This window comes from Henckelia pumila, chromosome 2, assembly GCF_033568475.1.
Source record: "Henckelia pumila isolate YLH828 chromosome 2, ASM3356847v2, whole genome shotgun sequence".
NCBI classification, from domain to species: domain Eukaryota; kingdom Viridiplantae; phylum Streptophyta; class Magnoliopsida; order Lamiales; family Gesneriaceae; genus Henckelia; species Henckelia pumila.
Window position 1 is genome coordinate 115,085,410 of NC_133121.1, and position 72,089 is coordinate 115,157,498.

At 37.3% G+C, this 72,089-nt stretch overlaps 2 protein-coding genes across 3 annotated transcripts; both read right to left on the reverse strand.

Moving 5' to 3' along the window:
* Positions 1–7,213: 7,213 nt before the first annotated feature.
* On the reverse strand, positions 7,214–8,493 carry LOC140884708 (tRNA-uridine aminocarboxypropyltransferase A). The gene is made up of 2 exons (XM_073291552.1): positions 8,160–8,493; positions 7,214–8,009 (listed from the first exon to the last, which is right to left on the reverse strand). Exons 1-2 carry the CDS (start codon positions 8,443–8,445, stop codon positions 7,630–7,632), a joined length of 666 nt encoding a protein of 221 aa, XP_073147653.1. The 5' UTR covers positions 8,446–8,493; the 3' UTR covers positions 7,214–7,629.
* Positions 8,494–9,980: 1,487 nt separating this feature from the next.
* On the reverse strand, positions 9,981–52,159 carry LOC140885051 (insulin-degrading enzyme-like 1, peroxisomal). 2 transcript variants are annotated; one of them, XM_073291965.1, is made up of 26 exons: positions 51,975–52,159; positions 51,415–51,490; positions 50,750–50,817; positions 50,458–50,549; positions 50,300–50,373; positions 50,156–50,199; positions 48,042–48,093; positions 39,111–39,233; positions 38,921–39,033; positions 38,597–38,759; positions 37,829–37,921; positions 37,590–37,675; positions 36,104–36,190; positions 35,603–35,706; positions 35,135–35,237; positions 34,949–35,044; positions 34,672–34,861; positions 34,441–34,502; positions 33,884–33,988; positions 24,883–25,084; positions 24,573–24,781; positions 16,710–16,834; positions 16,560–16,611; positions 16,344–16,430; positions 10,460–10,582; positions 9,981–10,382 (listed from the first exon to the last, which is right to left on the reverse strand). In XM_073291965.1, exons 1-26 carry the CDS (start codon positions 52,098–52,100, stop codon positions 10,131–10,133), a joined length of 2,907 nt encoding a protein of 968 aa, XP_073148066.1. In that variant the 5' UTR covers positions 52,101–52,159; the 3' UTR covers positions 9,981–10,130. The 2 variants fall into 2 exon arrangements, with proteins under 2 accessions (XP_073148066.1, XP_073148067.1); XM_073291966.1 differs by lacking the exons at positions 48,042–48,093; positions 50,156–50,199.
* Between the last annotated feature and the right edge of the window lie 19,930 nt (positions 52,160–72,089).

Sequence of the window (72,089 nt, forward strand, 5' to 3'; positions counted from 1 at the left end):
TAGGTCAAACACCGCACACAATACCAATACTACTCTGACTGTTAAAAGTTGAACCACGTGAGAAAATATCTCATTAAAGTCAATTCCTTCTTTCTGAGCGTACCCTTTGACAACCAATCTCTTACGATACCGCTCCACATGGTTATTTTCATCACGCTTGATCTTATAGACCCATCTGTTACAGATAGCTTTCCTTCCTCGTGGTAGTGTAATAAGATCCCAAGTTTTGTTCCTGTCCAATGCTTCCAATTCTTCCTGCATCGCTGTCATCCACAGGGATACATCCGAGCTTTGAGTAGCCTCATGGAAATTCGACGGCTCACCATCCTCTGTTAATAGACAATATGCAATGTTGTTTTCAGTGACATAATCTGAAAGCCAACCTGGTGGTCTTCTCTCTCGAGTTGACTGCCTTACTTTGGAAACCTCTGTATCAACTGGTTCTTGTTCCTCATGCTTTGGTACTGCTTCACAAGAAACTTGATCTTCGTCTATCTTATTTTCCACCTGAATGATAGTAGTTTCTGAATTCAGTGTGCATTTGTCTCCCTTCACTTTATCTTCCTCGAAGATAACATCTCTGCTGATGATAAGCCTGTGGACAGTAGGATCCCACAAGCGAAACCCCTTTACTCCATCAGCATACCCCAAGAAGATACACTTTCTAGATTTAGAATCCAACTTTGATCTTTCTTGCTCATTGTACAAAACGTACATCGGACTTCCAAATGTATGTAACCGAGAATAATCAGCTGGCTTGCCAGTCCACACCTCCATCGGAGTCTTCAAATCAATCGCCACTGAAGGAGAACGATTGATGATATAAGAAGCGGTTTTGACTGCTTCTGCCCAAAATGACTTTGGTAGACCCGCAGTACTCAACATGGCTCTTGTTCTGTCCAACAAAGTTCTGTTCATCCGCTCCGCCACTCCATTCTGCTGAGGCGTGTAAGCCGTCGTGAACTGTCTTTTGATGCCCTCATGCTGACAGAATGCATAAAATTCATCACTGGTATATTCTCCTCCATTGTCAGTCCTCAAACACTTGATTTTTTTATCAGAATCAAGTTCAACCCGCGCTTTGAAAACTTTGAAGACTTCAAAAACATCTGATTTCTTCTTGATTGGATACACCCAACATCTTCTAGAGAAATCATCAATAAACGAGACAAAGTATCTCGCTCCTCCTAGGGATACCACCGGTGCTTGCCAAACATCAGAATGAATCAGCTCCAATCTGCCTTTGCTCTTGGCAGTAGATGTGTCAAACTTTAATCTGTGTTGTTTACTGGTAACACAATGCTCACAAAAGGGTAAAGTCACTTTTGTAAGCCCCGACAACAGCTTCCGTTCTGAGAGAATCTTCATTCTTCGTTCTGACATATGCCCAAGCTTTCTATGCCACAACACTGTAGATTCTTCCCCCGAACCAATTGATGCAATAGCTAGTTCCGCCTCTTTGTGTGTTTCTTCCAATAATACATACAGATTTGCAGCAACCTTTTCCGCCTTCATAACCACAAGCGCGCCTTTCACAATCTTCATGATCCTTTTCTCAACACGGGTCTTGCACCCAATATCATCCAGTTGCCCCAAAGACAAAAGATTTTTTGTCAGCCCCTCACATGTCGTACCTCCTGTATGGTGCGAATAGTACCATCAAACATTTTGATTTTAATGGTACCGACCCCAGCGATTTCCAAGGCATGATCATTTCCCATGAATACAGATCCTCCTGAGACTGGTTCATACTGGTCGAACCATTCTCTCCTTGACGTCATATGTTACGTCGCTCCTGAATCCATAATCCATGCATCACAAAATTTGTGTCTGCCTTCCGCAACCGTTGCTGCTTCGCTGAATAATATTTCACCATCGCCTGAAGTACTGGCCACATTTCTTTGAGATCCCTTATCGATGCTCTTTTTACACTATCTCTTGAAGTGCCATTTACCGCCACATTTAAAGCAGTAAATATTCTTCTTCTTACTTCTTGACTTGGATCTACCATATCTATGGCTCCCACTGGAGTCACGATCCGTCAATCTTCCTCTCGTCATCGGTAAAGCCTCTGCTTGCTTCGATGTTGCCAACCTATCTTCTTTGTTCCTTCGACGACTCTCTTCTCCAAGAACCGCAGTTAAGACGTCGTCAAAATTTAAATTATCCGAAAGAACATTGTTGGTAACATTGATGATGAGCTGATCATATGAATTCGGTAGACTCTGAAGTAGAAGCTCCGCACGTTCTTTTTCCTCTATTTTATGCCCCATAGACGTGAGTCGGGAAAATAGAGTATTCAATGAAAGAGTTGATGCCCCGCTAGCCAACTTGTGGCTAAGGGCTTTGAGAGTCTCTTTTTGTAAACAATCTTTGTTTAATATAATATACGTTCTTTAAATGGCGTTCACTTTATCTTATTATTATATAATGATATACTGTTGTTATTTTGATAAAGACCTTGAATATACTAAAGTAAGATGAGATAGTGAATATAGAGAGATCACTGTCATGAAACATATCTTATATTCACTGTATATTCTAAATAGTTCATAGTCAATTGAGCCGTCCACAAATAAGGATAAGGATCGCTCGAGATTGAGACTAGCATTTGTGATGCCGAGTACCACGTTTCATTGGTATGGAACATAGAGATGTTCGAAGCATGCAAATGGATATTAATATGATGAATGATCGAACTACCCTATTCGGACTTTCCAAGTGGTTATCACTTATCGAGTGGATATAGTCCGCGGTTTTGATTGTACACCATTAGTCCTTATTACTTGAAACATCATTGAGACTCTATATGCTAGTACTGTGCTTTGACTCGTTTATCGACTCTATTAGGGTCATCAGGTGTCGGGATTGGGTACAGTTACGACACATATAGGAGTCGATGCTTTGTTGTCAAGGATTCACCGCACACTTGCGAGTGTGGATATCCTATGCAATCTGAGGAGATATTAGTGTGACCAATTTCTGGCCAGAGTACATAATGTGTTTTAGGTTACTTGGTTTCCTAGTAGCACATGCGATGTCACTATTTGATCTTCAAGATGAATTGCATATTTATCGAATCTCGAACGACTCTCGATTTACCAATGGTTGTTGATTCGATCGGGATATATGGATGAAGGGACCCTACTGTACGCTAACCAAAATCTATTGGTTCTTGCAGGCACTATCAGTGATACCTAGGGAATCATGGGGCGATGTTGCTAGGCGCTCTTACCATGATTCGTTGGGTAATTCGGAAATTGTTGTTTCGAGTCACAAGGAGTTGTGAGCCCACGGCTAGCTGTATCCCTGAACCATTGAGGGTCACACAAGTAATGGATTTCTAATCCCAGTTGAGATAATTAAATTTAAAGAGTTAAATTTAGTGGATAAAGAAGTAGGACTTCTTATTTAAGAATAGAGGGAGTAAGATTTCCTAAAATGACATAGTGATGGACATTTTTGGAAATCACTTTGGATTCAAAAAATTTATCTTGACTTTAAAAGATGCAGAAATGGTTTCTGTGCACATTGGTGAAATTGGTTTATCAATCTGAGTCACGATGAATTTTATATTAATTTCTGAACATGCGGGCTTTGCTTGTCAGGCTTGAACTTATGACTAATGGGCCCTAAGCTGTTAGCAGCTCATATTATAAATAAGTTATTGCAATGCAGAAATTAGACAACACAAGGCATAATTTTCGAAATCCTAAAGCCTCCTCTCTTAGGGTTTTCGGCCGCCCCTCTCCCCTACTGTGTTCGAAAATTCAGTCTGCAAATTTCTGAATTTGCAGTCTGATTTAACAGATCAAATCTGTTATTTCTCTTCGTAGAAACTTCTGATAGACTTTCTAGTGCAGTCTATCAGAGGGATTAAACTTCTGTTCGTGGACCTGATTGAAGAAACGTTCGTTCATCAGTTCCTGGGATATACAACAAGAGCAGTTTAATCTGTTGGTGTCCATAATCTCGTTTCGAGATTTTAAGGTAAAATTTACATTGTTTAAATTTTATGTTATCAATTTTAATCGTAGGAATTTGATACCCATATGGAATCGTTTCATATAAAAATTTTAAAACTTCCGCTGCAACGGGTATCACTTTTTTTTCGATCCGGAGAACGACCGTGTTCCAACATTCAATGTGTTGATATGGTCGGTCATCGATGAGGATTCCGCCATCCGAAGAGTATAAAGCTTTCTCTTTAGGAAAATCTTGTTGTGTAGTGACTTGACCTCGTACAATTTTGTCAGAGTATCCCAAATAACTTTTGCGCTTTTTATTTCAGAGATACTTGACAAAACTTCATCCGCTATAGCCAAGTGCAAATTGGCAACAACATTGTGATTCATCTCATTCCACTTTTGATCGTCCGTGACGTCCGTCGGTCTATCTCCAATAGCTGCCAAGCAACGCTCCTTTGTTAGAATTGCTTGCACCTTCAATTTTCACAGCAAAAAATTGCTCCCATTGAACTTTTCTATCTCGTATTTTGCCGTCATCTTGACTACAAGAATCCTGCCTTATAAAATTTTCAAAAAATCTTTTCTGATGTGGAAGATCAGTCACAGCTGCAACCACAGAGCATACTCAGAATTTTAAGAAATTTTATGCCAAGGCTCTGATACAACTTGTTGGTCCCAGGTGCGGCATTACGAGATAGAAACTATGGAAATTGAAGAATAATAGACACCAAGATTTACGTGGAAAACCCCTAAAAATTATTAGGGTAAAAATCACGGGCAAGACCAAAAGATTTCACTATAATATTTGGAGAATTACAACCTCTCTCTGTGTTTTCAAAGAGACACTCACTCTCTTAATACAGGAGAAAACTTATCTCACAAATATATATAGAAACACACTCAAAAATATTGAATGCTATTTAAAACTAGAGAAAAGAACTGAAGATGGGATGATACTTCATTCCAAGAGAATGCACCTATTTATAGGTGCAATCTCTCGGTTATAAATGAGAATGACTCTTTTGTATGCACAAGTGTGCCTGAATCATCATTCCATTGACACTTGTACCGCTTGACTTTTTCTTCTACCACATGCCTTCAATTTTAAGCATACATTTAATGTCATTTACCAACAGTGTATACATAATTAATCTTCCCAATAATTTTTTAGCGTCTTCAATTCCTCAGATATTCGAGCTGACGATTATAGACTTGTTCGATTTTGCACAGACGAACAAAAATTTAGGGGGTGCCGGATATTTTTCTTGCATGACAATTCCGACGCCCAAGTAAAATATTTACTCGAGAGGAAAGGAAAACGACAAAGTGCGATATAAAAATAGTGGTGAGTGGAGTAAGATGTGTGAATGGATCGTGAAATAAACCATACCCAAATAGTGAAGATGATTAGTTATTTTACCATTTCCACTGCTTTGGTATGATTGATTATATCGCGAGATTCTCGAGATTTTGCTGAATTTAGAAATATCACACATTTATTTCACATCCGATGAGATTCTTAGAGCCGAACACTTAGGTCGGGATGATTCCAATCCGTCTGATGAGCTCGGATATCAACCCATATGGTAAGATTTGTCCCATATTTTATAGCAAATAGCAATATTCCCCTGAATCTAAAGCCTATGGTAACGAGGTTTTGTATACGAAGGCTTAGTTGGAAATGGATCAAATGTGTGACTGACTTTGATTGAACAGAGCCTCAGCCGAGCACATGTGGGCCGAGCATATAAGGCCTCGACCGAGTATGTATGAGCTCGTATGATAATGAGATCGTGACGGATTATAATTAGGAAATATCAATTTCTTACTTATAATATTGTATTGCAAAACCAAAGAGACAGATCTTTGTTCGACTCGTTTCAAAAAAAAAAAAAAATATATTTTTATATAAAAAATAATATATTTGATTGTAAATATTAATTGAATTGATCTCTTTCATGGATATAGATACGTGATCATCACATTTTTTTCCACTAAAAAATCCAAATCCAATTTTTTTTTACATAATTCTTAACCAGATCAAGAATACGCTAAGATTTTGTAAGATTGTAATGAAAATAAATATACTTGTTAAGAAATTTAATGAGAAATTTAGAAATATTTTATTTAAAGATCACGTACTTATGCACAAGTTGAATGAAAGTTTTTCTTTGAGGATGGTAAAACGATTATGAGTGAAATACTATAAATTAAAAACCATATATTTTGGGACACCATGTATATATAACGCTTTAGAAGATTGGACTTACTTTGACCAAAAAAAAAACATAAATAGATAAATTATGGTTTGAATTTGAGATGATTAAAATTAAATTAAACCCATAATCCAGTTTGCAAATTGAGGATTACATTTTCCTCTCCTCATAATTACCATTCGCATGTTAAAGCATTCACAAGTGGATGAATGTGTTTTAAATAATAAAAAAGTATGACTCTTACATGGACCAATTTGTTATCCTGATTTTGCAAAATTAAAACATTTAATTTCAATAAATACTTGTAATAATATTGTAAATTTGCACAATGTTATGATTCTCACAAAAGTTAAATTTATATTAAATTAAATTAGAAGGGAACGGTTTGGCCGGGGGACTTTTCACAGGCTCAAGAGTCGACAGATCATAAGAAAGTGACACTTCCTCGAAAGCCACAGAAGGCTACAAAATACAGTTTCAACCAAAAAAAAAAAAAAAAATACAAACAAACAAACCTACAAAATATTAGGGAGCCTCGTACTTAAATATCAATAATATTCGATCCACTTTTTTTATATATACAAAAAAGGTATTATTCCAATATAATTTTTGTCCATGGCTATTTTTCGAATAAACAACTCAAATAGTTATATCTATTAAGAGTCAAATATGAGAGTTAAAGTTGCAACGAAATTGGAGTAATTGGAACTAGTCCCATGGGTAATACACATGGAATAGGTTGAAATTTTCCGTAGTGCAATTGTACTTGCTATATATCGCTTGCCAAAGCTCAAAATTCACAATATATATCCAAGGCTCGTTAATGGTAAACCTCTACTATACATTCTAGTTGATGTAAAACCGGACCACCACCACCACCACCACCACCACCCACACAAGTACAACACTTCAATCAAGAATCGTGTCTAAATATGAATTGCATTAATCAATACCAACCATGCGCGAAACTCAGGATATATAGAAGATATGCTTTATTATTCATAAAATGGTATGACAGAAAGATGGCTACCAAGCCTTCACTTGAGGAAATTAGCTATTGAGACATAAGCTTCTCAACTCTGGCATGAAAAGAAAAGAAATGAAATCATGTCATCCCAAATCCTAGCCTAGGGTTCTCATTAGGATAATAGGTAAGAAAACAACCAGGCTAATAGCAAGTGTCGGAGTAAACAAACATCAGCTTTACACAGTTTTGATCAAATATATAAAAAAAGAAATTGTACCTTGACATATATATATAATGCATGGTTGTTACGACACCACCATTTGACTGGTAACCTAATGAACTTCAGTTACCAAAGGGTATGAGCAAACACAAGATAAAACAATAATGGTATGAGCAAACACAAGATAAAACAATAATATATATCTTCGACCTCTAGCTTCTTTAACAGTACAATTAGTCAGTGCTCTTGGATCTCTAGCTATTCAATATTCATTTCATCCTGTTGGAGTTGAAGAAAGTGGGCCTGAAAACCAACCATAGCTTTTAAAACCGTTAATATTCTGGATTCGATGTCAACTCCATTTGGTTCAAGGATTCTTAGACACCTGGCAACCGCCTCCATTGTACTCATACACCCAGAAAACGGTTCTTTTCTAAGAACCAAACGGGAGTGGGAGTTGAAAATATTATCACCATCAACCCGTACATCAAAATCTAAACAAGCTTGAACGGAGAACTTGGATAAAAAAGGGAGACTTGCATGCATCATCTCCTTGGCATGCTTCCAAGTTCCATCAAAAGCAATCAAAACATCACAAGAGGATGATTGTACCTGACTCACGTCCAAGGCATCTGAACCTGTAAAAAAAAAAAAAAAAAAAAGATTCACCCACGAATTCATTTCTCAATCGGAGGATCACAAATTAAAATAGGTAGAGCACTCTAATCATATTCCCTAAACTTGGAATTCATTTATTAAAAAAAAATAAATAAAATATAAATACCAACCAGGGAATAGAAAAAGGGCTGGGCGAAAGAGCTGCGGATGATCGTGGAGAGAATCCAGCAGAGTGGAGTCTCCATACCTCAATTTTCGTCCAACGATGACGTGGCAGTTGGCTAGGCATTTGGAGAGGAGAGGGACGGTGGCAAGTTTGTGGCGTTGCTCGTGTGGGTGATGGAGGATGACGATTTGCGTGGCGGTGGCAATGGGAGCCGATGGGAGACTTTGGCAGAGGCACACGTTTGCTGGCCTGCCGCACCCGCTCGCGCACATTCGCCGCCGCGATGTCATGTCATGTGACAAGAATTTGGGCCTTTCTGGAGTGGTTGGGTTTTCTCAGAGGAGAAGCCCAAAATAACCATTATTTTACAAAAATATCTTTACCACAAAACTAATATATACTAGTAAAACATGAAAATGACGAAAATTAGATATTTAAAAATATTTATATTTTTAATTCAAAAATAATACAAAACAAAAATACAAATAAATTCAAAAAAATATATTATAAATAATGGATAAGAAATTCGAAGGTTGTTGGAAGGAGTGAAAAATGGGAAAGAAGTTGAGAGAGAGATAAATCAGTTAGTATAAGATGTTTAGACTTAATAATATAGTAAGAGATAGTAAGAGATTAATAAAGATAAAACCACCTTTCCAACTCTTTCGCCAACATCCTCGTCTTGCGGTACATTATTTTCATTTTTTACAAAAATAAAAATAAGATTGTAAACGAATCGAGTTGTTTCGCGATTTTTTCGAATTTTCTAACTTTTTTTTCGAGTCGAACTCAAGCCAAATTTATTTTGTTCAATAGTTTACGAGCCATAAACAAACTTTAGTATTTTATTAATATAATATAATTGTCATAGATTAAATATGTATACATTTCGAGTTTTTCAGGCATTTCGAGCTTTCGAACCTTCATCATCGAATCTTAATGTTCAAGCAATAGTTTGAATAGCTCGCAAATAGGTTCGAATATTTCGATCCGAACTCAAACAAAAAAAAATTAAAATTTTCGAGTTTGGAATTGAACTAGAACTTGAATATCAAAATATACTTGATTCGAACCTCCGCGACAATCAAGTTTTCCGAAGGAGAACTTAATGGCGTTTTCGCGATTTAGTAGGCGGCTCCCATTTTGCTCGCCCAATACATCGAAACTCATTACTCATGGATGAAGAAACGCCATTTCAACTTTTAAAAAAAAAAACAAAACCAAAGCAAACAAATAATAATGGATTCGAAATTGTAACTAAGAGCCGCCTTTTTCTGACCCCTTTCCTAATTGGGGCTAAAACCCCGGAAATGAAAAATGACAAAATGGGATTGTTCCACTTAATCCCTCTTTCATAACCACGTAACTTTCCGACTAAGAAATGAGAAACAAGATATTTTCTTACAAAGTTTTGTTATAGCATGTATCAGTACTTCCGGTTTAGGTGGACAACCGGGAAAATAGAGATCTACACACCCTTAGCTGCTTGTTCTGAGAAAAGGATAACGGCCGATCGGGTGAAATAGGCACTGTGCAATGTATGATTTCAAGAACTCCCCACGAATTCTGTGCAAAGCTACATTGTCTCTGAAAGTTGGTAACCCACTCGGTGGGATGCCCAATGGTTGAATAAATTAATTATCAAAATCTCAGCACAAATATAAGCAAACATTTTTATCCAAATAAAAACCAAATCTGAGATGGAAATATAGGATAACAGTTCAATCGTCTTCTTCTGCCGGCATATTTAATCCACACAAAATAAGCTAAAAATACACGTCAAATTCAAGTCGCACCACAAAAGAAAATCTGTCTAAAATATAAATGAAACAGCTCGCAAAACATAATTTAATTTTGAATCCGTAAAGTTGTTATAATATCAACAGATGACAAATCTCCCGAGCAATTGTTTTTCTGACATTGTAAATCAAATTTCACATTTTTTCCCTCACAAGCAGCTTTGATCAATCTTGCCTCACAACTTCACAAGGCCTAAACCTCCTTTAAAAGAACCATAAAGAGGTCGAGATCTTCTGAAACTAAAAATATCTTCTATCTGAACAACATTTGATTCAGTAGACTGAGAATTATCTGCCTTGTACTCAGAAGAATGCGGGCTCCCATACACACGAATGCTCAAACCCTTTTTTTGGAGCGCACCAACTTTGATATATTCGTTAAAGAAATCTATCAGGTCATTTTTAGTCAGTTGCTTCAGTGCTGCAGCCTATTTCGACAAGGTTGCAATATGAATTCTTGTGAAATCATGACTCGTAATATTAATCAATTGATTGATCTCCATACCTCACATTCTCTCCGGTCAAATTTGAGGGTTCCATCGAATATTTCCCTCCAGTAAAAACCGGATTCTTCCTGTAAGTTTTTGTGCTTCTCAAGCTTCATTTCAATAAGTGCATTCACATTGCTCTGTGCCATGGAAACCAAATTTGAATGACCACGAGTTTTCTTACAAAAATGCCATTTCGTATAGCCATATCATCAAATATCATCATTTGAAAAATTTAAAGACAAAAAATAAGGAGTCGGTCTTTAACTGAAGCAATGGCATAAATCATAATGTCGTTAAATGCATAAATTTAATTACTATGACAAAAGACCCAAGGGCTCTCTGACAGGTACTGTCAAAGTAAACTATCACTGAAAATAAAGCACAAATTAAGTACACATTAATGTGAATTGAAACAAGAGTTGAATGAAATATTCTTACTTAATTAATTATGAAACTTTGTACAGAATATATACACACTCGACCATATACAGAGGCATCTAACTAAGGAAAATCCTAATCAAGAGAATCTCTAATTGGTACATCAAAATCCTGCTAATTCTACTTTCCAATAATGATAAGTCAACTAAGGAATATTACAATTAGAATATAATTACAATATATTTGATATATCTACAAAAAATCTCCAACACTCCCCCTCAAGCTTAGGAATAAATATTTTTCATTCCAAGCTTGATAAGTAAGCTTTCATGATTTGGCTTAGTGAGACCTTTCGTGAGGATGTTTGCTTCTTGTTCAAGCGTAGATATGTAACATAAAGTGATTCCTCCTTCCTCAATTTCTTTCTTGATGAAACTTCGATCTATTCTTACATGTTTCATTCTATCATGTTGAACTGGATTCTTCACAATGCTAATGGCAGATTTGCTGTCACTATGCAACTTGATAGGTTTCAGAATAGGGATTTGCAAGTCTTGCATGAGTCTTTCAAGCCATATGACTTCACATACTCCTTTAGCAATAGCCCGAAACTCTGCTTCAGCACTACTCCTTGCCACAACTGTCTGTTTTTTACTCCTCCATGTGACCAAGTTGCCCCACAGTTTGGTGCAATATCCTGTGGTCGATTTGCAATCTTCACTTCCTGCCCAATCAGCATCAACATATCCTTCAATACTTCTGTTCTCATTCTTTTGGAACATTAGACCTCTTCCAGGAGTTCCCTTCAAGTATCTCAAAATATGATTTACAGCCTCTGGATGTCTTTGAGTAGGTGAATGCATGTATCACCACACTCATATGTAATGTCAGGTCGTGTAAGAGACAAATAAATTAGCCTACCAACCAGTCGTTGGTATCTTCCTTTGTCCACATGAGGTTCATCATCTTTGATCTTGCCCTTCCAATTTCTTTCAAGAGGGGTTCCTACTGGTTTGCATCCCAATTTTCCGGTTTCTTCCAGTAGCTCAATAATGTATTTCCTTTGAGAAATGAAGATGCCTTCTTTACTTCTAGCAACTTCCATGCCTAGAAGGTACTTCAAAGATCCTAAATCTTTAATCTGAAATTCTTCCTTTAATTTCTCCTTGAGCTTCTGAATTTCAACGATATCATCTCCTGTGATTATGATATCATCAACATACACAATTAAAATTGATGTCTTGTCACCTTCACCTTTCTTGATGAAGACAGTGTGGTCAGCCTTGCCTTGAATATACCCTAGTCACATGAGGGTTGAGCTGAACTTAGTAAACCATGCATGTGGAGATTGCTTCAAACCATATAGTGATTTCTTTAATCGACACACTTTGCCCAGTTCTTGTTCCAACTCAAATCCTGGTGGAATCTTCATAAACACTTCTTCATCAAGATTTCCATTCAAGAAAGCATTCTTCACATCTAGTTGGTGTAGTTCCCAATCTAGATTAGCTGCTAAAGACAATAGGACTCGAATAGAGTTGAGTTTTGCCACCGGAGCAAATGTTTCTTCGTAATCAATCCCATATGTTTGTGTAAAGCCTTGAGCCACTAAACGAGCCTTATACCTTTCTACTTCTCCATCTGTCTTGTATTTCACCGTAAAAACCTATTTACTTCCTACCACTTTCTTATCCTTTGGTAAGTCGACCACTTCCCAAGTTCCGCTGTCAAGTAATGCTCTCATTTCTTCTTGCACAGCATCCTTCCACTTTGGATCCTTCAAAGCCTCATAAATATCTCTTGGAATTTTAACACCATCAAGCTTTGCTGTAAAAGCTTTAAAAGTAGGCGACAACTTTGAGCAAGATATAAAGTTTGAGATAGGATGTTTAGTGCATGTTCTTACCCCTTTTCGATGTGCAATCGGTAGCTCCAAGTCATTGTTCATAACAGGATCCGATCCTCCTTGGTTCAATGATTGGTTTTGCTGAGGAGCTTTTGGCCTTCGACTATAGGTATGAAGTGGTTCCAGAAGTCTTAGACTTGGATTCGAATGGGCAAGTGGTGTAGAGACATGGTGTGGACTTGGATTCGAATGGGCAAGTGGTGTAGAGACATGGGCATTTGCAGGTTCGACATCATGTGTTATGGGAAGTGATAGATTTTCTGAGATAGGAAGTGACACAGTGGGATCCCAACGACCGTCTTCATCAAGATTCTCCCCTTGGAGACGAGTATAGGGATAGAACATTATATTTTCAAAAAAGGTCACGTCACACGTAACAAAATTTTTTTTCAGAAGAGGCGAGTAGCATTTGTATCCCTTTTGGGTAGGAGAATACCCCACAAAGACACACTTAAACGCCCGAGGGTCGAGTTTGTTGCGGTTGGGTTGTTTGTTGTGGGCATATACTGTGCATCCAAACACCTTTGGTGACAAGGAATTAAATATGTTGACATGTGGGAAGTGATCAACTAGAGTACTCAATGGTGTTCTGAATTGAAGCGTCTTGGAGGGTAAGCGATTAATTAAATAGGTTGAAGTAAGAATTGCCTCCCCCCAATAAGAATTTGGAACACAACTTGTGAACATTAGAGACCGGGCTACTTCTAACAAATGACGGTTCTTTCTCTCGGCAACCCCATTTTGTTGAGGTGTATCGACACAAGAACGTTGATGATGTATTCCGTGATCCCCCAAATATTTACAGAATTCATGTGAAAAATATTCCCGCCCATTATCAGTTCGGAGGGTGTGGATGGTGGACTGAAATATATTTAGGACAAGTTTATGAAATTGTGTGAACCAATGAAATGCCTCAGATTTATCTTTCATCAAGTACACCCAACAAACTCTGGTATGGTCATCAATGAATGTTATGAACCATTGAGTTCTAGTCAAATTAACGGTACGAGAAGGACCCCAAACATCACTGCGAATTAACTGGAAAGGTCTTGAGGGTTTGTATGTGTGAGGGGGATGACTTACTCGTGACTGTTTTGCAAGGACACAATTCTCACACTGAAACAAAGTTTTTTCTTTATTGATAAAAAGATTTGGATACAAAATCTGCATGTAAGAAAAACTAGGATGTCCTAAACGCTTGTGCCATAACAAAACATCAGAACTAGAAACAGCTGACAAAGACCTCTTACGAGGTGAAGGAACTGGCGCAATGGTAGAAAGGTAGTAAAGACCATTTTTCTTTTCAGCAATGTCAATCATCTTCCCCGAAGAACGGTCCTGAAATTCACAATGAGAGGAGAAGAAAGTCACAGAACAATTCATATCTAATGTTAACTTGCTGACTGAAAGCAGATTATATTGCAAGGTTAGCACAAATAGAACTGAATTCAGAATCATATGTGATAAGCAAACCGTGCCCTGACCCATGGCAGGGGATATTTTTCCATCCGCAACCCACACATTTATTATGTTATTGCACTTGGTAAAATCTTCAAGTACATCCAAATTTCCAGTCATATGATCAGAAGCCCCAGTGTCTACGATCCAACAATAAGGCTGCTGCGACTTTGAGAAAAAACCATGAGTAACAGTACCTGTTTGTGCCATTGCTGCAGCAGAAGGTTTAGAGTTTGAATCAGCAGCCTCGGTTGAAGTTTTGGTGTGGATGAGGAATTGTCTCAGCATTTCCTCGAGTCCAGCCTGTGTGCTTGAATCCGATTCAGCCATATGGGCGGATCTCAGTGGCCTGCGTAGTTTCTTTGGCTTCCAATCAGCCGGCTTTCCGTGCAAGTCCCAACAAATGTCACGAGTGTGATTTGGTTTTTGACAGTAATCACACCGTATCCGGTCTTGTTGATTATTTCGCCAACTGTCTTGTTTATTGGTTGCAAGGGCAGAGCCTTGTATCTCCAAGGAGTTCGTCTCTGGTTTGGAGGTATGCAACATAACACGTTTTCGGCTTTCTTCGCGTCAAACTTCAGCAAAAGATTCGCGGAGTGTGGGAAAGGGCTTTACACCAAGCAGTCTTCCACGCACTTCATCCAAATCCGGATTCAACCCATGCAAGAAATCAAATGTACGCTTTTTTTCAAGCAATTTGTTGTATTTTTCAGCATCTGTAGAGCACACCCATCCAACATCGTAAAATAAATCAATTTCCTGCCATAATTCCACAAGAGAATTGTAATATTCAGTGACCGTAAGGCCTCCTTGTTTGGTGTTGCGGAGCTTCGATCGAATTTCGAAACATTGAGATGTGTTTTCGAGATCGGAATAGATTTCTTGGACCGCGTCCCAAATCTCCTTGGCAGTCGTGTAGAATAGATACGTACGTCCAATACTTGGTTCCATAGAGTTTATAAGCCAAGCCATAACGATTGAATTATCAATCTCCCAAGTGCCATAGTTGGCTGCGGTTGTTGAAGGAGCTGGCATGACTCCTGTCAAATAGCCAATTTTTCCTCTTCCCTTGACGACAAGAATCACCGACTGAAACCATTCACGAAAGTTCAGCCCATTTAGTTTGTGCTGTGTGATTTGCAGAGAATGGCTATCAAACGATGGGGTGGTGGCTTTGGTTGGTGTTTTTGGGTTTTCAACAGATGAAGATGCGTTGGATGCCATCTTCAAGAAAAAAAATTTTCTGAAAAAAAAAATTTAACGATGCCCCAGAATTGCTGGCTTTGATACCATGAAACAAGAGTTGAATGAAATATTCTTGCTTAATTAATTATGAAACTTTGTACAGAATATATACACACTCGACCATATATAGAGGCATCTAACTAAGGAAAATCCTAATCAAGAGAATCTCTAATTGATACATCAAAATCCTGCTTATTCTACTTTCCAATAATGATAAGTCAACTAAGGAATATTACAATATATTTGATATATCTACAAAAAATCTCCAACATGAATTAATCAAAGACGGCATATATTTCTTATTTTCCACCTGTAGAATGAAGGTATGAAATCAGAGGCATCTACCTTTCAAACTGATAAATTCAGAGGTAGCTAGCTGTTAGTATAAATAAATTTTACAGAATACCATTGATAGATGTCTAATATGATCATGTTTGTTAACTCAAGGTAAGGTTTTCACTCATTACACTACCTGCTTCCATATGCTAGCAGAAATACTTAGAGCCGATCAACTTATCAGGTCTCAACATCAAATACTTGATCCAAACATTAGTAATTATGATTTTGATCGAATAAATTCCTGTAAGAACACGTTGGGTACCTAAATGTTTAAATTGTCCATTGTCTAACAGCAAGGTATCATAGCCTTTGCTCTAAAACTCCAACAAATCTAAAGGCAAGTGCAAGTATCTGACAGCAGGTATCAAAGCATTTCCTCTATAATTCCAACAAATCTAACGAGGCATGTGTTCATAACCATTGCTCCCAGAATGATAAGAGAGTTGATTGTTTGTGCCTCCAAATTAAGCCGTTTTTAGTAAACTTCTTTGTAGGCATTTATTGCATGCAAAAGAAGAACACAGAGTTATCAATAACAGCTGGACTACATGGTACAAGTCAGACATTACCTTAAATTCATCCCCAGACATTTCATGGAGCTTAGTTTCGAACATCTTCAGAAAAAATTCAACTCTTAAATCAATTTGTCCAGGGCCCTGCACAGCTCAATAAAAAGAGTGACATGTCAGTTTACAATGTCACTGAGGACGAACTTGTATGATTCACGGATAAAGAAATGGAAATAAATGATAAACACAAACTATTTGTGTCATTTGATTTTATACCTTGACAGTGGATTGGATGATAAACTGCACACCACGAACTCCAGAGTCATTCCTAAAAATAATCAACTATTACTTCTCCAAGTAATTCAGCTACTACTTCCCCATGGAGTAATATAGGTGACAAATAATGATTAAAAAATGTTTACTCACCTTTGCATGAGAACAGTAATGTATCCAAGTTGCTCAACAGATCTAAGCTGGTGAAAAGCAGGCTGCTTCGCAATCAGCGCAAAAAGTTGCAGTAGGACATTTAACTTAAAATCATCTTGGTGCACCTGCATGTTTTGCCAATTCATTGCACATAAAAGCTCAGGCAGAGGATTTAATAAAATCCATCTTGGCAGTTCCATAAAATTTCAATCACTTTATGAACTTAATACCGTTTAAGTAATAAAAAAAGAGTTAATGTATTGTAAGTTAGGATACGACTATCATTTAGATAGATTTTATTTTATTCCTAGAATACATTCTTTAATCTTTCTTAACATGGTATCAGAGTCCTGGCCCACCGTTAGGTATTGGACTGCCCATAGTTGGGTCACCCGTTAATATATCAACGCTCTAGTCGTTTCATTTCTAGGAGTGTGGGGTGTGTGCTTAGGGATGGCAATGGCGGGTAGTCAACGGGTCCTATAGCGGGTCCGGGTCAGGTCTCGAGTTTGGGTGGACCCGCCCCGTATATATATATATGTATATACATATATGCATATATTATATGATATATAAATATATGATAAATATATGCTATATATATACTGTACATATTATATATTCATATTGTATATTGTATATTTAAATAATATATATGTACATATATGATTTTTTTTTAAACGTACATATATGATATATTATTAAATGTATATGGTTTATATATACACACAAAATATATTATGTATATATATATTTCATATAATATACATGTATATTTATAAATAATTATAATTATTAATAATATATTAAAGTGTTTAATTAAATATAAAGCGGGTTCACGGGTCCAACCCGGGTTGGACCTATAGAATTGGAGATAAATTTATTTTCTATATCTTCATGAGAGTACAAGACACCTTTTAAATAGACTACAAGGCTTACAACAGACTCCAAAAAATCAGAAATCAAATATTACCCTATCTAATTTACAAAGGTTGAATTATCTTATCAAAACAAAACTGAACAGTATAAGATAATATCAAATATCAATAATATCTAATTATCTTATTCTACACTCCCCCTCAAGCTTGGCTGTAGATATTGATGAGCCCAAGCTTGCCAACAAGAAAATCATGAGTGGATTCTGATAGTCTCTTTGTTAGCAAATCAGCAAGCTGATGAGATGTAGGCACATATTCAATACTAAGAATCTTTCCATCGATTTTTTCCTTGATAAAGTGTCGATCTATTTCAACATGTTTTGTCCTGTCATGATGCACCGGATTGTGAGCTATGCTGATTGTCGATTTGTTGTCACAGTAAAGAAACATAGGACCAGTACAATCCATCTTCAATTCCTTCAACACCCGCCTAATCCATAGAAGCTCGCATACTCCTTGTGCCATTGCTCGGAACTCAGATTCGGCACTACTTCTCGCCACCACTGACTGTTTCTTGCTGCGCCAGGTAACAATATTTCCCCAAACTTTTGTACAGTACCCTGAGGTCGATTTCCGATCATCAACGGAACCCGCCCAATCAGCATCAGTGAATGCACTAGCTTGGCGATCATCATTCTTTGCGAAGAACAAGCCTCTCCCAGGAGTGTGTTTCAAATACTTCAAAATTCTATATACTGCATCCAAATGCCCTTGTCGAGGTGAGTGCATGTATTGACTGACCAGGCTAACCGCAAATGCAATATCAAGGCGAGTATGTGAAAGGTAGATAAGCTTCCCAACCAGACGTTGATATTGTCCAACATCTACCGTTTTTCCCTCAAGCATTTGTCGTTTATTGCCTGATTCAAGAGGAGTCTTACTTGGTTTGCAACCAAGCATACCTGTTTCTTCCAATAAGTCTAGCGTGTACTTCCTTTGGGAAACTGAAATGCCTTTCTTAGTTCTGGCAATCTCCATTCCTAAGAAATATTTCAGTGCTCCAAGGTTTTTGACTTCGAATTCCCTAGCCATCATTTGTTTCACATTCTCCATTTCTTGATTGTCATCTCCAGTGATAATAATATCATCCACATACACAATTAGAATTGTGATCTTCCCTTTCACAGAGTGTTTGATAAAAAGTGTATTATCAGCTTCCCCCTGATTGTATCCAAATTTCTTGATAGCTTTTGAAAATCTATCAAACCAGGCACGTGGGGACTGTTTTAATCCATAAAGAGACTTGTTAAGCTTACAAACGGTCTCACTGTCCAACTTTTCCTCAAACCCTGGAGGCTGACTCATATAAACTTCCTCTGCTAATTCACCATTTAGAAAAACATTTTTTATATCGAGTTGATGTAGAGCCCAATCAAGATTAGCAGCCAAAGACAGAAGAATGCGAACTGTATTTAGTTTGGCGACTGGGGCGAAAGTTTCAGAATAATCAGTGCCATAGGTTTGTGTGAACCCTTTGGCTACCAGACGTGCTTTATATCTTTCGATTGAGCCATCTGCCCGGTACTTGACTGTAAAAACCCATTTACAGCCCACAGTGTTTTTCCCTTGAGGTAGCTGGACCAAGTCCCATGTATTATTTTGCTTCAAGGCATGCATCTCTTCTAGCACAGCAGCTTTCCATTCTGGAACATTAAGGGCTTCGCTGATTGACCTGGGAAGAATCACACTAGACAAACTCGAGGTAAAAGCACGAAATGAGGGGGACAGGTTGGTATATGAGACAAATTTAGATATAGGGTGTTGAGTACACGATCTCTTTCCTTTCCTAAAGGCTATTGGTACTTCAAGATCAAGAGTGTTACCTGACTGAGGATCTGCTATCGGTTCAGTTGCTGGACTGTGCATAGGATCCACAATATCTGTGTTTACCTGAGGAATCCTCCGTCTTCGTCTCGAATAGACTAGTACCTCGTTTTGATGTGTTGCGTCTCCCCCTGTTTTTGACACGGGAACATGTTCTGGAGAGTTGGGTTCATGTGGAGAAGGATTAACGATGATAGGATCAGGACAGGGAGAAAATATTTCCATATTATTTCTGAGAAGAGGTGCATTATCCCAACCAGCTCTATCAGTTTCCCCCCCTTGAGAATCTGGAGTGAAAAAAGGCTTGTCTTCAAAGAATGTAACATCACATGAGACAAACATTTTTCGAGTATTGGGACAATAGCAACGGTAACCCTTTTGCGTAAGAGAATAACCGACAAAGATGGCCTTGATAGCACGAGGTTCTAGTTTATTTCGGTTGTGATCATGAACGTGGACGAAGGTGGTGCACCCAAAAGTTTTCATGGGAAGGTTATGAGATGCAGAAACATGAGAAAATGATTGAGAAAGAATGGACAGTGGTGTTTCAAATTTTAGAGGGCGACTTGGTAATCGATTAATGAGATAGGCAGCGGTTAGGACAGCATCCCCCCAAAGATACTTTGGAACATTCATGGTAAACATGAGGGCACGAGCAACTTCTAAAAGATGACGATTTTTTCTTTCGGATATCCCATTTTGTTGTGGAGTATCGACGCAAGAGCTTTGGTGGATAATACCATTTTCTTTCAGATAGCTGCCGAGAATGGTATAGAAATATTCTCTACCATTATCAGTGCGAAGGGTGCGAATCTGAGTATTAAACTGAGTTTTTATCATTTTGTGAAAGTGTTGAAAAATCGTGCTAGTTTCAGATTTGGAGTGTAGAAGATAAACCCATGTAATACGAGTATGATCATCAATGAAAGTTAAGAACCATCTTTTACCATGAATAGTAGGAATTTGTGAAGGGCCCCATATATCGCTGTGAATGAGAGAGAATGGAGCAGTGGGTGTATATGGTTTGGGTGAGAAAGAAACACGAGTATGTTTTGCTAACTGACAAAATTCACAACGTAGCAAATCAGAATTTTTATTAATAGATAAAGACGGTAACAAACGTTGCAAATATGAAAAACTTGGATGTCCTAACCTATGATGCCATAACATTATTTCCCTAACATCTGAAACAGAGGAAGACGCAACACTAGATACCAAAGACTGTCGATATGTTGGCGGAGTATCCTCAAGGTAATAAAGTCCATTGTGGAGTTTAGCACTGCCAATCGTCTTCCCCGATAGTAAGTCCTGAAATACACAGGAGACAGGTGAGAATTTGGCAATACAATTGTTATCACGAGTAAGTTTACTGATAGATAGTAAATTGTAGGTCAAGGAAGGAACATGGAGAACTGATTTGAGTGTGATATCTCGGGACAGAACAACATCACCAATGCCTGCAACACATGTTAAAGATCCATCTGCAATTTGACAGTAGTGTTTTTCGTACAGAAAGTATATGAACAAAAAATGCTAGAGTCTCGAGTCATGTGATCAGAGGCACCGGAATCAACTATCCAAGACTCGTTGAGACAAGAGCCAAGAGCGGTATGCTTTGTACCCGACTGTATAACGGAGCATGAGCCAACCGGTGAACTTGAGGAAGGATTGAGTGATGTCTGACGAAGGAGGCGACAATACTCCTCAATCTGATTGATTTGTTCTTTGGTGAACGGAACTGAAATGTTGGAAGTTGCTGGCTGTTCAGGGGCAGATTGGATATGCAACCCACGACCATCAAACTTTTTTCGCGGCTGCCAATTTGCGGGTTTCCCATGAATTTCCCAGCATTTGTCCTTTGTATGGCCAGGACGATGACAGTGGTCACACCACGGCCTCTTGGTTAGACGCTGACCTGGAGTATAATTTTTGTGCGACACCATGACAGAAGATTCAGGAGCTGAGACAGATTGTGGCACAACATCTGGGAGCATAACCTTGCGGCGAAGTTCTTCACGTCTGACCTCTGCAAAAGCGGCATCAGGTGATGGAAAAGGGTCACGTGCAACCAGCCTCCCTCGGACATCGTCCAGATCATGGTTGAGGCCCACGAGGAACTCAAAAACCCTTTCCTTTTCCAGATTAAGCCTGATTTTCGGGCTGCATTCAGTACACGTCTTCGTGTCCTCAAGAAAAAGATCTAATTCTTGCCATAAATCCTGCAAATCAGAGAAGTACTGTGTGACTGAGTTAGAGCCCTGTTTTATTTCCTTCAACTTGGACCGAATTTCAAATACTTGAGAGGTATTTCCGAGGTCGGAGTACATTTTCTGAGCAGCATCCCAAACCTCTTTAGCCGTGTTGAACCACAAGTAGCGACGGCTAATTTGAGGCTCCATGGAATTCACGAGCCAAGCAAGAACGATGGAGTTTTCGGACAACCAAGTTGTATAAGATGAATCAGAGGAGGCTGGGGCAGGGAGATCACCTGTTAAATGCCTTAATTTTCCACGGGCACAAACCACAATCTTGACCGATTGTGCCCATTGGAGATAGTTGCGGCCATTGAGACGATGGACTGTAATTTGGAATGAATTAAGGTCACCCCCGGAAAGAGGAGTAATAGACCCAGTTGGCCCAGAGGATGTTTTGATCTTGGATCCATCGGATGGGATCTGAGATTTGGACGATTCAGTTGACATGTTGAACGTAAGAGAGAAAAAAAAAATTCAGCAACCTCCGTTTGGCTTTGATACCATATAGAATTGGAGATAAATTTATTTTCTATATCTTCATGAGAGTACAAGACACCTTTTAAATAGACTACAAGGCTTACAACAGACTCCAAAAAATCAGAAATCAAATATTACCCTATCTAATTTACAAAGGTTGAATTATCTTATCAAAACAAAACTGAACAGTATAAGATAATATCAAATATCAATAATATCTAATTATCTTATTCTACAGGACCCGTCGGGTTTTGAAGCGGGGCGGGGCGGGTCCGAGTCCGGGTTTTTCTTGGCGGGACGGGTCTCGGGTTCAGCCAAACCTGCCCCGAACCCGCCCCGTTGCCATCCCTATGTGTGCTGAGAGATCCCACATCGGTTGGATAGAGTTCCTGAGAGTTTCATATATAAGCTTGGGCAATCCTCCCCTTGAGCTAGCTTTTGGGGTTGGAGATAGGTCCAAGTCCATCTTTCTTAACAGGTTCTTTAGAAGACTTGTACTTTTGCACTTTTTTTTTTTAATTTTTTTGATGGCTAGGTTTTCTCACTAGTTTTTAGTTTGCAATTCATATATTTTTCTCTGGTTGTACTTGTGGCCATCCGTGGCTAAATTTTAGTTCTTGACTGAGTACGACAAAACCTTAGAATTATTGACTTGTGCTTTTGAGGTTCGCACATCATTTTGAATTTATGTTTGAGTATCAATTCCTTTTCACAATTATTGATTATTGGTTTGATTGTTAGATTGACCAACTAGTTTCTATTCATATAATCTATTGTTGAATTAGATATTAAATCCGTAATTGTTTGATACATCTAATTTGTGAAGCAACTAAATTAATAATTCTTGTGTGGGATTGTTAATTCTTAAGAAAAACAATTGACTAGATTAAATCCAACTGCTTGTGTCAGTGTTGTTTAGCTTCATCATTCTAGCTAGTTTAAAATATCGCTAAATTAAATATATCGCTTGCATGAGATTGTTTAGTTGATAAAGATCGTAATTAAATTTTCAATGGTGAATATATGACTATAGAATGATATTATTGCATTGATTACCAAGTTAATAAATTCTAATGGTGATTAATGGAGTCGACTAAAACAAGGGTTATTTTCTCTTTGTTCATTTAATCAAATTAATTTCATTGCATGATAATTAATTTTGGGTCAATTACATGCATTACCCTTGTGAAATCACGAGATTGCTGAAAACCCCTGTAACCGTTAATCCTTGTGTTTTCAAATTTTGAGCACAAACACCCCGAAAATACATACGAACAAGAGGGTGAATTCTCAAAATTTGAAAACACGGAGAGTTAATAGATCATTATTTCATATGGGAGTTTTTAGCAATCTCGGGATTTCACAAGGGTGGTGTATGCAATTAACCCATTAATTCTTGATACAATTTAATTTTATTTTCTTGTCAGGATTTAATCTTGCAAGAACCCCTTATTTATTTTTATTGTTTTAAATTTTTAGCAAAACTAAATTCAAACCTTCTCGCGGGACGATCCTTACTCAAGCTACAACATTTTTCATTAATTTAATTGAGTGCGGTTAATTTAGGTATGACATGACTAATTGCGACCACAGGTGATATGAGTCTTATTTGCGATGCTTTGGCTCAAAACAACCAGGATTTGGGCTGAATAGATACAATGAGCTGAATTTTGGTATAATTCGTAATGCAACTAGAATGACCACTTTTGAAATTGTGTATAAAAGCGCGCCACCAACCCTTAATCAGTATCTACCAGGTGAAACTTTGGTGGAGACTGTTTCAAGAGAATCGGTGTTACAGGATGAGGTGTTGCGCTAGCTCAAATACAATCTAAGCCGAGTTCAACAACAAAGGTGCAATATGCTAACACACATTGCAAGGACATTTCTTTTAAGATTGGGATTTGGTGTATGAGAAACCATGACCACACCGCCAACAACTGGAAACCTTACGAATATGGTATTTGTACTTTCTGTGTGCCTAGAGTACCATCTTCTTCGGAAGGACTTTGGTCATAATTATATGTAAAAGACTCCTGTATTTATTGTAATAATTCCTTATCATTTCATTGTTTGAATCTTGCTTGTTGTCAATACTTAAAAGTTGAAGTTGTGGTTTTATCATGTACTATTCATATTCTAGTCAATACAACATATGGGTGCAGGGTGATTGATAAAATTGTGTTTCAGATTGTTGCCATGGAAGGACCCAAGCTAATTAAGAATAGAATAAAAATCCAGAACATGTGCAGCCGCTTAAAATTTCTAGTATCATGCTAAGCTAACATGGGGCAGTGATGCATATTAGATCACTTGCATTAGTTCTATTTGACAAAATCTCAACATTTTCTACAAACTTTACAGCATACCTGAATGTAATGGACGAGAGCGGAATTTTCATCGCTTGGATTCAGTCCTTCAGCACTGTAGAAGCAATTTAATCCTCTCTCAAGCTTAATAATTCTATTTGTCATGTATTGAGATTTAAATAAAGCCTCAGATATGGGATTAGGAGCCTTAAAGAACACATCTTCAATATGCTTTATCATTGACTCAGCTTCATGTGGCTCAAGATTTCCTACATGCAAGCAAACGGTTAAATAGGAAATGAATAAGAAACTGAACCTAAGATATAACAGACAATAAACAAAAGATCAAGCACACTGGAGGATATAGGACCTGCCACATAGAATTCTAAGAAGGTCCTTGACATCATTAGAGGGTAAAATTTAACAAGATTATCAGCTTTGACAAGAGGAAGAACTTCGAGATCATCAGTCCAGGGCCACGATTGGTCCTGCAGTATTAACGAGCAGTAGTACATAGCTTGCTGATATGGCTGTTGGAACTTCAAATTCTGATATTCTTTTGTGATAAGTTCCTGTTCAAAGGCACACCAGATGCATGAAGGAAAAAGGAGAAGAAACAAACAGCTTCTAGTCAAATATGACTCAGAAAATAACAATGACCGAATTCCTCATTCTCTCTAATCCATCTGCTGCTTTTTGTGAAAAAAATACCACTGACACCCGACAGCAAGTTAGTGAGTAGAGAAGTACTCTACTCTCTAATCACTTGAGATATTAGAAGAGATGGATGGTCTTTATTAAAGCTTTTAAAATCAGCCAGATATTGACCCGACCAAAGTAGCGGGTCGCTTGGTCAATAGTTCAACTAGTTAATCAGTTGTCGAACCGTGGGGTAAATTCTTGTCAAATTTGGAATTAAATATTTTATTATATGAGTAAAATACTATAATACTTGGCATGCGCTACGTCAAAACATATAAATCCATATTTTATACTCCAAAAATCATTTATTAGAATATTTATTTACAACAATAAATATTACCAATAAATCAAGCATTTCACAAAAAAAATATATAACATCTAATATGTTTGTATTGCAAATATTTGATAATTCAATTCAACAAGAATTTAAATGTATCCAGGTAAAGTAAAAATTACACAGCTTTCAATTCCTGAAAAACTATATGATAATGCTCTATATGTGTGAACCAACAAAATCATGTTTTATGATAAAAATATTTTTATACTATCTGAATATATACACGTATACCAGAAATCATACATATTCACATATATTAAAAGTTGAAATAAATTAATTTAATCATATAAAAAAATTTATTAACACTAAAATTTTTTAAAATTTTACAATCAAATTCATGCCAAAAGTTATTTTGATTCTAAGGTTTTCAATTAAAAATCAAACGTATAAAGGAATATGAACATGAAATAATCTATTACTCTATTACATTACAATTATAAATACATGACTTTCATATGTGATAGTACACATGTGCCCTTATTTATGTCCCCTTATTAATTGCAAATAAACGTTGATTAAGTAAAATTATTTTTTATTAATTGCAAATAAAATTATAGTTTCTTATAAAAAAAAATAAAAGTTGATTAAGTAAAATTATTTTTTATTTTTTTTATTTATAAATACATGACTTCCATTTGTGAAAGTACATGTGTGCCCTTATTTATGTCCCCTTATTAATTGCAAATAGAAGTTGGTTAAATAAAATTATTTAATTTAACGCGTTAAAATACTACTTAATATTAGACTATCTACGGTTTTTGGTCTACATATCTTCCTAATTTCCTCATGTTATTGTTATTATTTATTATTGCCATTATTCTCTATTAGATAAATCTTAAATTCTTAATTACAGAAAATCAAACTGCAAATAGAAGTTGATTAATAAAATTATTTAATTTACTGCCTTAACATACTATTTAATATTAGATTATATATGGTTTTTGGTCTACATGCCTTCCTAATTTCCTCATGTTTCTATTACATTTACAAATATATTACTATGACTTCTATTTGTGAAAGTACATATGTGCCCTAATTTATGTCCCCTTATTAATTACAAATAGAAGTTGATTAAATAAAATTATTTAATTTAATGCCTTAAAATACTACTTAATATTAGACTATCTACTGTTTTTGGTCTACATGTCTTCCTAATGTCCTCGTGTAATTGTTAGTATTTATTATTGTCATTGTTCTCTATTATATAAATTTTAATTACGGAAAAGCAAATTGCAATTGTTAATATTATTTAATCGCTATTAGATATATTTTAATTACGGTTAGCAAATTGAAATTGATTAAAATTATTTGATATATTATTACTTTTTTCACTTAATTAAGTTAGCAAATTAACTCAAATATATATTAGATTAATAGTTAATTCGATTTAGCAAATATATTTTTTATAATGCCCTTTTGTGAAAATACATATATGTCCTTATTTATGTTCAATTCAGTTTAGTCTAGTTTGGATGACTAATTTTTATAACCAAACGAACCCAAACCATGAATTTCAGTTTGTTTCAGTTTAGTCTGGTTTGGATGACTAATTTTAAGTTTCATAGTGGATTGATGCGTGAGATATTATGATTTGAAAAAAATTAGCAACCGACACGTGATAGAAGTTGAGTAAATATTTTATTTGATCGTTAACTGGATTAAATATAAATAAAAATTAAACCATATATTACAATACTTATGCAAATCACATAATTATGCAACTAATAAAAAATCCTAAACTTTTGAAAAGTACATATATGCCCTTATTTAAGTTTGGTTCAGTTTAGTCTGGTTTAAATGACTATTTTTATAACCAAACCAGCCCGAACCATGAATTTGGGTTGGTTCAGTTTAGTCTGGTTTGGATGACTAATATTAAGTTTCATAGTGGATTAGTGCGTGAGATATTATATTATAATTTGAAAAAAAATAGCAACCGATGCTTGATAGAAGTTGACTAAATATTTTATTTGATCGTTAACTGGAATGATTATAAGTAAAAATTAAACCAATATATTAAAATACTTATGCAAATAACAGAATTATCCAATTAATAAAAAATCCTAAACTTTTAGTTTTGTAATTATGTTTATTGGGCTAAAATCTGCAATAAATAAATCCAATATGATTAGATTGCTACAGCGCACACTAATAAAAAAAATACAAATCAAAATCAAAGTCCAAGTTGGTGTGAAGTTTGTCGGCGGAAGGTGGAGACACAGGACCACATATTCATTCATTGTCATTTCACCAGTGGCCTTTGGTATAGGGCTCCGGTGGAATTGGGTTTCCTATGGGTATCTACGAGGTCAATAAAGGATTTATTTGCGAGTGATCTAGGGCGCGAACTTGGTAGGAGGGGTAAACTACTTTGGACGGTGGTGTTTCGTTGTATTCCCGTTTGGCTTGATAGGAACAAGATAATTTTTTAAGATAAAGCGGAATCGGGATTTCTGTGTTGGGAAAAAATCAAATTGAGGGTCTCTACGTGGATTATGAATCATAGAGAGTTTGCTATATTCTCGATTCCAAATTTAGTCAGAGATTGAAGTGTTATATTTTGTAGATATTTAGTGGGTACTAAAGGTTCCGTCTGCGATATCTTATCCGTCTTTTGTAATTATCACATAATCTTTTTTTTTATATATATATATAATATGATCTCGTTTCTTATCCAAAAAAAAACATATATAACATAAATCCAGAATTTATCATGTTAAATCTTCAAGAATATAAAACGATAAATTATAGTGGAAGCGTAACTGAATCCATAACAATTGGTACTCATGTAGATTTGCATGGTTTGACCTTCCAAATCAACACGATTTGCCTTGAGAGTCCTTTAAATTCTCTCACGCTCTCTAACTATTGATGAGAATATAATATAATGACTTAAACGTGTGACCCGGGGACCACAACCCTTTATTTATATGTAGGGTTTCTATTTAAGCCCATCGATAAAATAGAAAAGCCTCTCATATCTACACATTAAAGGTCCACCCCTATTCCCAAATAACCTGAAACCTTATTTAGATCGCTTTTATGGGCTAACCTTATATAGGGAAAACTGCATTTTAAGTCAGGTATGTTAGCTTCTTTTCAATTTTCATCTGCTATGTTATTGCAAATTTCAGTCTTAGTCATGTATCTTCCATTTTTGACAATTTTAGACTTTTTTCATCATGAGTAATGATATGACACTACACCCGTCCGTGCTACACTATGTAACGTCAGCGACATGTCAAAAAAATGAATAGATTATCAAAAAGATAAAGATAATGAACTAAGATTGAAATTTGACAATATAGATTACCAAAATCCCAAAAATACAAACATACAGGACCAAAAATGCATTTTTTCCTAAAATATTCATACTAAATCCAAGATTAAAAAACATTAAATCAACAAAATCTATCCCATTATTTTTTATATTAATGCAAATGGTTTGGATTTGTTCGGTTTGATTAATTTCTATCCAAAATTTGAACCAAAACGTTTTTATTTTAGTTTATTGATTTTAAAATCAATCCAAACCGCGATTGCATGAAAACCTGTCCAAACAATGCAATTTGGTTTGATTTTATAGTTAGGTTTAGTTTTTGAACACCCCTAATTATATTTATGACTTTCATTTATGAAATAACATGTACAATGCTCTTATATTAATGAAATAAAGTTAGCAATATATCCTTATATATCTATGTTTAATACCCTTATATATATTTATATTTTATTTATTAATTAATAATTAATTAAATTTAGTCCGATGATGTAAACTCTAATGCATTAATTGGAGATTTACAAAATGTTCGGATGAACTACCGACTAAATGGGAAAAACTACTTGAAATGGTCACAATTTGTTAGGACCTAATTGAAGGAAAAGGGAAGACTAGGCCACCTTCTAGACACAGGACAAAAATCTGGCGAGAGAGGCTTTGATGCTTGGGATGAGGCTGATTCCATGGTGATGTCATGGTTGTGGGATTCAATGGATCCAAAAATAAGTGATACAGTCAAGTTTCAAACCTCTTAGCAGTCGACGGACGCAAATGATACTCTGAGTTCTTTAAATAGCTTGGAAGTATCTATTAACCTAGTTAAGACTTTAAGAATGATAGAAGAAGGCAATCTGGGATTCAATTCGGCGAACCTACTCAAAAGCTCGTGATACTGCTCATGTTTACGAAATAAAGATCAAGGTGGGAGCAACCAAACAGGGAAACAAGTCTGTTACTGAGTATGCAAATCAGCTGCAAATTTATGGCAAGAACTTGACCACTATCGCGGGATCTAGATGAAAAATCCAGAGGATGCAGTCACCTTGAAAATATTCATCGACAAAGATCGAGTGTACGATTTTCTGGCCGGATTGAACTCTGAATTTGACCAAGTAAGAGTTCAAATCCTCGGAAAAGATGAATACCATCTCTGGAGAAACTGTTTCCTTTATTCAGGCTGAAGAAAGCCGAAGAAGTGTGATCAGTGATGCTTGAGCCTCAGAATTTGGAGGGATCAGCAATGGTGGTGGCAGCCTCAGAACATCCACACCAGATGCAAGAGAATGAAAAGACTGACCAAAAAAGAGGTCAGGGACGTGAAAACAGAAATAATTAGTGGTGCACCTACTGCAAGAAGCCTAGACACACAAAAGATGAATGCTGGAAACTTCACGGCAGAAATCGCGAGTGGAACCCACGAGGAGGACAGCCTAAGAATTCAGGACAGGCCAATATTTGTCGGTCCAGTCATGAAAACAGTCCGAGTGAACTCAATAAGGAAGAAATCGAGAAGCTTCGAGGTCTTATTGAGTCGTTAGGAAAATCTGGTGGGGCTTGTTCTCTTGCTCTCTCAGGTAAGTATCCTATTTCTCTAGGGGTAAATGCCTTGGGTAAAGATATTAGAAATGTGTGGATTGTTGACTCAGGAGCTACAGATCATATGACACACTCTTCATTAAATTTTCCACCTATATACCCTGTTCAAGTAATCGAAAGATTGCAATTGCTGATGGTTCTCTTACTACAGTTGCTGGAATAGGAGATGTCTATATTGATGAATGCCTTACACTTAAAAATGTACTGCATGTGCCAATACTGTCCTCTAACTTGATATCTATCCAGAAACTTACCTCTGACATGTGCGGTAATATTCTTTTTTATCCATCATTTTGTGAATTTCAAGACCAGGATTCGGGGAGGAAGATTGGACTAGCTAAGGAAGTGAAAGGGCTTTATCTTCTTGAAGAAACCGGTAGCTTAAACAGCATTAAAACCCGAACCTTTTTACCTTTTTCATCATCAAATAAAGAGAGTATTTGGCTTCAGCATTTTAGATCAGGGCATCAATTTTTTGGAGTTTTAAAGCTTATGAGCAGCTTCATTGTGATGTGAGTTTGCTAAACACAAACGTGTACTTTTCCAAACAGTAATAAAAGAAGCTCAATTCCTTTTTATTTAATTCATAGCGATATTTGGGGACCATCTATTATTCCAAATGTGTCTTGGTCACCAATTCATAGAAGTTTCTTAACAAGTTTAAATATTATTCACATCCCTCGTAATTTATCTGAGGCATTATCTAATGAGAATTGAAGACTTGCTATGCAACAGGAATTGCAGACCCTTGAAAAGAATCAAACATGGGAAACCAATGATCTACCACCAGGAAAGAAAACAGTGGGATGCAAGTGGGTTTTTGCATTTAAATATAAATCTGACGGCTCTCTAGAAAGATACAAGGCTAGACTCGTTGCAAAGGGGTATACAGAACTTATGGAGTGGATTATCAGGAGACTTTCTCCCCAGTCGCTAAGATGAATTTAGTCAGGATCCTGTTATCTCTAGCTGCTAATTTTAATTGGAATTTGAAACGATTTGATGTCAAAAATGTTTTTCTTCATGGCACACTGGAGGAGGAAATATACAAGGAAATTCTACCAGGATTTAAGGGAGACATCAAAGATAAGAAAGTTTGTAAGCTCAAGAAAGCTCTTTATGGTCTCAAACAATCGCCAAGGGCGTGGTTTGGGAAATTCAGCTCATCCGGATACAAGCAAAGCCAAGGGGACCAAACATTATTCTTCAAGCACTCAAACTCGGGGGGAGTCACGATTCTTCTAGTGTATGTCGATGACAATTGTGACAGGAGATGACGAAAAAACACAGCTCTTGAGAAAATGTCTAGCAAAGGAGTTTGAAATTAAAGAACTTGGGAGATTAAAATACTTTCTTGGGATCGAAGTGGCACACTCCAGTACGGGGATCTTCATTTCACAACAAAAATATGTTATAGATTTGTTGGAGGAGACTGGAATGTTATCATGCAAACCAGCCTACATACCGATTGATTTTAATCATCAGTTGGGAGATGTGAATGAAGATCCCATGGTAGACAAATAGATGTACCAAAAATTGGTGAGAAAACCCATATATTTGTCTCACACAAGGCTTGATATTGCATATGTTGTCAGTGTTGTCCGTCAGTTTATGCATAGCCCAAGAGTAGGCCATCTATAAGCAGTATATCGAGTGTTACATTATTCGAAGGCCAACCCTGGAAAGGGCATTCTATTCAAAAGAAATGTTGGGTTGAGACTTGAAGGCTATACCGATGCTGATTATGCAGGATCAGTTGTAGATAGAAGATCCACTTTCGGATATTGCACTTTCCTTGGAGGAAATCTTGTTACATTGAGATGTAAGAAGCAAAATGTGGTTGCAAGATCAAGTGCAGAAGCTGAATTTAGAGCAATGGCTTTGGGGATATGTGAGCTACTATGGATTAAAATAATCTTAGAAGATCTCATGTCAAGTGGGAAGGACCAATTAATCAATAAATCGGCCATAAATATTACTCATAATCCAGTGCAACACGACAGAACTAAGCATGTTGATGTAGATAAACACTTCATAAAGGAGAAGATAGACAGTGGACTCATTTGTACTCTTATGTCTCTACCAAAAGTCAATTGGCGGATGTATTTACAAAAGGACTTGAACGTGCAACCTTGCAAGACTTGATTTCCAAGCTGGGAATGATGGATGCATACTCATCAGTTTGGGGGGAGTGGTGAAGTTCTCGATAAGATAATATCGAGATATTAATTGATTGTGATTGTAATTCTAAATAGAGAGTATATATTTGACCACCATAGATTAGAGAATTAGCTAGGAAACTTAATCTTTTTAGTTTTTTTTAGGAGTCTTTGTCTTGTAAAGTGCATAAATACCCATTCATATTGTAATGAAGATAGTGAGTTTTATTTCTCAAATTCTTCACAAGGAACAGCCTTCAAACGAATTTGGTGCCACAGGGAAGTGACTTTCGATTGCTTACCGCAAAAAAGGGAAAAAGAACTCAAACCGCCTGCTCCTAAATATACTAGCATAAATAGATGTTCTTAATCAATAGTTTAGGTCTCCTGAGTTCGCTTTGTCTAACCTGTTTATAACAAAAGGATTTTGAAATTACAGGCAGGGAATGGGGTTGGGTTATCATTCCTTTGTCACCTTCCCTTTTCGGCTCCCAGGAAAACAAATCATCCCAGCAAACACAACATTGTTCTATATCTGCTTTCTACACGCAAAAGTCTATCCTATATGTTAAGAAATGGAATTGGGTTTACTCAACCCCAAAAGCTAGCTCAAGGGAAAGGTTTGTCGTTGTCTATATGTTGGACTCCCAATATATTTACTCAATCGATGTGGGACTCAACTAACACACCAACACACCCCTCTCACGCCCAGAAATGAAACGACTGGAGCGTGATGACATTAACGGGTGACCCAACTATGGGACGGGTGGCCCAATTATGGGCGATCCAACACATAACGATGGGTCTGGGCTCTGATACCATGCTAAGAAATAAAATTGGACCTAACTCAACCCCAAAAGCTAGCTCAAGGGGAGAGGTTTGTCTTTGTCTATATATTGAACTCCCAAGATATTTACCCAACCGATGTGGGACACAACTAACACATCAACACTATAAAAATGGGAACTATGGTAAACGAAGAAATTTCTTTCAAGCAACAATGAGAAGGAATATGAGCAAGACGGTCCTGGAAAAAGAAAATCCTAAAATTACAGTATGATCTCTGTCCATAAATAATTTTGAGATTTATTTATTTGTTAGAGAAAATAATGCAATCATGTAAATTATTGCACGCAGATTTGACAGGCTCTCTGTTCACTGTGATCAGAACAAAAGAGAAGGTATGGGAAGAACTAGTGAGGCTAGTTGTCACACTAGAACATTGTCATGGTGATCCGGTCACATAACTCAGAGAGTTTAAATTTTAAGAACAGCTTGACCATATGATTCACCGTACCTTTATAACTGCAAATCTTTCAGGTTTCACTTCAAAGTTAGCAATCCGTTGAATGACCGTATCTAGCAAGATCTTCAGTTTATGATTGTATCCAACCGCAGTGACCTATAAAGGGAAGGAATTAGGATGGATAAAAACAATAAGTTCCAGCAGAAGTTGGCACAGATGATGGTTAACTTGGTATCTCCGCAATCCGCATTAAGCAATATATTTTACATATACCGCAGGCATATGGAATCAAAGCATTTGTAAAAAAGAGCCACAGAATAGATACCGTAATCGTACAACAAATCCAATAATTCAAAAAACTCGACCAGAACATCACTCGTTTAGGAAATGAAATCATGTTGTACTAAAACTTCGAATCGACGTGTTTAAACACTTGAAGGTTTGAACTCAATTCAGTAAGCATCTCCATGAATTGAATGGGTAAAATAAAGAACCACAGCTTATCCTACAGGTTTCTCTTTCCAAATTCCTCCAGCAATAAGAATAATACTCAATGAGTGGAATGTGCCACCAATAGCATAGCGAAAAATATAGAGAAAAATAAGCACCTGAAAGCCATAATCCGTGTTGTTAACTCCATAATAAAGACCGGCAACCTGTGCATCATATGCTGACACATGCCAGAAAAAAGAGGAAAAACATTTGTTTTATGATCTTGGATTTGACACAAGGGAGATGGCAAGGTGAGAACTAGCATGAAGAAATACAGCAAGTCTTTGAGCTTCTCTTATTAATGAATTAAGGTTAGTCCAATTAAATCTTAGCAATCAGAAACTTACCATATTCATTTAGGTAGTCCATCAACAAGAGTGTAAATATTTCCGTAAGAACTTCTGATTCAGGGGAACATCCAGAATAGGGACAATTGAAATCAATCTTGACGTATGCCTTAGGAGTGGAAAATGCTGTATCTGGCTTGTACCACAACCTTGAGTGTGTTGTTTCCCTCAATAGAACTGGTAACTTTATCTGTTCGGATCAACCGCGAATATCAACAATTCAGTTTAAATGCCAAACAACTCAAGAATCTCTTAATGCCGCTATACATTAACATACCTGCTCAGAAACAGTTTTGAGAGACAAGTCTGTTGGAATAAATACATTAGGGGAAGGCAGATGAAGATTTTCCTTGGGAGCTGTGTTAATCCATTGCTGTAAATCAAGAACAGATGGAACACCTCAAGTGAAACACACTACAAAGATGGAAGAAAAGGATGTTTCATAACATAAACAAAAATCAACCTCCACAGTCGAGCCAGTCAATCGCTCCACGGTGTATGCAGTTCCATACCAAGGCTCTATGGAATCAGTGAATCCTTCAAACTTTGTTGACTCCCAAAATATTCTATATAAATAAATCATGGTTAAAGTAAAAAAGAGATTAATGATCCATCATAAATTCAAAACAAGATAACATTGAAAATTAAGTATTTTTATCACGATGAGACATCTAAATATATTTGAATATGCAAAATTCCAAGCTTCTAACAATACACTCGGAACACTTTCCCAATCTTTCCTTTTCTTCCTACTCTCTTCCTTTTTTCTTACCTGTAGCCACTCCTCAGAACAGAATGTGAATAAGAGTATGAGATGATACTGTATTCGTTGCACTTTCTTGCAGAAGTTAAAAGTAACAAAGGTTCATGAAACAATATTGATGCAGCTTATAAACAACTGTGTAAACTGGAAAATAATTAGAATACTCACCTAACATTATAAGGGCTCAGCTCTTTCAATGCTGACTGAATAATATACGGATTGAACTTTGACGGTAAAGACGATCCGACCAGCCAATCTTTTGGAGGATAGAACTGATGCATGTTTTTAAAACGTAAACATGGAAAGTTACACATTTGGATGAGAGAGAGGAAGAGAGAGGGAGAGAATTCATTAAATAAATTTTACAAACAATAATTCCAAACTAATTCAGAAGCTGCATTTCTAATATCAAACCCCATAGTTTCATAAACTTTTCATGCATGTTAGAAAAAGGCTTAATAGCAAATATCATGATAAGGTTTCGTTTATCACGAAAAGTTCTTCAGAAACTGTTGTCTTCAGTCACATATATCTATATTTATAACAAATACTTTTCTAGTTATTAATCATCATCTATTGTCCTAAAAACTGTCCAAAAATAACTAAATGGTTCGTCACAAAACATTGATAATTAACTGTGCAGGCACATATAAAGATGGATTGAGCTACCTGCATGTTAAATGCAACATTAACCACATAATCTATAGGACGAATCTTGTCCTGATAGTGGAAGGCAGTCTCACAAATGGCTGCAAGCTTCATTAACAAGTTATAATGTTAGAATTTCAGAACAATCTCATGCACAGAATGCCCATGCTCTAGTAAATAAAAGAGAATAAGTCAGCATGCAGGTAGCAACATTTTAAAAAATGGAGCTGTCAAATGCCTTATGATAACTACTTTCATGCACAAAATGCCTATGCAGTATGCTCTAGTAAATAAAGAGAATAAGTGAATAACAAGACACAGCGTGATCAAATTTCATAAACCAAATATTGTATGCACTTCAAAATAACGAAATTTTTCACTAAGCGTAAGCTAATGGTTTAATTTGGAAATCAGCTCTAACGAAAGACCTTATCATTTCATGTAAATCCACACTAGTATCTGTCAAATACAAAGAAAAGGAAGCTTCACTTTCTATCGGAATGGCTAAAAATTTGCTAATAAAGGGTCAACGTACAGGTATGCCTAAAGGGCTGAGATGATTCACTGCATTCCCAGAATATAGTTCACTAAATCAGCTCCCATCTATGTAGCATGGACACTCCAAATTTTTTTTTTAAAGTGTCAGACACGGACACGACACGCAAATACGCGTGTCGGACACGGCAAAAACCGTGTCATTGACTTTTTTAAAGTTTGACCAGTCGGACACGGCTCGGACACGTTTCCGGACACGTTTGGGCTTAATTGCAAAAAAATTAAAAGTTTCAAGGGTTAAATTGAAAAACAATAAATTTCTAAGGACTGATTGATAAATAAATTAAATGACTTGGGCCTAAAAAAGCCCTGCATCAGTCATTCTTTCTTCAGTCTTTCTCGTTCCCGTTTCTTTCCTGGTCTCGTTCTTTCATCATCGATGAAATATGGTAAAAGCCCTGCATCAGTCATTCTTTCTTCAGTCTTTCTCGTTCCCGTTTCTTTCCTGGTCTCGTTCTTTCATCATCAATGAAATATGGTTTTCTATTCCAGGATTTTAAAATTTTAATATTAAATATATATATATATATATAATATTTTTATAGTTTTTAATAATCGTCATATCCTAGCCATATCGTGTCTTATATTTTAAAAATTTTCCATGTCGTAGTATCCGATACGATACTCGTACCCGTATCCATGCAACATAGGCTCCCATGGTCGTAAACATTCCTTCTAAAGGACCATAAAACCTATAAATATCAGACTTGGGATCTGTTCCACATCAATTAATTGGCGATGGAGAATTTTTTATAAACTATAACTTCACTCTTCAAGATTCAAGTTAAATGATAATTCTGATGTCGATTCAAGGACTACAGAAAACCATGTATTTCAGCAACATTTTGACGAAGTGCGTCATGAGCTTATAGAGAAAAACAGAACAATCTATGGAAGGTGACGCAGAAAGAAAAAGGTGTGATAAAGAAATAAAAGAAATCATCACTGTTACCTCATCAAATATCCACTTGCATGGTTCAGACTGCTGCAAGAGATGAATATACTTGAATAATAGAGCCACGATATCCTCAAAATGCTCTGTGACATAAAAAATTAAAACTTACACAATGGTAAGAAGAATAAAATTAAAAACAAATACCCAAACCTTCTAAAACAGAATTGTTCCATCCATCTTAGAGCAAAAGACCAAGGGATAAAAAAAAAAGGGAGAAGAAACGCAACAGCACTTACTGTGGCCAGCATCAGTCAAATCAATAACCACTTTGAAAAAAGAGAAGTCACAAGTCCAATCTGATTCACCAGCAGATAAACTCGTAGCCCAGCCTGCACAGATCATATATGGATGAAATAACTGTAGTTCTGAAGACAAAGAATTCATTATTTTTACACTATATGATGCCACACCAAGAACAGCGATTCTCTTGAACTATGTAAACCAACACATTGGGCTGTTAATTCATTTTCTATTTTCATCCTATCATCCAAAGACCATCATGGGAAAGAAACATCGAATTCATGTGCATTTTCTATCAAATTATGCAGAAAAATGAGGACAAGGTACTCAACTAGAAATGCATCCAAAGGCAGTAGAGATGAAAAACAAAATCAGAGTCAATTAGAATTTGAATTATCTGAAACTGAAGTAAGAATTCAACATAATACAGAACAATGGCACATTAAGGTAAGAAAAGTGCCATATAATTATCTCCAATACTTTCATGACGGAATACCTTTCAAAATTGGACTTAATTACTACCTATTCATGCTATTACTGTTGGTGATAAAAACGCCAATCCAACTCCAGAATAATGTTCAAACGCAAAGTCCTCTAACGGCTATAAATTAGATAATAGCATAGCATCTCCTTCATTTTACAACTACATATATATCTAAGCATGTCAAGACATGCAACAGTTTTCCAAAAATTAATTTTGAAATCAGAAAGTAGGGAAGCAGTGAATTGAGGACTCTGGCATAGTAGGAAAGTTCAACACCCACCCAACTTTTTCAACACGTAAAACAAAGATCCTTCTCCTTCATGGCCAATCAAATGACCCAGATACCTGCTTGGCCCTTCCTTGTATTGACGAATTCCAGGAGTCAATGGCCATACAAATCTCAACTTGTGACCTTGTTTAATTGGTACAGTTTTGACAATAATCTATTAAAATATTCAGAAAAAGGGAAGCAACATCAGCATCTTAATTCAACCTTTTAACAGCGTTCTTTCATACCAATAGGGAAATGAAACAGCTAACAGTGTTTTGCACCCTAATACCTCTCCTTAATCTAATTCAAAGAATATGGGAGCAGATGTAGTACCTGAAGATTTTCTGAATCACAAGGCTGACCAGTAAAATTGACACAACCTAAATCTGTATTTCGTATTTTCTCAAACTTGTTCTTCACCAGTCTTTCAGATTTATCAAGGTCATCTGATGCATTTGTATTAGCAAATTGTAATTATGTAACACCAAGGTCTATAGCATCTGTAATAGATCCTAATCATTACCTTTAGCATATATTACCAGATGCATGCGATTGGCTGAATAATTTTCATTATAAAATCGGAGAAGCTCTTGCCTAGTATCCAACCCCCTTTCTTTTGGTCGGGCCTCCAAAGTATCCCAGTTCCCTATAGGATTTGCAGAGTAGACAAGGGAACAAAAGTTTGAAACAAACCAATGCATCTCATTCAAAAGCAACAACCCAGCACATCACGGATCACCGACACAAATTGTATGAGACATTCTACATGAGATAATAACCCAGTACAATGAGGTTTTTAGTAATAAATGCAACCATTTTCATAATCTCTAACTCCCAATATAATGTGGTGGTGGTGTGTGTGGGTGGTGGGTTTTTTTTTTTTTTTTTGGTGTGCGTGTGGAGGGAATACCACATCACGCGTAATCATTGTCCACCATATCGACATCGGACTGGATCATGTTTACCTCGCACACACCAAGGTTGTTTGTTCCGTACCCAACCACTGGGTACCAAGCTTATGAGAGACGAGTACCAGCTACTTTGAATAGTTATGTCATTTTTGTAGTGTTTGTGTGTGTGTTTTAAGGGAAGAATATTATTAAGCTCAAGCCCATAAGAGATTAAGTTATGGGTTTTCGACATGGATAAGGAAGCATATTGAGTTTAAGAAATTATGGGTTTCAAATTTATTGAGGGATTGGAGTTTTGTATTCAGTTAATATGTCCCGAGTTATACTTGTCCAGTGCGGACTGCTGGTCCGCTTTTTGTAATGAATAATTGTTTATATTCTAATATAATATTGTTTCCTACCCAAAAAAAACGTGATTGGGCTATTGTCAACAGCCAATGGAAAAAACCACCGATTTATAATGTCTTGGGTTGGGCTCATATGGGTCATTCCTTAACCAACCATGTAGCTGGTATGTCTTATGAGCCCAAACAATTAGCATCGTTACAGTTTATCAAAATGACACAATCAAAAGTGAGAAGGAATGGTAATATTGCACAGATCCCATGGTCGACGAATTAGGAGTTATAGGAACAAGAATTTGCTGGTAAATTTTGCTAAAGCTATTTTTTCACTCAGTCGAAGCAAGGAACAACATACTTACCAGAGTTTAATTTGTTACTTTGTACGATGGAGGGATTATGGGGGTTTGGAGTTCGAATAGTTATTCCATTTTCTTCTAAGAGTATTTGCAGAGAGTTGTGCAGCTGAATGTTTGGTTAATAAGTTTACTAAAGATGGAAGTGAAGCTCGCAGTCTTGGGGTAAGAATAATAATGGGTCATTGGGGCAGTGGATATGGTGTTGCCGACCAAAAAATAATAGCAACGGTGATTCGGTGAAGGGTCATCAGGATTGTGGTCCCATCAAATATGCTTACAAATTATATTCTGTAGGCAGTTGGGTTTTTTTCTCCAGGTATAGTGACTGATTGGTCCTATACACATTCCTTCCTGGCTCGCATTTTGGCATTTTTTTCTCGATTAAGGTATCCTATGTTGAAACTGGAGGTCAGGTTGCTGATGAATCTCGAGCCGGGTTATGCTGATCAAGAATTAGTTTTACACTTAAAGCGTCCAACGATTATACACGTTTGGGGGAAAGGGAAAGGATTCCTTCTTGTTTGTCATTGTGGGAAAGGGCCTCACAGCTAACAAGAAACAGGGCTGCAAAAAGACAAAATGGGAAAAAAGGACTGGAAGAAGGGCAGATGGCAAAATTAAATTGATAAAGTTGCCGGTGTGTGGGTGCCAAAAGCAAAGGACCTGATTCTTATTGATGTTGAATATGGAACCATGCAAGAGCCTTGGCAGAGATGAGGCTGGTTTGGGTGGCTCCAAGATCAACGCAAGATTTATTCGCTATAGATCTTGGACATCTTTTGGGCGAGAAAGGAAGAATCTTTTGGAGGGTGATCGTTCATGGCACATGCTGGTCCATGTGGTTGGAGAGAAATAGAAGAATATTTGAAGACTTTGAACAGTCGATTGACGAGTATTGGGAAAGGATCAAAATACGAGTTTCTACTTGGATTGGGTCTCATGTAGATTTTCAGAATGTTTCAATCTCGGATTTATTACGAGATTGGGCTTTTGCCTATTGTTGAAAGGGGTAGGATCATGACAACTTCTTTGTCGACGGTGGATCACTTGTTCGCATATTGTACTCTATAATTTTATCGTAATTAATATAATGTTGTTTCTTATAAAAAAAAAATATGGAACCATGCAAGATGTAGCGACTGTGGAGTTGTGGGAACGCTCTAGCAGCTTTATTTTCTTGAAAACCCGTTTAGAGAAGAATAAGGCACTTGAATTTGAACCAAAATGCACATTTCTTTTTTTTTTTATAAGAAACATATTATATAAATTAATATAAAAGGATTATTTACAGAAAGCAGATAAGTGATCCGCCATTGCCTAGAAGGCTATCATGATCCTATCCTTCAAAAACCTATCCTTATGAACAAAATGCAAACGCCCAGTCTCGTAATAAATCCGAGATGGAAACATTTTGAAAAAGTACAAGAGATCCTATCCACGTTGAAACTTGAATTTTGATCCTTTCCCATCATTCGTCGACCGATTCTTCAGTTTCTTCAAAAATTCTTCTATTTCTCTCTAGCCACACTAACCAACAGACGCTCCAAAATATTAACCCTTTCTCGCCCAAAGGATGTCCGAGATCAATAGCAAATAAGTCTTGCGTTGATCTCGGAGCTGCCCAAACCAACCTCATCTCTGTCAAGGCCCGCGCCCAAAGCCCACTCGTGAAAGAACAATGAAATAACATGTGATCTTGCGTTTCCCTCTCTTTTCGACACAGCACACACCAATTGGGGCATAGAGCACAAGTGGGCCACCTTCTTTGCATCATATCCGAGGTCGGCACCTTGCCCAACACTGCGGTCCAAGAGAAACCTTGAACCTTAGTTGGAACCGGAGCCTTCCAAATAGCATTGAGAAATGAAAAGGCTGGGAAGACACTACTAGAAAAGAAAGACTCGAAGAAAGACTTGACTGAAAAGACACCTGATGAATCCCCGTCCCATACTTTTATGTCGTCCACCCCTTCAACCAATCTCACCCTATCTAAAACTCCTAACAATGCATTTAGCTCATCTAACTCATCATCCCTCAACACCCTTCTAAGATGCAAATCCCATGAAGGAGAAGCTGAATGAAATTCAAAGGATGCAAAAAAGGAAATAGGTTGATTATGAACCGACGAAATCTAATATAAAGATGGGAACAAATCCCGAAAGGAAGAATTCCCCCACCACCTATCTTCCCAAAACCTAACCTTAGTCCCCCCTTTAACCACTGTCCTCACTAATGGGTGAAAAGCCAAATAAGATCAAGAAATAAATTTCCATGGACATCTGAAAGTGACATTCTTTGCTAACCCCGCATCCCATCCGTTCTCTTGTAGCCCGTATTTACTCAGTATGACTTTTTTCCACACCGGTTCATCCTCAACCAAAAACCTCCACCATCTTTCCCAACAAAGCCCTATTCCTCAAACAAATATTCCCAATGCACAGCCCCCCTCTCTCTTTGGGCTTGCATACCTGCTCCCAAGCAACCAAGTGACAATGTCGGTCGCCATCAGCCCCATTCCACAGAAAATTCCTCATTATCTTCTCCATCTCCTCCGCTATGCCCTTGGGTACTCGGAATAAAGACATGAAATATATCGGCATCGCATTCAGAACTGCAGCGATCAAGGTTAACCGTCCCCCTTTTGACAAAAACGCCTTCTTCCAACTAGCCAATTTCTTGGATAGCTTAGTTAAAACTGGTTCCCAAAATGAAGCTTTTAATGGATTCCCTCCCAAGGGAGGATTGGCCCATTAAATATTTAGGGAGGCCCATTGGGAGGGAATCCATTAAAAGCTTCATTTTGGTATTTAATGGGCCAATCCTCCCTGCCGCACCCAATCTGTCGTGATAACTCTTCCACTACCTCTTCACAATTGATGCCTAACAGGGCACTCTTCTCCAAATTAATTCTTAAACCTGACATGTCGCAAAAAGCTCTGATCACTTCTACCAGAAACCGAAGATGACCCTCTTCTTTAACAAAAAACAGAGTGTCGTCCGCGAATTGAATATGAGATATTTCTAACTTTTCTCAGACCACCTCCAATCCCCGTATGAAATCCCTAGATTTAGCCTTATCAATCAGTCTTCCCAACACATCAACCACCAAATTTAACAGGAACGGTGATAACGGATCCCCTTGCCTGAGCCCTTTCTGACCTCGAAATTTGCCCCTAGGCCTCCCATTGATCATAACCGAAAAATAGACACTCGTGACACAACCTTTGATCCATTTTCTCCATCTATTTCCAAACCCTTTCTTCATTAGGACAAAATCCAGGAAGTTCCAATCCACATTGTCGTAAGCTTTTTCGAAATCAACCTTGAAGACCAAACCCTTCTGTTTCTTCCCCCTCCTCTCCTCTACAATCTCATTCGCTATAAGGCAACAATCAAGAATTTGTCGCCCGTCTATGAAAGCATTCTGAGACTCTGCTATTGTGTAAGACAAACATTTCTTTAGCCTAGCAGAAAGAACCTTGGCTATTATCTTGTACAGACTAGTAGTGAGACTGATAGGCCTAAAATCTTTCACCTTTATGGACTCTTGCTTCTTTGGTATTAGACAGATGTAAGTTTCATTCGTGATGCCGTTGATAACACCCCTTCAAAGAATTCATTAAACACCATCAACAAGTCTCCTTTAACAATATCCCAACACCCCTGATAAAAGGCCATTGTAAATCCATCCGGTCCCGGGGCCTTGCAACCGTCACAATCAAACACTGCTTTCTTGACCTCCTCCTCAGAGAACGGTTTCTCCATCTCTAAAGCTATCTCCTCATCAATAGGACACCATTCCACTCCCTCAACACCCCACCCCATCACCTCTGATTTGCTGTACAAGTCTTTGAAAAACTTCACTATGATTGTTTCTATTTGGTCTTCATCATTAGTAACTGACCCATCATCTCTTTCCACCTTGTTGATTGTGTAGCCTTACTCTTCCGCAGATTCAAAAGAGAATGAAAAAACTTAGTATTGTTGTCCCCTTCTCTCACCCACTTCACCTTTGCTTTTTGATTGTCAATCTGATTCCTTCGACACACCAATTCTTCCAGAGCACATTTGGCTTCCTTCCTGTCGAAGGCCACCTCCTCTGATCCTAATCCCTCACTTTCCATCTCGTCTAGTCTTTTGATTTTTTCCCTCAATTCAGCGCATTTGACTTCCACCAGCCCGAAACTCTCTATGTTCCACCTTTTAAAGTCGCATTTTATGGCTTTAAGTTTCTGCATAAATTTATACCCTTCCCAACCTTGAAATGCTGCATTGTTCCACCATGAGATGATAGAGGATTTGAAGCTTGTGTCTTTAAGCCACACATTCTCAAATCGAAAGGGAGATGGTCCCCACTTGATTTTCTCCGTGTCAAGAATAACTGGAAAATGGTCCGAGGTCATTCGAGGAAGAACAGTCTGTCTATAAAAGGGATAGACCTCCGTCCACCCTCCCAAAAATAAGAATCTGTCTAATCTGCAGCAAATAGGATCCGCCCTCAAATTAGACCAAGTGAATTTCGCATTCAACAAAGGCGGGTCAACCAGCTCCAATTCCTGTATTAGAGAGTCAAAACAGTTCATGCTCGTTGTTATAGGTGTGCTATTCAGCTTTTCACTTAAAGATCTCACTACATTGAAATCCCCTCCTAGACACCATTTCTCCCCACATAAAACTCTCAAACCAGCCAATTCATCCCAAAAATTCTGTCTCAATCTTGGATTACAGGGCCCATACACCGCAGTAAACCACTATTTGATGTCACTATCTTTCTCAATACAGACCGAAACCGAGAATTCCCCAATCAGATTGTCCTTGACCGAGACTACTCTTGGATCCCACATTACCATAATACCTCCTGATCGACCAATAGCCGGTAAAGTGACCCACTCCACAAACCTTGATTTTCACATGCTGGCAATAAATCTTCTATCCACCACCACTCTTTTGATTTCCTGGAGTACCACCAAATCTGGTCTTTCTTTCCTCAAAATAGCTCGAATAAGACCTCTTCGATTGCTCGATCCTCCACCTCTAATATTCCAGGAGCAAATTTTCATTAATTAACTAACTTTAAAACCCTCAACCAGGAGATCCACCTTCCGGACTCCCATTTCCAAAAGACAAGCCTCACCACTCTCCAACTCCACCATTCGCGGTACCATTTCCTGTCCAGCCCCCATCTTACATGCTCAGAACCATGGACAACATTCTTTGACAAACCTGGCTTTTCCCCAAACAGTGGCTGTCTCACCTCCCCTACCCCCCCTCTGACCCGCCCTCCGACAATATCGACACTGGAACGAAGGAAAAGGAAGAAGAAGATTGATCAAAAGGAGGAATTTTAGAAGAGAATTGTACCTCGCTCGGAGAAGATGCGAAAAGGCCCCCAATGTCCTCCAACCCCATAGAAGACGGTGCTGAAACATCCGAGCTTGCTGAAATCGTACTTTCCGGTTCCGTAGACTCGGAATCCTGCTCCGAGGCCATCCCTGTCAAGTCCTTTAATGCCTTATCCTCCCACATTCCATAGTCTTCCATCTCGAAAAGCTGTGCATTCACCCTTACCACTTGCTCACTAAAAAGATCAACTTGTTTTTTTGATTTCCTACGGCTGTACACGAACGCCAAATTCTTTGCTCCTAACCTGCTCTTCTCCCCTTGACTAGAGGTTTCTGCCATAGCCCCCTCCATCTCCGCCGAAGATTGGACAAATCCTCTTTTGAATTCCCCAGCCCCTTTAGGACAAATCCTTTTGAGGATCTTAACCTGTCGACCTCCGAACAAAGGTTCCGAACCGCAAGATCTATTACCATTGCAACACTCCTCGTCTTTATATTTGATGATGCCCTGTCCCGTATTGACAAAAACTTCCATACCATCAACGATACGAGTATGGCCATAAATCTTCCCCACATCCCTCGCCTTTTGATCAATTTTATCTTCTTGCCTCCCGCAATGAGCCACTTCGGATACAAGCCCATTCCCACTCCCAACAGCCGCGGGCTTCTTCATACCACCCCAACCTGCCATCACCTTCTTCCCTTCAATCACTACCTGGGCATAAGACCGTTTCTCGTATACATCGTATGCTGCTATATTGACCGAATCTACGGCAATACGGACAACCAAGGGGCCACGAATTGTCTGAATCTGCATGAATCTATTAATGAAGCCACCAACAAGACCTACAACTTTGATTTTGGCAGCAGACAGGTCTTTAAGCAGAAGAGTGTCCTCGCTAATATCCAACAAACCTCCACACTGCTCTCCCACTATTTTAAAGAGATCTGTCGTCCATAAGTCCCATGGAATTCCAGAAATTCTCACCCAGCTGCTACAACATTCAAACACCTCCTCTTCCCTATTGATCTCTTGCCTCCAAGCCTCAAAAGACACGGTAACCCTACTCTCGAAGAAGCACTTCTTCATTGTCAAGTAATAGGCTGCCTCCTCCTCGTTAATAGGCCACCACACTGCTTTATTTGCTTGAAACGGAAAAATCTCAATCTGCCTCTTAACAGCCTTTCCCAAAACAGTACGCACAGCTCCCACGAGAAATTAACCCTTGCCTTAGTGATAATAACAGCTTCCTTCCACTCTTTAACTAGACAGGGACGGATATTAGCCTTGGCGTCAATGCTCCTCGAATCAGTGTCAATGTTCTTCGATATGTCTTTACCATTATGCGCAAACTCCCCAAACCGATTCCTGTTTTCTCTAGGATGGGCTTCATTAACACTCCTATTCCGGACAAATCTGAACAAGTGGTAGGCCAAGCATTTCCACCCCCACCCTACATATCCGCTAGTACAATAATGCGCTGCTTGAACCCCCTTTGAGCGTATTTAGTCACCTCCAGAAAGCTACCTCTACCATTGACATATTTCTACTACAGTTAAATCATCGGGTACCCTCTTATTTTCTGTATCTTGGTAACGTACTACAACCTTGGTTTTGAGCTGATTGTCTTTGACTTTGATGTTGGTTGGAACTTGGAAGGATGCTGAATTCATAGAAGATAAAGTTTCAAGTTTCAACCTTGAAGATGAGGTTGAATTTTCAAGAGAGAGATATTGTTACGGTAAGAATATTATTAAGCCCAAGCCCAGAAGAGATCGGGTTTGTGTCAACAGCCCATGGAAAAAGACCACCAATTCATAATGCGTATCAGAGAAGATCCAATAGCACGTGAGGGAGCGACTAGTTTGTTAGGCATGGGGGAAGGGAATAAAATGAGGAGTGAGGGCTGTAGTGAGATATACCAGAATTTTGTTACGTGAGATCTAGCTTAGCTAAGACAAGAGTAAACTTTCCTCTTGAGTGGAGTGGGGAGGACTCATTTTTGTATAACTTTTCTATGCTATCGAACTTATCAATTGATATAAATACCATTTTGCTTCTCTTGATCCATAGGTCTAGCTTTTGTGTTTCCTGGAATTGTGTTATTGTTGGTGGCCATAACAGTGTGCTCCTTCAAAGCTAAACTGACTGGTACTATTCACAGTGCCATGGCAGCTTCACAAACTCAATACATATGTCTTTTACCAAGATTGTGATTCTTTATCCAATGGATCAGTGTCTGGTGGCAGTGAGAGTGGGTGGAAAGGAGGGTATTGTAGATTCACAAAGTTAACCAACAGTTGATTGATGTTCATACATAAAAAGTTTCCATCGATAAGATAAGAAAATGCAGATGATCTTCAAAACTCTCGTGATATTTGAAGGATGAATAGTAACAACATTAATCAAAACAATGAATTTTTTAAAGCATAAACAATAGGATCGAGCATTGAATAAGTTAAAGTGTAATATTAAGAGAATGAAAATGATACTCGTCAACCTGTGCTGAATTTGTGGTATGGATGATCTTTGACACTTAAATGTTTTTGAAGCTGCAGAGTCACAGACAAACAACTTAAACGATTAATTCTCATCCCTACGGATGATTTCTGGGGGCAAAGATAGGTAACATATATATGCTCACAATAAATAAGATACATGCAGTTCCTTACAGTGTGTTTGGAAGCATAGGATTTGATGGAATTTTATGGGATTTGGAATTGAAAATACCATTTTAGTAGTGTTTGGAAAGATGTAATTTCAAAATGTGATTGGTATTTGATGGAATTTGGTCGGATTTCATTTAACTAGGTGAAATTCTTGCAAGATAGGTAGGATTTCATGGGATTTACGTTGTAAAAGGAAATATAATTATGTTTATAATCAATTTGTATAATTTTTTTTATCAGAAATGATCAAAATAAATTCGTATTACTTGCTCATAAATTTTAAATTTTCTTCTCAAATTTTATAAAGTACCATTCATCCAAAAACCTTTATTATCAATTCACACACAGTTATATTGTGTGTGTGTGTGCACTGGAGAAAATTATTTCAAAATCAATTAACAATATTTTTATATAAACAAACTCTATATATCATTTCTTTTGAAATTGTTGTTTTAACACTTAAAACCCAATTTATCAAAATTTGATAAATTAATATTTAATTTCCACTTTATAAACCTTATATTTTTTCACTTCTTAAAAAAGCTATTTAGTAAAAAAAATATTTTCATATGTTCAAAAATAAATTTTTTTCCTTTATCAATGATAAATGAGAATTTATATAAATATTATTAATAAACAAATCATTTTAAAAATAAGCAATACAATAATTTATAACATAAAATAAATTATTTTTATGGTTAAATCAAATTCGAAATTAGATTTTAAAGTTTTGTCAAACATCAAAATGGAATTTCAAATCCAAATCCTATTTTTAAATCAACCAAACATATTGTTAGCATAAAGAAAAATACTTTCTCTTAATGGTTTTATCATTCATTTTGTTCCTCACCAATTGTTTGTTCAAACTTAATTTTTAAAAACAATTTAAATTTACATTTGATTAGAGATGCAGTTCCACTAGCCTAAAGAGTAAAGCATTTAATTCGACATTCAATTCGCACATAAAGAGTCGAGTAGTTAACTTAAAAAGACTAGATCAGTACTACTTTTGAACAAGCCAATGACCATCTCCTGATTATATGCAGAAAAAAAATTGCAATGAAATCAAGCACAAAGTATCCTGCCATCCGAAAATCTTCTCCATCAGAAGATGTCCTGATTGCCTTATCTCCAAAGTCAGTCACAAATACTCATTGTCTCACAAATAAGAATAGTAAACCTAAATATTTTCCTTTGACCCATATCTAAGATATTAGAACCATAACTGACAAAAGAAAATCTACACCTATAGAGGGATAGCAGCACGGGAATTCAAGTAAACAAGTGGTTATAGGGCATGATAAATAAGCTAGTTTAATAAACATTTTAAAAAGAAAAATATACATTTTGGATGAGAACTGAAGTCCGGTTTGAACCATAAAGGGTTCCTAAGCGAACAAGTAAACGGAAAATCAGAACACATAAAAAAAAGGTGCATTTTTTTCCACCTCCATGAAGGAGAAAGAACACGTTTTTGCCTTTCATCATGAATGATAGGGGTGGGGAGTTGGAAGGAAAAAAGCCCAAACATATTCTTGGGCAAAAGAGGTACATCTACAAAGTGTATTCAAGGTGGCGTAAGGCCCACAACACTGGGGGGAAAGTTGGTTATGAGGGAAAGAAAGTTGGGGTGACCGGAATAAAAAGGGGAAGGGTGAGGCGAGGGGAGTAAGGCAGAAAATTACTTTGTGAGTGAGTTACTCGTTGAGAGTGCAGCAGGGGAGAGAGTTCATACTTTCTTTCGTTCTTATTATCGTATTTCCATTTTGAGTTGTAAATTTCAATTTCAGAACATTACTTCGTCAATATACTTTCATTTACAGCATCCTTAATTCTCTTGATTATTCGTTCTATCTATATTCCCGTGGTCGCATCAATGAACTTTCTAGAACTTATAGGACAACAAGAATAGGTTTCCTTATTTAAGCATATGGAAGGAAAGAACCTGGTTCATTCTCCAAACATCAGATAACAAATTCTTTTGATTCTCTGAAGATGAAAAAGAAATAGAAAGAGAGGGGGGGGGGGGGGGGGGGGTCAATAAGATTCAAAGAAAATGAATGCACTAGCTGCAAGATCAAGTTCTGACCAGAATCAACAGCTTTTATTTCTCTTGTGGTAGCATCAGCTGACATTAATGGTTTGATGAAAAACTGGGAAAATCTGAAAGAGAAGTCACAGTTACCCGTCCTATAAGAAAAAATGAAACTAAAACAGCCAAAAGACTTCATGGAAATAAAGTTTTACCGATCCAAGGCTTCTTCAAAATAATCAGGATTAACATCAAAGTAGTAGTTGGTGTGTTCAGATGATGTAAATGCATTTGTGCTACCTCCATGCTAAAAAAGACGAGAATAATAGAAAAAAATTATTTTTGGAGTAAAAATACTTAAAAGCTCTTCTATGATTCTATCTGGTTCATCAGGCATAGAAACAACACAACCTGGAAATGCAGACATCAAAACTAAATTCATGGTTTACTGCCAGAGATAAACAATGACAATAATTTAATCTCGAGAAAGAAAAGTTAATCAATTACCTCACTGATGTATTTAGAGTAACTATCCTCCTCTGGATACTTTTCACTTGCATAAAAAAGCATATGCTCTGAACCATGTTATATCAAAAAGTTATCACAAACACATCATGGAATAATACAATCATTACAGTTTCATAGCAATCCAGAATGCAAAATGAAAAGGAAAATATGGCTTCTCTGAGCATGAAGGCTCAAAGATGAAGAAAAAACCAATTCTTACTAAATGAATGCAAGTATAACCTAACTCTTTAGATGCCATGCTTCAAATTACAATAAAAAGCCTGAATAAAACAGAGAGATTTGTACTCAACTGGGCACACTGAGTTAAATTATATTAAAACATAACATATTCATGATGCTTCGAAGTAACAAACAAAATAGGCACAGGGTTCTCTCCCTATTTTCTCTAGAAATTCCTTTCTTTTCTCCCAAGATTTCCCACGTGCCACAAACCTGTTATGTTTCTTAATAATGTATCACATAAACCAAAAAGAAGATTGATAATGTTTTACTAATTAGTTTTCTGATAAAAATAAAAATAAAAATAAAAATAAAGGTTTCTCATTATTTGCCTTTCTTTTGCTTGTTGAAATCGACAAAATGCAAGCAGAGAAATTCAAATCATCATCCTTCACAAGACAGAAATATCATTCAATCTTTATTACCCAGAAAATGGGCCAGGCCTTCGAGTCCCTCAGGATCACTGAAAGAACCAACACGAACGTCCATGGACGCAGCACACTGCACCCCAAGTCAAACCAAAAGATCGAAACTTTAAGAATTATAACCATAGGAGGGATTTAGAGCTAATTGCATTCAAACTTCTAAAGTCATAAAACATTCTGTGTAAAATTAATAGCATGTTAGACCTTATGTTTTAAAAAAATTAGCATAAAAACCCCTGTGAGAGGTATAAATGTGTCCGAATTTGTATAAAATAGGGGTGAAATGTGCTACATTTTAAAAAACTTAGGGATGCATTAGCCTATTAATATTTTTGAGGGACGCTTTTAAATTTTTCATGGGTTGTGAATGCAATTAGCCCGAGGATTTAATTGATTTACATAACATAAAGTAGAACCCAGATAAACTCAATCAAAGAATTAACAAAAACTCTGGTATTTTCACAAAAATAACAAAACCCATATAAACTCAACCAAATGATTAAACAGAAAAAACAATGGAATTTTGACGAACAGAAAATTTAATTCAGAAGAAACCATACTTTATCGGTTTCTGTGTCGCTGATGAGAAGAACTTCAAGATTATTCTGCATAACTATTCTTCTATACTCCCTTTTGTCATTAAGAGGCTTAATTATCTCCGCTTGCTCTTCTGTTATCGCTCCCATCGCCACCAATTTTTCTCTTCTTCACGATGAGCGTCTCTGTGTCAGAGATTGACTTGGTAGGAAATACTTGAAGGGGACGACAAATAATGATATTTATATTATTATTATTATTATTATTATTATTATTATTATATATTATATTTTTTGGAAACTGTATATATTTGTTTTTTGAGCCATGCTACTTGTACAACCAAATTTGTATATCAATTTGTATAAAACAAAAAATTCAATACAAAAATTTCATTTATCAAAATCTCATGATAAATTGAATGTAAAATATCGCGATATAATAGGAAAATCTTACTATATATTTGTTGTAAATATCGTTGTACACGATATATGTTGTACCTTTAGTATTATTCTTATTTTTTTTAGCTTCAAAAATATAAAGATATAGAACTACAACTGACTATTAAACTATAAATTGGCAATTCATCCATAGAATATTGTGATTTCTTGGCTTAAGACAGTAGGAAAACTCTCGATTCTTTGGTTTTTCGGTTGGTCAAAGTCTGTAGTTTAATCATAAAATCAGATTATTAGCTGATGATAGTATCCCAAATTAAACTAACCCTTTCTTGAAATTTGAACACCAAATTTTAAAAGGCAATCAAAGCCACAAAATGGAAAATCACAAAAAAGCAGAAACCACTGCAAGATCATATACTAATATAGGGCAATTTTCCTTGTTTGGTGTCAAAAATATTCAGCTACAATTGTACAGAGTACTGCCAAATCTGATAATGAATTAATTTTACGTTGATGGAGTTTGGAGTATGCATTTCTATATTTGGTTTCTATAGTATGCATGATACAAGTGACATTTGGTAATTTCTAGAGCTGTCAGAAAGGTCGGGTCAGGCCGCGCCGCGCCGCCACTACTCGCGGCCTGTTTAGACCTGCCTCTAAACGGGCCATAAAAACCTCAACCCGTCCCGTCCCGTCTCGCCCTGTCACGGGTTGCGGGTTAGGTGGGCCAACCTGCCAAAATTTTGAAATAATAAATAAATTCAAAAAAACAAAATTATTATTTGACATTGAAAAAAATATATCAACAATGTTACACAATACAAATAATAAATGTCACAATTAAACATATCATATAAACTTTTGATGTTAACTATTATATTTTGGATTAAAAAATGTGCAAATTGCTCAAAAATCCCCAATTCAAATATGTTTTACTCTGCACTCCCTTGCCACTTTTTTGTACCATATTTTTTGTTAATTTGTACCACATCTTGTATGGTTTTGTATCACATCTTGTATTATTTTGTACCATATTTTTTGACTAGGGACCCCAAAGCAAAACATGTATGCATTTGGGGATTTTTGAGCAAATTGCCCTTAAAAAATCACATTTTCAAATAATATGAATAATATAAATATTTATTTAACCATAAAAAAATAATAATGTAAGATATTAAAAATATTACAAATACTAGTTTTAAAATTTTTAAATCACATTATATAAAAATAAGTGTTTTTATGTCCATGATTCAAAAATAAATAAATAAAGTTTTTTTAAAAAAAAAAACTGGCGGGCCGCCCCGCCCCGCCTCAACCCGCGACCCTTTTTGGTTGGCCCGTTTAGGCCCACCTTCAAACAGACTAGTGAAACCCTAACCCAACCCGTCAATTTTTCATAGCGGGGTGGGCTGGCCCGATGGGCCTAACCCATTTTGACGGTTCTAATAATTTTGTTTTGAGTAATTAAATCTAAGTAGAACACGGTAGATTGTGTTTATTGCTTTTTTTTTTTTGTTCTTGCTGATTCTTTCTTCTTTAGATTGGATTAGCAAAGGGAGGTCAATGGTGTTAAAGAAGAAGGAGCAAAAGGGCTGCTACTGAGATTAAAGATGGAAGTTGTGGTAAGTTTATTGCTTTAATTTTTGTCCTTATTGACTCTTGGAAGCTAGCTACGGGTCTCTGTTTTATATGTTTAAAGGATGATATGGTTGAGTTTTTTTTTTCTGTCTGTAAGTTTTTTTCTTATAGTAAAATCTCAATATGTTCACAGATTTTGGTGTTTTGAATTCTTGGTTACTAATTAGTATCCTAATTTAAAGGACGGATTCAATATTGCCTTACTTTCTGAAGGTTATTTTGTTGGTCATTCTTAGTCACTGGTTCCATTGAAGGCATTAATAAGATTGTGGTAGGATTTATAGTCACTCTCTTTGAACAAGAGCTTATTGACTGTGATAAATCTTATGTGATTCATATATTAGCGTATGTAAGGTGGTTCTAGGAGTTTGACAACAGATCGAGGCATTCAAAACAAATTAAAATCTTGTTCGTATTTTTCTCTGAAATTTGTGTTTTGCACCTCAAATTCCATTGCATCATCCCTGTTCAGTCCCCTCTCTCCAAATTCTTGGAGATTGACATTGGAGTGGATCAAGTTGATAAAGCGAAGACAACTGTTTTGTTTGAAGATTGATAAGTGGAATTTATTGCACTTCTATTGCATGTATTTAACTTGGATTTGTTGCTTCTTGAGCGATATTATGGGTATTTTGTCATTTTTGTCGTTTGTAGGAGACGAGGTAATTATGAGGTGTTATGGCACATATGGAGTGGAAATGAACTAACACTGGGTGAAATGACCCTAACTCTATAATAAATAATTATGCGGAATTTTTTTTTTTTTTTTTACTACTAAATAAAATATGTACATATATGCCCATACATATATGCACAGAATAAAATATTTAAAATAAATACATGACTAAATAAATAAACAATTAAATACTTAAGTAAAATGCATTCTTTAAAATAAATAAATATCTGAGTCAACCCTATAATTAAAAATATATTGCATAAATAAAATGAATAATAAGTGTGCATGCACCTCAAATATTTAATAAAATATTCAAAAACCTCAACCCATGAAAATATTTAAAATGTATCATAAGACAACATGTATGGTGACTCAGAAGCTGTCACGGTCACGGGGCCACTACTACATGTCTGCTCATACGTCCTCACCACCGGTAGGGGTAACCTGCTCCTCTACATACTCACCTGCACCATATCAGTGTAGTGAGCCTAGAGGCCCAACATGCATACTAACAAGGGTTTAAAATAATTTAATACACTTTCATACATAATACTTAACCTATAAATGCATGAGCATGCCTCAAAAATATTAACATAAATGTTACTTAAAGAAATTACTGAATTATACAAAACATACATAATATCATACATACTTGAGTTGTTGAGCACTTATTTTCTTAACATCGAATGGTCATATCCGTAAGTGTGACCCATACTTATAGTGCGACTGATCAGTCTAAGAAACCATCGTACGAGACTGGTGGCGAACCATCCATACATAAATGGCAGAAACTGCCCATACATAAATGGCCATACTACTTCAATTTCCACCTAAAATATTTTATTTGCTCAACCATAGAATTTCAATCATAGCACAAAAATTGATTTCATGAATGCATGTACTTAAATAAATTGTGTGTCCTTCATATATATTTAATTTAATTTTCTTACTAACATATAAATATTAAAATAACTTAAATGCATAAAAATAATTAAATATATAATCAGGACACATGCAATTTTTTTCATGGATGGTCCTGGACTGCTGGCCCTACACTCAAGCCCATTAACTTAAATCTGGCCCATTAACATACTTAAGCCCAATATCTTAAACTTTAAGCTCAATTAATTAATCTAAGCCCAATTAAAATTACACTAAGCCCAATAACACTTAAACTGGCCCATTGGGCCAAAAAACCCAAAGACTGGCCCATTAACTTTTATGGGCCCAAAAGCCCATAAAATTAATGGACTAACTTAATTAAAATTTTAAAAGTCCAAAAAAAATTATTTGGGAGTCCAAATAATTTTATTTTAATTTAATTGACTCAATAACCCATTAATTCATAAAATATTTTAAAAATAAAAAGACTCGAGCCCGGCCCACCAAACCCGGACCCACTTAACCCGACCCACTAACTTACTGACCCGACCCGGACCACCCTAAACCCTAGACCCGAACCACCACCTTACCTTTTCTCGGCCGCCGCGTGCAGCAGTCCTTTAGGGACTGCTGCCGCCTCGCTCCGGCCGCCCCTGGCCGGAGCACCGCCGCCCGGACGTAGCCCACGTCCGGGCGGACCGAACCCAGCCCAGCCCCGGTCCCCATGCAACCTAGCCAAGGAACCCGAAGCAGCCTTCCATGAACCCTAATCTGTGCAGAAAAACGGGCAGTCATGGTTCAGTTCGAACCAGACCGATCCTAGCCCATTCCAGCCCATGTCTGACCCTACCACTCGACCCTAGGGACCCCAAGGAACCCCTCTAACCATGGACCAGCAGACCACCTAGCCATGGACATGAAAAACGTGAGCATGAACATCACAAAGCCAAAACCGAGTGCATAAGAGAAAGGATTTGAAAACTTGCTGTCAAAATGATAAGTCTCGGTACTACACACCCACACGCATACATACACTGATATAGGATTGAAAAGAGAATAAAATCATGCCTTAACACCGATTTGATAGAGCTAAAACGTGCACGACGAGCTTCGGGACGACGGGGCGACGACGGGATGACTTCGAGCTAGAAAACCCACGGCTAGGGCTCTTGGATGGTGATGGCCGATGGTGAAGAGGCTGAGAAGTGAGGGTGACGGCTGATGGGGGGAAAGAATGATCGGCTAATAGGGTTTTAGGTAGATTAGGTTTGATTTTAGTGTTAATTAAATATAGGTTAAATAAATAAGGATAAAAAGTTTTAAATATTAAATGTACAACTTAAACTCCTAATTAAAACTTTAAAAATCTGATAACAAAAATACAAATCTCGAAATATTAATTTAAGGGAATTTTAAAATTACTAAAAAGTCAATATTTTGGCTAATTTTGGATAAAAAGGACTCCTAAAATTAAATAAAATCAAATACTAAAAATTTTGAGATAATAAGACTCAAAATAATATTTTAAGGCTCTAAAAAGGCTCATAAAATAATTTGGGTGGAAAGTTGTCATCTCGTCCGTCCACGGTCCCGTCTACGCGATCAAATAATAAAAATACTAAAAATCATAAAAATTACTAATTATGGGTTAAATGCTTAAAAATAAATTAAATCATGCATAAATAATTCACATAATTATTTAACCCATAAATCATAAATTTAAATAATTAAATATCCTACTTATGCAGGCGGATTTACGTAATTAAAAATACCGGGTGTTACACTGGGGATGACAATGGGTCGGGTATGGGTAGGATATCGTGTCTCCATCTCCATACCCATTTATTAAATTCATCCTCATACCCATACCCATCGGGTATTCAATTTCATCCCCATCTCCATACCCGTCGGAGGATCGGATATTCATACCCTATTCATATCCCCATTTATCGTATCTACTCCATGCAAACACATTTTTTCAAATTTGGATTATTTTGATAAAACTATACTTATTTATTAGATTTTTATACCAAAATTTTTAAGAAAACAATAAAAAAATGAAACCTAGAAGAAAATCTACAACCTAAGAATTATATAAAAAAAAAAAAATCCTACAAAATAGCATTAGATTTATACTATAATTTTCATTGTTCCATCCAACCAACATAATTAAAAAAAATTAAATTAGAATTTATTTAATATAAATTAATATGTTTATATATATATATATATATATATTTATATTTAATTGCGTATCAGGTCGGGTATGAGTAGGATATTACTACATCATCCTCTATCCCCATATACGAGATCCCCATACCCATTTATCCATTTATTTAATCAGGTCCAAAGAATGCCTTCATACCCTCCTCCATTAGGGTCGGGTATCGGATTTTACATCGGGTTCGGAGTAAATTGCCATCCCTAACCAAAACAGTGAAGGAAAGTGCAAGAAAAATAGATGAAAAAAATAATTCCAGCAGGAGCAGTGCACCCACGCAAGTTTCTGGCGCGCATGCTCCATTGTCAGTGTCTCTGCGCCATTTGCACGCTTTTGAGAGCAAAAAATCAGAATGGGCAGTGCACCCACGCAAGTTTCTGGCGCCCCTGTGCCTCTGCACGCATTTGACGATAACAAATTAGAAAGTGTCGTGCACAGCGAGATTTTCCTTGTGTCGTGACGCCACATGAATGCAGAATTTTCGGAAAGTTGGACTCTTGAGTTGATAAAGATTTCCTAACCTATTATCGAGATTTTATCAAGGTTTTTATTGGGGATAAGCCGCATAACACAACACACAGACAAAGCCGCACACAACAAAACTCACAAACAACCCAACCACACACAAATCTACGCATTCAAGGAGGCTTGAGACACAGATTTGAGACGTGGGAGCGAACGACAAGGGATAATCGAATTACAAGATAGAGAAAATTCATCCAGAGGACGGAGAATCAACTTTACTCTATGATTTTTATTATCTGCCTTGATTTATGATGAGATTTTTTGTAGTAGCCCGTAACCAAAATCAGTGATTAAGGAATTAATCAACGCTAATTAAATAGATTGGGTACTGGACGGATCGGAAGCTCCGATGCAGGATCGGATGTTCCGATCGATATCGAAAGCTCCGATGCAGGATCGGAAGCTCCGATGGTATTACGTCAGGCATGACTTGTGGCAGGATCGGAAGCTCCAATCACCCCTATCCGAAGTCAACCAGTGATATTTTGACACGTGGCAAATGAGGATCTTCGGAAGCTCCGATGGCAGGATCGGACGTTCCGATCGTGGTCTATAAATAGAAGGCCGAGGCTTCATTTTGATTTGCCAATTCCGAGAATTCCCTCTCCTTTTAGACGTTTTCGAGTTGTTCTAGTCTTCTTAGGCTTGGCTCGGAGGTCGGCGAGGCATTTGGGAGTCTTAGCGGAGTTGCGCCCAAGTTCTGGAGGCATCGACATCAAAGGGCTAACGACGAACGAAGGTATATCTTTTGCTTCCTAAAAATATTTAGGAATATGCAACAGCTTAGTTAAGGCTTTTAGAGCACTTTAATGATAGTAGTATCATTTGGCAGTGTAGAGCAGACTATAGGCGTGGACCTAGAGTTGGTAGAGCTTGCACTGATTTGAGGTACGAAAGTACTGTTTGAGATATCCTGACTGAGTATGCATCTATTATATGACTGCATGATTTATATGTCATTGATTTATGCTGCATTCATTTGCATACTGAGTTATCTCCTTCGAGATGTCTTTTAGTAGGGTTGTACCCTATCCTATTAGTGGATGGACTTCCATGGCTTTGGATCCGGTAAATCCACTGGTATTATGGTATGGGAGCCACCTCCTGAAGCGACGGCACAACGTCCTACATACCAGGGCCCGGTCTGTCTTTGTATCTGATCCTTAACCTCGAGTTATAGAGAGTTTACTTTGCATGCATGTATCCTCATACTCTCGTACTGAGCGTCTTATGCTCACGTCTCGTACTCTGTGTTTATGGACACCCTATTCCATGGGGTAGGTTTGCGATTGGACGAGGCAGGTGGATCCAAGAGGGCTAGGCAGTGGTTGGCCAGCTGGAGTTTCGCCTAGGTTTTATTCTGTTGTTATTTGGATTGATACAGCTGTTCGATCTGGTTGTTTAATTTTTGGGTATTTACAGATTCCTTGCCTTGGGATTGTATAATGTTTATGGTTTCCGCAGTTTTATTCTGATATCCATTTAATTAAGTTAATTGCATGCCTAAGTTCTGTTAGTAGGTGATCCAGGTAAGGGTCACTACATTTATGGTATCAGAGCATGCAAAGTATTCTTGGGATTAAGATTCTACATAAGATAATTGTTAGGTTAATTTTGTAGATGGCATATCGTGATGACCAGAGTTCTCATGGCAGTATTGGTGGATGCCGACCGGGAGCCTCTTCGGGAACGCCGCCATCGTCATCGAGATGAGGACCGTTTCAGTGTACGTCGATTCTTGCAGATTGGGCCTAAGCCCTTGTGAGGAGGCGAGTCTCCGGAAGAGGCGGAGAACTGGTTAGATTGCATGGAGACGAATTTCCGGACGTTTCACTGCAACGAGGACCAGAAGATGGAGACACTGGGTTATCTTCTGGATGGACGTGCGCGCAGGTGGTGGAGGTTTACTTCTGCACCTTTTGTTGCGGCGAGAGGAGTGGCCACCTGGGCCGAATTCCGCACAGCTTTCCACAAGCTATATTTTCCTCCTGCACTCCGACAGACAAAGACAGGTGAGCTTTTGAGCTTGCGGCAGGGAGCTTTGTCTATTGACGAGTATCAGCAGAAGTTCTTTGATCTGTTAGCCTATTGCCCGGAGATTGCCGACAGCTCTGAGATAAAGTATAATCTGTTCCTTCAGGGCCTTAACCCTGAGATCCATGTCCGTGTGGCGGTTGGTGATGACATGTCCTACGAGAGTTTGGTGAGCCGTTGTCACCAGGTAGAGGACAACATTTGATGGAACAGGTCTTTCTCTCAGTCGAGACCTGCTAGTTCTTTGGGTCCCCGTGCCCAATCTTTCAAGAAGTCTGGATCTACTTTTTCTTCCTTTGGCTCTGCTGGTGTTGCCCGTTTTGGTAAGAAGGACAAGTGTGATCACTGTGGGAAGAACCATCCGACCGACTGTTGCCGTAGAGCTTCTGGAGCTTGTTTCCATTGTGGAGAGACTGGTCATATCCGGAGGGATTGTCCACTATCTGGGGGAGGCGGTTCTGGTTCTGGTTCAGGATCTGGTTCTCTGGCCACCATTCAACAGAGGTCGCAGGGACAGCCTGCTGGAAGTTCTCACTTGAGGCCACGAGCTTCTGGCCAGGTGTTTGTCCTGAGACATGATCAGGCAGTGGAGGAGAATGAAAAAGTCATCGCAGGTACATTTATGCTTTATGGTATACCTTTTCTTGTACTTATTGACACTGGTGCATCTCATTCCTTCATTTCTGCACGTTTTGTTAAGAGACATAAGTTACCATGCATTGCACTAGACGTAGTAGTTTTAGTTTCTACTCCGATGGGTCAGTCTGCTTTGGCCAAGCGCCTAGTGATGGGTTGTCCTTTAGAGTTCGAGGGTAACATTTTGATTGCAAATCTCATGGTCCTTGCGATGGATGATTTTGATTGCATTCTGGGAATAGACATGCTGACTACCTATCGAGCTTCAGTGGACTGCTATCAGAGATTAGTACGCTTTTATCCGAAAAGGAGTGAGAGCTGGTTTTTCTATGGTAAGGGAGCGCGACCCCCGATGCCTTTTGTATCAGCTTTAAGAGCCTGTCGAGCTCTAGAGTCTGGCGAGGAAGGTTACCTTATCTATGCAGTTGATTTGTCCGCTGAGAGCATTGGGATAAAGAGCATTCCGGTCGTGGATGAATTTCCAGATGTATTTCCTGATGAGATTCCGGGTTTTCCTCCTGTAAGGGAAGTCGAGTTTGGCATAGAGTTGATGCCGGGTACTTCGCCTATTTCTCGAGCACCGTATCATCTGGCTCCATCAGAGATGCGTGAGTTGAAGAATCAGCTACAGGATCTTTTGGATAAGGGGTACATTCGTCCTAGTGTATCTCCTTGGGGAGCTCCTGTTCTCTTTGTGAAGAAGAAGGATGGGTCGATGCGGCTGTGCATTGACTATCGGCAGCTAAATCGAGTCACTGTGAAGAACAAGTATCCTTTGCCTCGTATTGATGACTTGTTTGATCAGCTGCAGGGCACTTCAGTTTACTCCAAGATTGACTTGAGATCTGGGTATCATCAGTTGAGAGTCCGAGATCAGGACGTAGCTAAGACTGCATTTTGTACTCGCTATGGGCATTACGAGTTTCTAGTGATGCCATTTGGTTTGACTAATGCGCCGGCTATATTCATGGACCTGATGAACCGTGTCTTCAAGGAGTATTTGGACAAGTTTATCGTGGTCTTCATTGACGACATCTTGGTGTATTCGCGTAATATGGAAGAACATATTTCTCACTTGCGGTTGGTACTACAGACTCTTCGAGATGAGCAGTTATACGCCAAGCTGAGCAAGTGTGAGTTCTGGATGGATCGAGTGGTCTTTCTTGGCCATATCATATCCAGGGAGGGGATTTCTGTTGATCCAAGCAAGATTGAGGCGGTGCTTAATTGGTCGCGTCCGACGACAGTTACTGAGATCCGTAGCTTTCTGGGTCTAGCAGGATATTATTGTCGCTTCATTTTGAATTTCTCTCAGCTAGCTCGACCTTTGACGCAGCTTACCCGCAAGGGTGTGGATTTCGAGTGGTCCTCCGAGTGTGAGGAGAACTTCTGTGAGCTTCGACGGCGGTTGACTTCTGCACCGGTGTTGGCATTACCGTCAGGATCTGGAGGGTATGTGATGTACACTGATGCTTCTTTTCAGGGGTTAGGTTGTGTCCTGACTCAGAATGGGCATGTGATCGCATACGCTTCTAGACAGCTGAAACTTCACGAGGATAACTACCCAGTCCATGATTTGGAATTGGCAGCCATTGTGTTTGCTTTGAAGATCTGGCGTCACTATCTGTATGGCGAGAAATTTGAGATCTTCACCGACCATAAGAGTCTCAAGTATTTGTTCACTCAGACGAAGTTAAACATGAGGCAGAGACGTTGGATGGACTTGCTTAAGAACTATGATTGCGAGATTAAGTACCATCCGGGAGCTGCTAATCTTACTACTGATGCTTTGAGTCACAAGGTGCGACTATCCGCACTTCAGACTTGTTCAATGTCTAGTGCGATCAGTGACTGTTGCACTTCAATTTTTATATGGAATCGTTCCATATAAAAATTTTAAACTTCCGCTGCACCGGGTATCAATCTTGATTGATCTGATCGCCGTTCTCCAACAACTGCAGACTCTTCGGGATGAGCAGTTGTACGCCAAGCTAAGCAAGTGTGAGTTCTGGATAGATAGAGTGGTCTTTCTTGGCCATATCATATCTAGGGAAGGGATTTCTGTTGATCCAAGCAAGATTGAAGCAGTACTTAATTGGTCGCGTCCGATGACAGTTGCTGAGATCCGTAGTTTTCTGGGTCTAGCAGGGTATTATCGTCGCTTCATTCTGAACTTATCTCAGTTAGCTCGACCGTTGACGCAGCTTACCCGCAAGGGTGTGGATTTCGAGTGGTCCTCCGAGTATGAGGAGAATTTCTGTGAGCTTCGACGGTGGTTGACTTCTGCGCCGGTGTTGGCACTACCGTCAGGATCTGGAGGGTATGTGGTTTACACGGATGCTTCTCTTCAGGGGTTAGGTTGTGTCCTGACTCAAAATGGGCATGTGATCGCATACGCTTCTAGACAGCTGAAGCTTCACGAGGACAACTACCCAGTCCATGATTTGGAGTTAGCAGCCATTGTGTTCGCTTTGAAGATCTGGCGTTATTATCTGTATGGCGAGAAATTTGAGATCTTCACCGACCATAAGAGTCTCAAGTATTTGTTCACTCAGGCGGAGTTGAACATGAGGCAGAGACATTGGATGGACTTGCTTAAGGACTATGATTGTGAGATTAAGTACCATCCGGGAGCTGCTAATCTCACCGCTGATGCTTTGAGTCGCAAGATGCGACTATCCGCACTTCAGACTTGTTCGATGTCTAGTGCGATCAGTGACTGTTGACTTCAGGTTATACCTTCAAGCATAAGAAAGGTATGCAGAGTATCCAAATGTTTGCGATATTATCTGAGCCAGTCTTGTATTCGCGGATCCGAGATGCTCAGATGTTTGATTCAAAGACCCAGCGTTTAGCTCGTCTAGCTAACGAGAGTAGCTCGTCTGGATTTCATTATCAGTCAGATGGCTTTTTGTGTTTGTCTGGTAGGCTTGTGATTCCACAGGATGAAGAGTTGCGAGAGGAGATTTTGTCTCAGGCGCATCGCACTAAGTTGAGTATTCATCCTGGGAGCAACAAGATGTACAAGGATCTCCGTACTCGTTTCTGGTGGAAGGGAATGAAACGCAGTGTTTATCAGTTTGTTTCGAGATGTTTGGTGTGTCAACAGGTCAAGGCAGAGCACCGACGACCTGGAGGATTGCTTCACAGTCTGCCTATTCCTGAATGGAAATGGTAGTTTATCACAATGGACTTTGTGACCCATTTGCCGGTATCTCCGAAGAACTGTGATGCTATCTGGGTTGTGGTGGACCGACTCACCAAGTCAGCGCATTTCATTGCCTATAGCCGAGAGTACTCTGTGGATCGCATGGCACGGATGTACATTCAGGAGATCGTTCGACTTCATGGAGTGCCTGTGAGCATTGTCAGCGATCGGGACCCCAGGTTTACTTCTAGATTCTGGGGGAGTGTTCAGCGTGCGATGGGTACTACTCTTAGTTTGAGTACAGCCTATCATCCGGAGACTGATGGTCAGTCAGAGCGCACTATCCGTACGTTAGAGGATATGCTTCGAGCGTGCGTCATGGATTTTGGTTCAGCCTGGCAGGATCATTTGCCGTTGATTGAGTTTGCTTACAACAACAACTATCACACTAGTATTGGGATGATACCTTTTGAGGCATTGTATGGGCGACGTTGTCGTACTCCACTCTTCTGGGAAGAAGTGGGGGAGAGACAGGCTGAGGGACCGGAGTTTATCCAGCAGGCGATAGATATTGTTGATCAAATCAAGAAACGGATTAAGACTGCACAGGATCGTCAGGCCAACTATGCTAACACCAAGCGTAGGCCTTTGCAGTTCGATGTCGGGGAGAAAGTGTTTCTGAGAGTGTCACCTTTTCGCAAAATTATCAGATTTGGCCTTAAGGGCAAGTTGTCTCCCAGATTTATCGGTCCGTTTGAGATCTTGGAAAGCATTGGCGATTTGGCTTATCGACTAGCTTTGCCACCGCATCTTTCCAGTATTCACGACGTGTTCCACGTATCTCTGTTGCGACGATATGTGGCGGATGAGTCTCATATTCTGCAGCGGTGTGAGGTTCAGGTGAGCAAGGATTTGACCTATGTTGAGAAACCTATTCGTATCCTAGATCATAAGGATAAGGTTTTGCGGAACAAAGTCATTCCTCTGGTTTTAGTTCAGTGGCAGCGCCGAGGCACTGAGAAAGCTACTTGGGAGCTTGAGGACAGGATGCGTGAAGACCATCCTGAGTTGTTTTGATTTCATTCTTAAGTTGTATTCAGTTGCAAACTCTGTAAACGTTTCATTTGAATAAAGAATGTTTCTGATTTCTGTATTACATTCGGTACTTAAGATCTGATTTCGAGGACGAAATATCTTAAGTGGGGGAGAATGTAGTAGCCATAACCAAAATCAGTGATTAAGAGATTAATCAATGCTAATTAAATAGATTGGGTATCGGACGGATCGAACGTTCCGATCGAGATCGGAAGCTCCGATGCAGGATTGGAAGCTCCGATGGTATTACGTCAGGCATGACGTGTGGCAGGATCGGAAGCTCCGATCACCCCTATCCGAAGTCAACCAGTGATATTTTTACACGTGGCAGATGAGGATCTTCGGAAGCTCCGATGGCAGGATCGGACGTTCCGATCGAGGATCGGAGGTTCCGATCGAGGATCGGAAGTTCCGATCGTGGTCTATAAATAGAAGGCCGAGGCTTCATTTTGATTTGCCAATTCCGAGAATTCCCTCTCCTTTTAGACGTTTTCGAGTTGTTCTAGTCTTCTTAGGCTTGGCCCGGAGGTCGGCGAGGCATTCGGGAGTCTTAGCGGAGTTGTGCCCAAGTTCTGGAGGCATCGACATCAAAGGGCTAACGACGGACGAAGGTATAGCTTTTGCTTTCTAAAAATATTTAGGAGTATGCAATAGCTTAGTTAAGGCTTTTAGAGCACTTTAATGATAGTAGTATCATTTGGCAGTGTAGAGCAGACTATAGGCGTGGACCTAGAGTTGGTAGAGCTTGTACTGATTTGAGGTACGAAAGTACTGTTCGAGATATCCTGACTGAGTATGCATTTATTATGTGACTGCATGGTTTATATGTCATTGATTTATGCTGCATTCATTTGCATACTGAGCTATCTCCTTCGAGATGTCTTTTAGTAGGGTTGTACCCTATCCTGTTAGTGGATGGACTTCCATGGCTTTGGGTCCGGTAAATCCACTTGTATTATGGTATGGGAGCCATCTCCGGAAGCGACGGCACAGCGTCAGCGTGCTACATACCAGGGCTCGGTCTGTCTTTGTATCTGATCCTTGACCTCGAGTTATAGGGAGTTCACTTTGCATGCATGTATACTCATACTCTCGTACTGAGCGTCTTATTCTCACGTCTCGTACTCTATGTTTCTGGACACCCTATTCTATGGGGCAGGTTTGCGATTGGACGAGGCGGGTGGATCCAAGAGGGGCTAGGCAGTGGTTGGCCAGCTGGAGCTTCGCCTAGGTTTTATTCTGTTGTTATTTGGATTGATACAGCTGTTCGATCTAGTTGTATAATTTTTGGGTATTTACAGATTCCTTGCCTTGGGATTGTATAATGTTTATGGTTTCCGCAGTTTTATTCTGATATCCATTTAATTTAGTTAATTGCATGCCTAAGTTCTGTTTAGTAGGTGATCCAGGTAAGGGTCACTGCATTTTTGTATATGTCTATTGTTTGATTGTTTCATTATAAACTTATTTGTTGTGTCTAGAGATGGAAGGATTTTGATTTGATTTGATTTTCATGTTTTGAATATTACTTTGCCTACTATTATTTGTTCTTAACAATTTATTTGTGTGTTCCTGTTTTGGTTGTCTTTCAATTTACTAGTCATAGATTGAATGTTAAATTTATTTGAAATATGACACTCGAAAGAGATGATTTTGAATAGGATCATAGAAAAAAATAACCTACGATTTTTGTTGAGTTCAAGAGGCCTACAAGTTCCTTTAAGGTCATTTAAATAGAACCACGAAACTTTATTAAATTATTTTATGTTTGATTTCTGATAGGGATATCGAAATTGACATTAGAATATAATAAATTTACTTGGCACTCGGGAGAGGCAGTAAATTATAACAATTAAGGTTTCTTGTCCTATAAATTGGAATGAGTGATATTATCAACTGATAGAATTACATGGATGAAAATTGAGTGAAATCTTGTATCTAGAGCCCGTCTCAGATCGTGTACCCAAAACCGTCCTTGAAATTCTAGTTTATTTATTTTATTTTATTTTATTGAATTTAAAACTTTGATTTTCTAAATAAAGTTAGAGTATTTTAATTACAGGATTTGGTGTGAATATAAATTTTCAATCCTCATGAGAACGATACTCTCTCATCATATATTAAAATTTGACATCGTGCGCTTGCGAGCGAAAAACACGCAACAAAGATTCAAACAACGAAGCTAACAATTTGGGAATTGTGGTGAGTCCAGCTCGGATATCGAGCCTTGGAGAATTTGGGACTCCTGAATTTGTGGTTGATAAGCTTATTCAAGCTGAAAGGCATAAGGTAAGTCAACTTTGTCATTTTTTTTCAAAAAAATCTTGATTGCCATTCGTATGTTGTTGTATAGTTTGTTGTTTGTACTAGAAGCATTGCCACTTTCTTGAACTTATGTTGCCGTAGGCTGTGAGTTACCGTATTCTGTCTTTTCGGGCAAAATGTAAATATTTCGGTTCAGCGACTTTGTTAGACCATGATATTCACAAACCTTTAACTATGTTTCCCAGATATGGGATGTGTTGATCCATTAGATTAGAGGGTAAATGATGGACCTATGATTTCAGGGGGAGATTCAATTGAGCTCGAGGGTGAAATGTACATTAGAAAATTACATTTCAAACTTTAATTTACTTTTTTGGTTTCAGGGGCAACTAGCTTCTGCTGGATCAGTCCCTAGAATTTTGATAAGAGAAGTCAAGCGATACACATATGTATCATTATCCTAACCCATTATGTAAAGTGGCTGATGAGAGTTTTTAGCTGTGTAGGAAAGTACAAAAGAAGCCGAGGTGAGAATGGGCTGTGCAGGTCTACAAGTTTATGAAATTGAGTACAAGGTTGGTAGCACCAGGCCGGGAAGGATGAAGTGGGTATTTAATGTCGCATTTGGCACTTCTAAGAAGCTCTACCTTTTGAATATCACTCATTCTGATACGTTAGACAAGCCTATGGAATTGAAGAAGAGGATGATTCTCGAACAAGTTCTTCATTCTTTCGATGTTATTTCTTCAACCTAATCGACCATCATGATAAATTTGTCATGAGTGTTCTCCGTCAAGTTAAAAGCATGATTTAAACGATAAGCTGGAGCTTATGTATGAGTGTATCTGCTAATTTTTCCGGTTAAATATCTTCTAGGAAAACAAGTGTACTTCGGTCCAGTGGACTCAGAGGTAAATCACTTGTTCACACAGATAGATTCACATAAATAATAACAATATCTTCGGCATAAATCCTTAACGTTTGGTGATGCATTTTCTAGTTATGAATAAGCTTCGTTGTCATTTCTCAAGGAGGATTTGATTCAAGAGTAGTGGCAACTGCAATTTATTAGAGGCTTTAACCACAATGATTGTCGAAAAGCAGTTCCACGTACCTTTTTATCGGTACTGACACAAACAACAGATTGTGATGAGGGGGCAAAACATTGGCTGATATCAACATCGGTGTCAAATGAGAACCTTTACATTTGCAAGTCGAAGTTAGGAGACAAAAGATGGTTCAAAGGTGCTATGAAATATGTTGAGAGTATAATAAACTCTTTGTATATTATATGTAATTTTAACCTCGGACTTATGGTACTTGATCCATTATGTTTGTCTCAGCCCAAAGTTGTTGAATTAGGCCTAATTATTAAGGTTTTGGTTAGGTTTTCAAATAAATTATGTCGTTTAGCTTAGTATTTTTTTAGGTAGTTTAGGTTTTAGTTAGGTTTTTTGATAAATGATGTTTTTTTGGCTTTCAACATTTTAAATAAGAATTTTTATATTTTAAAATTTATATTTATTTATAGTTTTAAAGATTTATATATTTAATGCATTTATAAATTGTGTCTTCTTGCTTTCAATATTTTAAATGAGAATTTGTATGTTTTAAATTTTTTATAAATTTAATGCACTTAATATGTCCTGAGAACAAAAATGAAAAATAAAATCAATCACAAATATAGAGGAAAAAAAAACATCTCAATCATAAACAAGAGGAAAATGAAAAAAAATTAAAATTTAAAAAATTTGTAGAATAATTGGCAAAAATCTTTTAAATTATTTTAACTTTAAAATTGTTTTTATAAAATAGTTGCTCAAACACATTGTTAATTATTAAAATATTTTTATAAAATGGTTGTTCAAACACCTTTTCAACTATTAAAACATTTTTATAAAATAGTTTTGAAAAACACTTTTCTAAAAACATTTTTAAAGTTAATGTCCAAACGGAGCCTAATTGATCCTATGTTACAATAATAAAACAAGGCTACGTAGTTTCGTAATGAAAGACAAAAACAGGACTATATATCTTCGAGAAAATAGCACCAAATACCTCCGTGAAATTATTGAAGAGCTAATAACCCCCTTGTGTAATGGATTTGAGCAAATGAACCCCTTTGTTATATATTTTTTAGCTCACTCTCCCCAAAACATATTTTTTAGTCTAAAATATATATTAAAAGACAAAATATACCTGCGTTTAAAAATAATACTCTATCATTTTGTCGATTGATATATTATATATTTTGATCCATTAAATTTATTAAGCAAGGATTTATTTATTTATTTTTTATCACTTAAAATCGTACAAATATCAATCGATTTAATTGAATTCTTATGTTATGATTATATTATATTATCTCATATTAACTACATGAAAAAATGTGATTATTTGAAAAAAAAAACTAAAATGTTATATAAAAAAATTTCACCTGAAAAAATAATATTTTGTCGAAACATAATTTTTAGATAATTTAAAAATAATAACACAAAAAATAGATGTTTGATAATATTTTTCACTAAAAATATATTTAATCTATTTTACCTATGAAAATGAATAAAAAGAAAAAGTTTTTCATTGTGATTTTTTTATCATGTGTTCAAATTATTTGTTAAGATTAAATGCATGACATTTAAATTTTAAGAAAATTGATGCCAAAAAATTTGAAGAAATTTTTTTATATATCATTTTAGTTTTTTTTAATAAAAAAATCACATTTTTTGATGTAGCTAATATAAGATAATATAATACAATTATTACATAAGAATTCAATTCAATCGGTTGAGATTTGTACGATTTTAAGTGATAAAAAAATAAATAAATCTTTGCACAAAAAAATTGATGGATCGAAATATATAATATATCAATTGACAAAATGATAGAGTATTATTTTTAAATCGAGGAATTTTTTGTCTTTTATATTTTAGACAAAAATATATTTTGTGGAGGGTGAGCTAAAAAAATATATAATACAGGGGTTTATTTGCTCAAATCCATTACACAGAGTGTTATTAGCTCTTTAATAATTTCACGGGGGTAATTGGTGTTATTTTTTCGTACGGATAGGGACTTTCATGCGAAAAAAAATTATAACATTGAAGCTTAAATGTTCAAACTTGTTACATAGGGATGTATTAGCTCATGCATACTTTCACAAGGGTGGTTGGAGTCTCATATATCTGTAGTTTTGGCAAATGAAATCAGGGGACCAATAGTGTGAGAATATAAGAGTACTCTTGAGCTTTTTGTCAATTTCTATCCACCAATCAATATTTTAGACAGCTTTTGGAACTGTGTCTATAGTTCAACGCCAATGTCAGGGGTCAGCAATTGGCTAAACCTGAACCGAACTATTTTTACTAGTACAACCAAATGAACTCGACAAATAAAAAATCAGTTATTGTTATAGGTAACCAGATTAACTAATTTTTAAAAATATAAGTCGAGTGTATAAGAGGTACAAATATGAAACTATATATTGAGAAGTTGAGTGATTTTTTTTTTTTGAATGAAGAAGTTGAAGTGATTTTAGTAAGTAAAATACATGTCCAAAAATTACCATACTATGATGGTTAGAAATAGTGCAGAATCGTTCGAAAACCAAAAAAATGGCCATTGGAGTGGGGCATGGCCGTCCAGCTCGATCACTACACATGGCTGGAATTTTGACAAAGATTTATCTTGTCAACATCTACAATTTTGGGATGCAAAGTTTTTCGCAATTCAAAGCAAATTTTTTCAAGATTTTGATTTTCATAAATGTCAAGGAACGGTATTGAGATATCCGTAAAACAATATATAATGACATATTTTGGACGATCAGCTTGCATGGTTAATAACTAGGAAAAAAAATTTAAAAAATCTTTGCTTGAAAATGTTTAGAACATTGTAAAATCAAATCAAGCTCAAAGTCAATACATTATACGGTTGGACGAAGTTGTGTCATTCGAGATGTTAAGCATAATGTACCTATAATAAAATTTACATCCTTAACACTAAATCTCATTCAATATTTTTTTTTTCATTATACGGTTGGACGAAGTTGTGTCATTCGAGATGTTGAAGCATAATGTATCTATAATAAAATTTACATCCTTAACACTAAATCTCATTCAATATTCTTTTTTTTTTTTTTTAAAAAAAGCCACCCATTCAATATAGAGTGTCAATTGTTGAGGAAACTTCATAATCAAAAGCAAAAGTTTCGTTAATGATATCTTGCCTTGATTCACGATCCAATCTTCTGCTGATTTTCTGGAATAATTGGTGTCATCTATATTGGGAGAATTATAGTTTTTCCCTTTATTTATCTTTTGTATTTTCGGAAGCTTCTTCTGTATTTATATGATGTACCGTCCAATTAGTATTATATTTCCCAAAACTCTTTCTTTGTACCAAAGCCAAATACTCGCAGGCTGTGATATCATTCCCTTGGTTCGCAGCTTAGGAATACTTCATCATTTTCATTCTGGTGAAAAACCATATGCCGAACTTGAAGATGACAAAGGAAATAAGAAGACAAACCCAAAGTGTAGTGACCCTTACCCGAATCACCTACTAAACAGAACTTAGGCATGCAATATACTTAATTAAACAGATATCAAAATAAAACTG

Excerpts from the sequence above, each read along its gene's own strand:
- LOC140885051 (XM_073291965.1), bottom strand. The coding sequence starts at position 52,100 with ATGGGAGCGATAACAGAAGAGCAAGCGGAGATAATTAAGCCTCTTAAT. Across the intron at positions 50,818-51,414 it reads AGGCCTGGCCCATTTTCTGG|AGCATATGCTTTTTTATGCA; the intron begins GTAATAAAGATT and ends AACATGGTTCAG. Across the intron at positions 37,922-38,596 it reads TTACGTGTTGAAAAAGTTGG|GCTGGGCTACGAGTTTATCT; the intron begins GTGGGTGTTGAA and ends TGATCTGTGCAG.
- LOC140884708 (XM_073291552.1), bottom strand. The coding sequence starts at position 8,445 with ATGACATCGCGGCGGCGAATGTGCGCGAGCGGGTGCGGCAGGCCAGCA. Across the intron at positions 8,010-8,159 it reads AGCCCTTTTTCTATTCCCTG|GTTCAGATGCCTTGGACGTG; the intron begins GTTGGTATTTAT and ends TTTTTTTTACAG.